General features: G+C 51.2%; 2 protein-coding genes across 2 annotated transcripts; one reads left to right on the top strand and one right to left on the bottom strand.

The window, feature by feature from the left end:
* The first annotated feature begins 2,063 nt into the window (after positions 1–2,063).
* Positions 2,064–6,068, top strand: GPR45 (G protein-coupled receptor 45). The gene has a single exon (XM_081101189.1). The coding sequence runs from the start codon at positions 2,682–2,684 to the stop codon at positions 3,786–3,788; it is 1,107 nt and encodes a 368-aa protein (XP_080957315.1). The 5' UTR covers positions 2,064–2,681; the 3' UTR covers positions 3,789–6,068.
* A 13,737-nt stretch (positions 6,069–19,805) lies between these two features.
* TGFBRAP1 (transforming growth factor beta receptor associated protein 1) lies at positions 19,806–57,998 on the bottom strand (the record flags this gene model as incomplete). The annotated part of the gene is made up of 11 exons (XM_081100865.1): positions 19,806–22,274; positions 23,988–24,442; positions 27,586–27,745; positions 28,505–28,648; positions 30,167–30,310; positions 33,543–33,600; positions 35,321–35,662; positions 37,863–37,945; positions 40,498–40,652; positions 42,925–43,119; positions 57,311–57,998. 11 exons carry the CDS (start codon positions 57,996–57,998, stop codon positions 22,098–22,100), a joined length of 2,601 nt encoding a protein of 866 aa, XP_080956991.1. The 3' UTR covers positions 19,806–22,097.
* Between the last annotated feature and the right edge of the window lie 2,950 nt (positions 57,999–60,948).

Consider the following 60,948-nt stretch of genomic DNA (forward strand, 5'->3'; position numbering starts at 1 on the left):
AGGTGTAGTTAATGACAGAATGAACATGAAAGGGGAGAGAGGATGTGGGGGATGGGAAGAGGTACCAAGTCCATATTTTATAGAGATGAAGAGACACTGTCCATATGTGATAGGCCATACAGATGTATAAGTATATTTTTATAGTTACAATGGTCACTCAATTAAATTATTTTAAAAATAGTGAATTGAAATCATTAGGAAGAGAGTGAGGTCAAGTAGACTGAGCTAAACCTCATCTTTCAGATGGTGAGGCCAGCAGATAGCATCTCTAATGAGTGAATCAGGAAATTAGACATAAGTGATCATCTGGTTCTGGGGTAACCGTCAGTAAAACCCCAACCACAAAATGGCAGAAAGAGCCTGCCTCTGAGAGGTGATGGCAAAGATTAGTGTAAGAGACTAGACAAAAACAAGAAGCTAATATTTTAATTGAAAACAAAGAAAGGAATAAATATTATAAATATGCACGTGGGAATGCAACTTTAATTAGAAGCCTGTCAGGAATTGAGGCAGATTTCCCGTGTTTCCGCTTCCATGCACGCACACACATGTGCATGTACACACACACACACACATGCACCCCTTTCTTCTTCCTTCTGATACCTACTTACTCTTGGTTTCTGCTTCAGTTTGCCAGGACCCCTTTATCATTCAGGGTGCAGATCAGAAAGAGTCCAGACCCAATTAGGAAGAGACTCCTGTCAAAGGCGAGGCCAGGCTAAGGGAACTGGATGAAGGCTGGGAGCACGCTGGGCGTCACCCGGACGCCACAGGCTGAGGCAGGGAGTCAGGGAACGGGGAGAGGGCTTGGCTTTCCTGGGGAGTTGCCCTGAGGGGCTGAGCCCTTCTGAGAAGGATGAACCACTGCCAGTCACAACCAGATGGGCGGGAGCCAGGGCAAAAAAAGACCTCATCTCTCTCCCGAGCAAGGTGCCCAGTCTCCTGGGCAGTGTCAAGGCGGAGAGTGGCCAGGATTTGGAGGGGCAAAGGACGAACAGCAGCACCCCCTCCTGGCCTGGACTGAACTGGGCTTTTTTCCCATGAAGCCCTTTGTCACATCCCTCTGCATAGGTGCTTTAGTTACTTTATTTCCGAGTTCAGATTTCTGCTGAGTGAATGCGAGCCCTCAGAGTCCGCATGGCCAGGCCGTGGACCGGCTGCCCTTGGGGCGGCTGCCTGGTCCCAGCAGCTGTATGGGAAGTGGGGGTGTGGGGGAGAGGGACGGGGGGGGGAAAAGTATGACAGCCTCCCTCTGGGTGGAGCCACTTCACCTGCTGGCAGGTCTAAAACAGATGCAGGAGTGGCGCACGTATCACATACAAACTCAGCGACAGTCATTGTAACTGTGATGACTTGCCTCAGGGCTCACGTGTTAAGGTTTACAGAGTCCTCTATGACCCAGGCATGGTGACGGTGCTTCACGGGATACCATGTGATCTGCATGGCGAGGCCACACCTGGTGGCAGAGGTCAGGCAGCCTGCTCGAGGGAGCCCAGTGATGGATGCGCCGTGGGGGCTGCCTTTCACCCAGCCCGGGCAAGACTCTGGACTCAGGCTACTGATCGCTGAACACCATGCTGCCCACATCTGTGAGAAACAAAAGGAAAGCTAGCATCATCTTTTTTCTTTCTTTGTTTATTTTTTTTGGAGAGAGTGGAAGTGAGGGGGGAGGGGAGAGAGAGAGAGAGAGAGAGAGAGAGAGAGAGAGAGAGAGAGAGAGAGATGTGAGAGAGACACAGTGATTGGTTGCCTCCCGCACACACCTAGGCTGGGAATCGAACCTGCAACCCAGGTAAGTGCCCTTGACCTTGAATGGAACCCGAGACCCTCCAGTCGGCCAGCTGACACTCTAACCACTGAGCACACCAGCCAGGGCAGCAGCATCTTTTAAAAGAGCTTATCTTTGGGGAGAGTTTCCTTCTTTCCAGCACACTGGCTACCCAAGATGCCTCTGAGGTAAACTGCATACAGGATCTGCCCGATTATGTCTTACAACTGCACGTGACTCCACCTATGTGTATCTCAGAACAAAGCTAAATAAACGTCATAGGACTCACCTACTCAGTGAACAGACCTGCTGGCAGCTCCTGTTCCGGGCGCTGGGAGGGAGCAGAGAAGGGCAGACACGCGCCCTGACCTCCCATGAAAGCGGCTTCTCCAGACTTCACTCTGCCAGGTTGCTTGTAGTTCAAGTCATTAAATCCATGCTTATTCCGTAAATGGTGATTAGAAAGTATTCACTTACTAACCCCTTGCAAAGTAGGTCTGATGGGTTTCTCTGGGTTACTTAGCAAGAGTTACAGCGCTTGTGAACAGCAAACCTGTCCCCGGTGGTAGCTGAGTGAGCCCCTCTTCTCCCCACCCAGTCTAGAACGCCCGGGATTAAATGCGCTACTCAGCAGCTTGCAAGCTCTAACTCCGTCTCCCCGCTCCTTGCCCAGGTGGGAGAGCGCCCCCAGGAAGCTGTGACACAGGCCGCGGTCTGAGCCGGTGGAGGTCCCTGATGAGTCACGGACCCTGGCGAATGCTCCCGGAAGAAGGCGCTTCTCCCGACCCTTCCACCGCCCTGCAGAGCCCAGCCGGCCGGGGGGATGCCGGCAGCCCACGGAGCCCGGCGGCCCCCGCAGCGCTGAGGGGCGCCCCTCCGGCGTTTCCGCCCAGACTCCCAGCTTCTCCCCAGGATGTCCTGCAACCGCACGTCCGCGGAGACGTTTGAATCCCTGCCGTCCAACGGGAGCCACGCGTGGGAGGCGGCGGCGGCGCCGCTCCGGGGCTGCCTGGCCGGCCTCCTGGTGCTGATGATCGCGGTGGGCTTCCTCGGCAACTCCGTGGTCTGCGTCATCGTGTACCAGCGGCCGGCCATGCGCTCCGCCATCAACCTGCTGCTGGCCACGCTGGCCTTCTCGGACATCATGCTGTCGCTGTGCTGCATGCCCTTCGCGGCCGCCACGCTGGTCACCGTGCGCTGGCGCTTCGGCGACTCCTTCTGCCGGCTCTCGGCCGCGCTCTACTGGTTCTTCGTCCTGGAGGGCGTGGCCGCCCTGCTCATCATCAGCGTGGACCGCTTCCTCATCATCGCCCAGCGCCAGGACCGGCTGACCCCGCGGCGGGCCAAGGCGATCATCGCCGCGTCCTGGGCGCTGTCCTTCTGCGTGTCGGCGCCCTCGCTGGCCGGCTGGACCCTGGTGGAGGTGCCCGCGCGGGCCCCCCAGTGCGTGCTGGGCTACACCGAGCTCCCGGCCGGCCGCGCCTACGTGGTGACGCTGGTGGTGACCGCCTTCTTCGCGCCCTTCGGCGTCATGCTGGGCTCCTACCTGGGCATCCTGCACGCCGTGCGCAAGAACGCGGTCCGTGTGCGCAACCAGTCCGACACCCTGGACCTGCGGCAGCTCGCCAGGGCCGGCCTGCGGCGGCGCCAGCGGCAGCAGCAGGTCAGCTTGGACTTGAGTTTCAAAACCAAGGCCTTCACCACCATCCTCATCCTCTTCGTGGGCTTCTCCCTGTGCTGGCTGCCGCACGCCGTCTACAGCCTCCTGTCCGTGTTCAGCAGGCGGTTCTACTGCAGCCCCTCCTTCTACACCACCAGCTCCTGCGTCCTGTGGCTCGGCTACATCAAGTCTGTCTTCAACCCCATCGTCTACTGCTGGAGGATCAAAAAGTTCCGCGAGGCCTGCATAGAGCTGCTGCCCCAGACCTTCCAGATCCTCCCCAGAGTGCCTGAGCGCATCCGACGGCGCGTCCAGCCCAGCACCATCTACACGTGCAACGAAAACCAGTCGGCTGTCTAGCGAGAGGCGGGTGGGTGGAGGGGGCACAGGGCCTGAGCCAGGACCTGGCTGTCCTGCTCTGCCTCCTGGCATCTGAGCCCCAGTGGGCATCCTGTGGCCGCCAGTGAAGCACAAAGGTACTCATTTGTGAGCAGAGGAGCCCGGCTCCCTTGCAGGTGAATGATTTCCGTGGTCTGCTGCAGGAGAGCAGGGGTGGGTCTGATGGAGACTTCGGGAGGAAGGCGCTGGGAACTGGAGGGAGCAGGGAGTGGGCAGAAAGTCAGGGAAGAGGAGGGAGCAGGGGGTGGGTGGGCTGAGTGTGGGCAGGAGGAAGGCTCTGCTTAAGAGAAACCCTGTGGTTTCTTTACATTGATCACATGAGCGTTTCCAACCAGGCCACATCGTCCTTTCTGTAAACCAAGATCACGCTGGGAGCAGAGGGAGCCGGTGCCTCTCAGCTCCCGGGAGGGCACGTGGGAGACGCTGGGGCAGCTCAGCTGAGAGAAGCCCAGGGAGGGCTGGGTGTGTACTCCGCCTCTCCTGCCGCCCAGCACCCCCTGTCTCTGGGCCTGGGGCCTCCATCCTCCCTGTCTGCCAGGACCGTCCCTCTGCCCCTCTCTTTCCCTTGCTGCTCCCCAAGCCTCCCTTTCTTCTCTCTGCTTCTCTCTCCAGGGGGCAGACAAGGCACAGTCCTTCTCTTGTAACTCATCTTCTCAGCAGGTATTTGAAGCGGGCTGCTTTCCCTCTCAGAAGTGGTCCGTGGGCTTAGTTTACACGTTTCCTCTGGACACGCTGAGGCCGTAGCCTCCCGAGCTGCCGCATGGACTTCTGCGCTGGACCTGCTGGCAGGGGCCGGACAGACACCGACCTGCCCGCAGGTCCCCGTCGATCTCTGTGCTCCTCCTACCTCATTCCTCCGCTGTCCTCGGGGCCACCCGCCCGGGGCCTTGGTCCCCGAGCCCAGGCAGGACCGGGGCCCTGGGAGCGAGGCTGCCGACGGGGAACTTGGCTGCTTGCGCTGTGCCCTTGGCCACTGGCCCAGGTCGCCCATTACTCCAGAGCTTCTGACGTGGGGTCGGTTTTCCAGAGTTTGAGGCACACCACTGAGTCCATGCAGCTCTTTTTACAGTTTCAGATCTGAAGAGACTGGGAAATCGAAGCAGAAATTCAGGAAATCTGAACCCATGTCTTACTCTAACAGGAGCTAGTGTGTGACCTTGTTCACTTCACCTGACTTCTTGGGCCCGTTTTCCCATTTACCATGCGAAGAAGCAAGTCTAGATGATCGCCCATGTCCCTTTCATCTCTCAAACACTCAGATTCCAAAAGGGCATGTTGTCTGCCTGGTGTCACAGCTCCTCTGCATTCCTGTATTTCCCACACCATGAGCCTTTATTTAGTGCCTGCTAGACGCAAGGCACTGTGGGAGAAAGAGGGACGAATAAGGCCCGGGCTGTGCCCAAAGGCAGTGTCCAATTTATCTCAAGATCATTGTAACTCAAGCCTGGCCTGCGTAGCTCAGTGGTTGAGCATCGACCTATGAACCAGGAAGTCATGGTTGGATTCTGGCCAAGGCACATGCCTGGGCTGTGGGCTCCATCCCCAGTGGGGTACGTGCAGGAGGCAGCCGATCCATGATTCTCTCTCATCATTGATGTTTTTCTCTCCGTCTCCCTTCTTCTCTGAAATCAATAAAAATATGTTTGTAAAAAAATCATTGCAACTCAAATTCGGCCTAACGCAGACGCTCCCTTTCATTGCTCTTCTTGGTTCCTTTCCCAGGTTGCAGCAAGAGGCCAGCTCCTGTCCTCGCACTCGCTTCCCGTGGTGCTGGTGACAGGGGCAGGAAAGAGCGGGCATTACAGAGAACATAATTTATGTTATTTATATTACCTAAGCCCAGAGCAGGACTTGTTGTGAAAATAAGTGATACTTGTTCTCACTAACTTTACCCAGGTGCAGAGAGAAAGATGGGCAGTTGGTGTGTGATTGAGATGGCCTGTCAGTTCTTGTCCCAAGTGCCCCCAGCAGGGTCAGGGTTTGCCTTTGGCTCCCGTCCAGTTCAGCCTTAGTGGGCCCAAAGCACAGCCAGCCCCGGAGGGACCAGGCCAGTGGTCACCTCCCCTGGTGGGCATTGAAGAAAATGCTCCCCCAGAGCCTTGAGTAAAAGAGAAATCACAAAACTGAATGAATGAAAGTACCAAAATTCACACCTGTCAGTGTTACATGATGTATGTTGAAAAGTAATGTGTTTCAAACTAATAATTTTGTACATATTTTTAAATAAAGTATTATTGCTCTTTCTGTGTATAAGACTATGCTCTCTTGTCATAATTAGCACCAAGCCAACCATCTGGAGCCCAGCGTCCCCTCAGACACAGCACCTTCAGGAAGCGTAGAAGCCGGCAGTTACTCCCCTCGCTGGAGTGACTGAAGAAGGACATTGAGGGGAGATGAAACCCAGGAGACTGTGAGCAGTGGGGTCAGTGGTGGGGCCCAGATCGTTTTAAATCACAGCCCTGCTAAGTAACCTGTGGTCTTCACCTCCGACTCCCAGCGCGTCACCTTTGGGAGTCTCTCTCCCTCGCCGAACCTCTAAAAACTCTACTCCCCTCGGCCATTGCACAAGGCCCAGGCTGCGCCCAAAGCAGCTGCCCAAGCTTGTCCCCTTCTGGAGGACGACAACCACGGCTCCCTTGTTTTCTGTTTCTGTCTCTTCTTTAGCCCTGGAGTCACCCAAACCCTGGCACCTGGGTTGTTCGGTGGAGCCTTGGGAGGTGACGATGGTAGTGACTCTCCAGGAGGCAGCCCCCGGTTCCTTGGGAGAAAAATGAGACACAAGTCTCAGAAGTGTCATCCCAATTCCGAGTCCCCTGGAAAACCCACTACCTTTGCGTCTTGAATCTTGGTCCCTACTGTCGGGGTGAAATAAAAGCAGAGGTCATCTAGGGCGCTCTGCCAACCCAGACAAGTGACGAAAATCTAGATCGATTCCTACTTTGCTGTTCTGAGACCTGGGTGTGCTTTCCCCTTGCGTGACTTACAGCGCACACTTTTGGGGGGCTAAAAACCTGCTGGTTAAGTATTTACAATGTTGCTCTGCCCCCTTGCTCACGCAGTTGGCAGCCCCGCCTCCCAGGGCCCCGAAGTCTCAGAGTGTCAGCACCCAGGCTTCGCTCCTAGGAAATGCACGGGGCGGGGGAGGGTGGAGCCAAAGGGCATGCCCTCCCCAAAACCAGGGCCACCTTGCTCTCTGCGTGATTCGGGCTTCGGGCAAGTGATTTGGTGTCCCAGCTTTCTCCTCTCCCACGCGGTGTAAATACTCCCCCCAAGGCTCCGTGAGGAATAAATGGACTAATGCACATGAAGGGTCCGGCCCCTGCGCGGCCGTGGCAGAGGCTGCACACTCGGTGGCAATAGTGACGGCAGTTGTACCGTCTACTTGCCCTGAGCCAGCCTTTGTACTCCGGGGCAAGGGCAGCGATTTGTCTCAGAAGCTGGCTGTTAGTCCCCTTCCTCATCGTCAGGTGGGCCTAAGATTTCGGGGTTCAGTGGATAAGAACACAACATCCACAGGAGCCAGGAGCATGGGATTGACTTTAAAGAGCGAAATTGCCGATGGCTGGACTGCAGCACTTGCCCACATCCAAACTGTTGCCTCACTGGGCTGCCAGGAGAAGGACGGACAGGTGGACCCCTTTCCATGCGTACCCTGAGAGCATACTGCTCTGAGGGGCTCCTCGCTGAAGAGCTGAGTAGGGTTGTAAGCATGCAGGGAGGCAGGAGTGTGACGAGGGTAAGGGTGGGGCTGCTATCACAGCCGCCCAACTCGAAAGTGTCTGTGAAAAAATAACCCTGTTTCCTTCAATAAGTCCAGGGCAGTGGGTGGGTTCTCTGCCAGGAGGTGGTTCAGGATTCCCTCCTCCCGTCCAGGTTCCCGCTGGCCCTTGAGGAGAGAAAAGGAGGAGCAGAGAGGTAAGACACCCACACTTCCCTGGGCTTCCCTGTCAAGACTGAATCACATGACTACACAGCTGCAAAGGAGGCTGGGAGGTGAGTCTACAGTCTGGAGTGTGTGCCCAGCTCTGGCTTTTTTAGCCTGGAAGGACAGAAGGATTTGGTGTGTTCCCAACAGTCTCTGCCAAGACATGGCACAATTTTGAAAAACAAGGGATCCTAGCACATATACAAATTCTCACATTGAAGTAGAAATCTCATCACTGACCATTTCCTCATTGTAAAATAAGCACACCCCTCTCACAGTGACCCCAGAAGGCTGCCTCTCTCTCCACCTCTCACCCCAACATACAGGGGCCCGCTCCCAGACACAGAGACTGCAGGCACTTACACCTGTGCCAAGGACGAGAGGAACCACGGGTAACCTTTTAGACACAGAAGATCTGAGACAGGTGGGCTAACCTGAAAATTTGCAGCCACAAAGAGATGAATTTGCCAAATAAGGGGAAAAAATTACTATTTAAAACAAAATCAACAGTGATTGAAAGGTTAAAGTCGTTGGTGCACAGGCAGGCAAAATAACAATTTTAGACAGTGAATAAAGAAAAATTGAATTTATTTAAAGAAAAGGGGTTGGGGGATGGGAATATCCAGAGAGAAGGGCGACACGGCACCAAGCCAAAGGGAACTGGGTCGATGATGGCTGCCCCTAGGAGCTCAAATTTTGTCCTTATAAGCAGTCAATGTCAGGAAGCTTTTGTCATCAGTGGGTTTGGGGGGCTTGGTGGATGGGCTTGGGCAGTGAATTGGGTCAACAGGAAAGCATTGTGGGTGCTACTTTGCAGTTTTAGTTCCTTATATGGTTTGATTCTTGGTGTCTGGCATTTTTGGTCTGACAAGTCTTCCTGGTGTCTGTCCTCCTGTGGCGGGGAAGCTTACAAATGGCCCTGAGTAATTATATTGCCTTGTAAGTCTTCACAGTGATTGAGACCACCTTTGCCTGAGAATTTGTTAAAGGAAAGACTATAATTTCAAAGCTTTGCCTATTAAAAGGTGGAGACTGGTTGCCAGTGACAAGGAAGACCCTACCGAGTGTGGGAGGGGCACAGGCCAGGCTCTGGCGATTAAATTATTCAAGGAAATTCAGGGCTTCCCATCCTAGCTGGATCTATAATAGAAGGGTGCTGAGCACAAGCATAGTGTGTGTGTGTGTGTGTGTGTGTGTGTGTGTGTGTGTGTGAGTGCTGAGGGGACGGCCGAGAGGCTCCCTTAGCAGGCAGTTCCAGTTCGCACTCTGCTCTCTGGCCCTTCGTCCTGGAGGAGCAGGCAACATGGAGTTCTAGAGACAGGAGAGGGCCAGTGGTTGCCTGGCTCAGAGAGGGGAACAGGGCGGCCTCTGTGCAGACAGATTTGGCCTCATTAGTCTGATAGGAACATAAAGAACTCACCTGTCTAAGCACTTCGATGTGGCCAGAACGTTACCTTCTGCAGTCAGGAATCTGAGGGCCCGAGGTGCAAGGTCAGCCTTCCAAGGTGTTCAGGTTTAAGACCCTAAAGCTTCCCAAAGGCCAGGGAACAAGCACGAAGTCCCCCACCAGATCTGCACGTTCCATCTCCACTGTGCGCTCCCGTGGCCACTGGCATTTGCTGGTCCTGTGCCAACCCATCCAGCCAAGGGGAAAAAATAGCCAAGCTTGTTTTTGGAGACATTTTTTTTAAAAAAACAGGTTACTGCTCCTTATTAAGTGTACTTTTGAAATGCTGCCACCATGTTTCCTCATTGCAGTATTGTGTGGTGTCACAAAGATTCAAAAGTTTTATTAAACCAGGAAATGAGGCTCACTAACCTCACCAAAAAAGACAAACAAGGCTGGATAACTTTCACATGGGAAATGGAGAGCTTAAGCTGCTCTCACAGAGGACCCAGAGGGGAGGGAGAAATATGGTAACGGGAGGCTCCTTCTCTCCTTAGCTGCCTGTTCTCTCCAGGGTGTGCTGGGCCTCTTGGGAAGTGGTCAGCCCAGGCTGCTCAGTGTCTCCCCACGAGGGGAGCCCTGTGCGGCTGAAACACACCCATTTGTGGGGTTCTCACTGGGGCCAGATGGGCACTCACGGAGGCTTCCCACACTGAGCACCGAAATGATACTCCACGGGGTTTCACCTCACAGAGTCTACAACTCTGTTATGTCTTTGTGGGAAGCTGCAGGCCCTCTTCTATCTACAGGCCTCTTCTCTTTCCTTCTCAAACAATGCAATAAGCAGATATCATTAGGTTCCTACCTAGACAAGAACTGACTCTGTAAAGTCTACAGGTAGCATCTGTACAAGAAGGGCATATTTTCCTTCTTTATAAATAAATATTCCCTAGGCTTAAGAAATGTTTTAAAAATATACCTATCAATTGACTTTTTAATTATACAGGTAATTTGCTCCTTGTAGAAATGAAAACAACTGAAGATTCCAAACTGATGGCAGAGTAAATGGATGCTACACTGACACGCTCCCAGGGCCAAACTGGAATTACAATTAAAATACAGAAAAACCATCCTAAATAATCAACTGAAGACTAACTGGAGAGAACCCTCATAACCAAGGATGGAAAGAGACTGGTAGGAAGTGTGGAGGTGCAAAAGGCTGGCTGAGCTCCCACAGACAGAAACTGAAATTCCAAAGGGATAGCTCAGCTCCAGGGAGTTTCCACTGAGAGCACCAGAACTTAGAAAGGTGCCCATACAACATCAGGCTATGAAAAGCTACAGAGTATACATTCTTCTCAAGTGCACATGGGTCATTCAAAAAGACAAACCACATGTCAGGACACAAAACAAGCCTCTACAAGTTCAAGAAGATTGAAATCATATCAAGCATCTTCTCAGATCACAGTGGAATGAAATTAGAAATCAACTACAGTAAAAACATCCCAAACCATTCAAACACATGGGGGCTAAATAGCATGTTATTAAACAATGAATGGGTTACCAATGAGATCAAGAAAGAAATAAAATACTTCCTGGAAACAAATGAAAATGAACACCCAACAACCCCAAATCTCTGGGTGCAGCAAAAGCAGTCCTAAGAGGAAAGTTCATAGCACTACAGGCCTATTTCAAAAAACAGGAAAAATTAATAATAAACTCTTTAACCCTACAACTTAAGGAATTAGAAAGAAAACAAGAAAAGCCCAGAATACCCTAGAGAGAGAGGACTTAAAGTGAATGGGGCTGGTGGAGCTCATGGCTCAAAGGAGAGACATCCCAGATTCTAGCCTAGAATTCAAAGCTCCACACTCATTGTCACCAAGGACCTCCTCCAGGGGAAGGGGACCCAAAGAAAGGAGCGATGAGAGGAGATGGGAGAAGACAAACCAACATTGCATTTCCTGGCTCTGGAGAATTCCCTGAAGGATTCCTCAGCACAGTATGTGTAGCCTCACTGAAGTTTAGAGAACTGAATTACAGGGTGTCATGTCTGAATTGTATACAAATCTTGACAAGAGGCAGATAAACTTCAGCTGAAGACTACTGACCTTCACAGAACTCAGCTCTTCACCTGACCTCCAGCTCCTCCCTTTCTCCCAAATGTCCCTGCCGATCTCTAAGCTCTGGAGTTCTCTGGGCAGGCACAGGGACAGGGAGTGGGCCTGAAGGGCCATAGCAGCTTCAGAGATGACAGGTGATGTCATCGCACCTGTGTAGGATCATGATTCCCTATCCAGACTTTTGGGCAGGAGTTCAAACTGCTCTTGACCAGAGAGGCCAAGAAGGATGCCTCAGCCTCACTGCGCACAGACACAAGGAATCCCGAGGGTCGCTTCTGGCAGGAAGTCTGTGTGAGGAAGAGACAGACTGAGGAGGAGGTTGAGACATCACTGGGGTAGGGCAGGGCTGAGGGGTAAGAAGAGATGTGTGTGTAAAAGATGAGAGTGCTCATTCTCACTCCCAGAAAAGTCTGGAAGGAATATATCCTAAGAGACCCAAAACAATCAGAAAGAATGTATGTACCCCTCTGTTCATAGCAGCACAATTTACAATAGCTAAGATCTGGAAACAGCCCAGGTGCCCATCAGTAGATGAGTGAATAGAAAGCTGTGGTACATTTACACCATGGAATACTATGCAACAGTGAAAAAGAAGGGTCTCTTACCCTTTGAGATGGCATAGAGGGACCTGGAGAGTATTATGCTAAGTGAAATAAGCCAGTCAGAGAAAGACAAGTATCATATGATCTCACTCATAATGTGGAGTCTAATTAACAAAATAAACTGATGAACAAAATAGATCCAGAGACATGGAAGCATGGAACAGACTACTGAATCTCAGAGAGAAGACAGGGGTAGGTGTGTGGGAAAAATCAACCAAAGAACTTGTATGCATATGCATATATGCATAACCCATGGACACAAACAATAGGGTAGTGAAGACCTGGGGCGAGGGGTAGGGGCAAGCTAGAAGGGGTCAATGGGGGAAAGGGAAATAAAGTCTATCATCAGTTTAAGTAAGAAAAAAAAGAAATGAAAATACCTAATGTGTTATCAGAGGTGTGGATTTTTTACTCAAAAACATAAAGAAAGCCCTAACCAGTCTGGCTCAGTGGATAGAGCGTCGGCCTGCGGACTCAAGGGTCCCAGGTTCGATTCCGGTCAAAGGCATGTGCCTTGGCTGCAGGTACATCCCCAGTGGGGGGTGTGCAGGAGGCAGCTGATCGATGTTTCTTGCTCATTGATGTTTCTAACTCTCTATCCCTCTCCCTTCCTTTCTATAAAAAAATCAATAAAATATATTTAAAAAAACATAAAGAAAAATAAAGATTTTGTGGTGTTTGTTTATTACATACAAAAATATATCTTTTTCTTTGAGAAATTCAGATCATATTGCACCACAGTGTTATCCCCTATTTTTCATGGGCTTTTGTTTGTGTTTTGAAGTCGTTTCTAACAGCTGGAACCCTCCATTGCCTGGAGGTGCCCCAGCGAAGTTACGTAGGCACTCTACTCTTTTTTAAATGCTGCAATGAGCATCCTCCACGTGAATCTTTCTGCCTAGCTGCTGACTGTTTTCCTGAGATAAACTTCTAACAGCGGACTTCCAGGCTTCTGGTGTCACAACAAAATTGCTTTTTCAGGAAGTCCAGGCGACTTATCCTGTAGCCAGCTGTGCTCGGGGATTACTGAACACAGAACCTCTTAAGGTAGGTCACGGATCAGTTCCCACCAGCCACCAGGGGCCCTGTGCCACAGGCTGGGCCAACACTCTTTGGTGCCCGTTGGCTCATGAATTGGAGCGTGGAGGCACAGGGAGAGGAAGCAGCACGGGATGCGGAGACAGCAGTCAGGAGCTCTGCAGTTCTGTGTCGGCTACTGTCAACTAGTACCTATCCATTAATTCTATAGAAAAGCGCAAAACCAACCACTGTGAAAGGTATTTTCCACCTCTTCAGAAGCTGATTGGGCTGAAGGGGCTGCGGTTATCCCTGGCACCTGCAGGCAGACATGAGTCCTCCAAATTCAGAAACTCTTGAAACACCGAGAAGCCTATCTGGCCGGCTTAGGGCCCAGGAAGGTGTGCAGCCCCCGTCTCTCCCTGTGCTGTCACTCCGAGACCCTTCCACCTTGCTGCTGGAGTGCATGAGGTTCCGCATGTTCGCTTCTCTGTCATGGGAGTGGAACGCAGCTGTGGCTGCCCCGGGCTTCATCAAAAGGAGGCACTAGTACTAACTGCACCTTTACTTTCTGTATCTGATGCTCTCACGCTGGGGGCCCTGCTGACCCGGGGGTCTTAGACAGGGAACACCTCGCCTAGCAGCCCCTCCACGTTTCAGGCCGCGGCCACTGTCCTCCGCCCTCCGCACCAGGGCCTGGTCCACTAGACAACCAGGACACAGCCACACCCAGAGGCCACTGGGATCAGCCTAAGCAGCAGCCTCGAGTCTGCTCACCACCTCGCCCTCGCCCCCTTCCCTGGAAACCACAATCGTGCTGCTGCCCGCAGTCCCCCTGCTCCCTCTGCCCCAGGGACCCTGGCGCCCCTCACGGGCACCCCTGGAGTGGGGCGAGGAGGACCTCTGGGAGCTGCGAATATAAACACTATCTTTTCAATGCAAGTGTCCCCTGACCTGTTGGTCTTATCACACCTCAAATCTTCTGTTAATAGGCTCCATTTTAAAACAAAGGATTTTCCAAATACACTGGCTGAAACATTCTGTATTCTGCCTTTTCGGTGGTGGGGTTCCTTCCCATGTCATTGAAAACGATGCAAAGACCAAGAGGAAGGGCAGGCATGTGGGCGTGGTTGCGGGCGGGATGGGACTACCGTCGTTCTGCCGCATGCACACGTGCCTCTCCCGCTGATGACTGAACATAGGAACACGGGGGACATGGACGGAAAAGGAAACTGTCCCCTTAGCATTAGGCACAGTTCTTGGTGACGGGAGTCTTTAGTCCCCTCTGCAGCAGGGTCGGCCGTGTTTTGGCAGTTGTGTGAACGCGGTAGGAACCTCGGAGGAAGGCCTGTGGCGTGACCATGCCCACTGAGGACAGCCCGGACGGTGCCCACGTGGAGAGAGCCTTCCGTCCTCCGGCCATGGAGGTGGGAATGGCGGACCCGCGGGCTGCTAGGGGGCAGCTCATTGCTGGTATTTGGGTAAACACAGGCTCTCTGAAAATCACACCCGTGGGCACAAGCCGAGCACCAACAGGGAATGGGCACAGCTGGTACCTCTCCAGCGTTGGGTGGGGTGAAGCTGGTTCCAGGAGCAGCGAGGATGTGGGGTGCGGGGCCGGCACAGCCTTTGCTGGATGGCCTGGGGCGCAGGTCTGCGTGCAGGGGGGTAGGTTAGAAACCCCAGCGCCCAGACCCTCGGCGCCAGCACAGGGCCCGCGGAGGAAGCAGGCCGGTTCTGACTCACGTGTTTGGAAGACGTGGGGAGCACAGCCCTCAGCACGCCCCACCCACACGCACACACGTGCCGTCCAGAAGCTGCTGCCCAGTCACTCTCCTGCTCTCCCAGGAAAGCGCAGAGAATGCCCCTGCCCACCTGGCGTTCGGCTGCCTCGGGCTCCCGCGCCCCGGATGTCCTCCCGTGACCCACTCGAAGGCCGGCACTGGAGCCAGGAAACTGCAGCCTCTCGCAGGGCCTGGCCAGGGTCTGGGACTGGCATGGCCCCTCCGCCCGAAAGCGGCCCCAGGGCCCGTGTGGACAGGCTGGGAGAAGAGAAATGTGCACATCGTCGTGCGGGCCTGCAGGAAGCACGCCGGCTGCTGAGTCTGCCCTGCGGCCGCTGCTTCCTTAGAAGTTAGTCTGGCCTGGCCGGTGTGGCTCAGCGGCTGAGCATCAAAGTTAGCGGCTGAGCATCAACTTATGAACCGGAGGTCGCGGTACAATTCCCAGTCAGGGCACATGCTCAGGTTGTGGGCTCGATCCCCAGCAGGGGGCGGGCAGGAGGCAACTGATCAATGATTCTCTCTTATCATTGATGTTTCTCTCTCTCTCTCTGAAATCAATAAAAATATTTTTTTTTAAATAAAAAAAAAGAAGTGAGTCTGGCCCTTGGTTCTCGGTCAGCTTCTGCAGTTCTTGCATGTGCACAACTGTCATGTCCAATGGGCAGGTCCCTGTGCCTTTCCTAGTCAATAGAGACCTGGACTGATTCTGAACCACTTCAAGGGCCTGCATTGGGCCATTTGGGAGCTTTGTTTGTTGCTCTGTTTTAACCCAATGGAAGGAATTAGGACAATAATGATGATTGCTAGATGGCTAATGCAGGGTTATATTCTACATGTTAATAAGAATATATAGAACTAGAGGCCCGATGCACGAAATCTGTGCAAGGGGCTTGGCCCTCGCTGCCCCGGCTTCGTATGGAAGGTTGTCCAGAAGGACATCGGAAGGTCGTTTGGCTGTCTGGTCTAATTAGTATTACCCTTTTATTATTATAGATAGCAATGCTAATTTTACATAAAACACAAGCAAATAGTATATGTGTACACACTTAGGGTAACTAAATACACTATTTTAAAAACCATGAAATGGAAGATTATTCAGTCTTTTAAAGGAAGGAAACTCTGACACATGCTACAACGTGGATGAATTTTGAGGACACGATGCTCAGTGAAATAAGCCAGTTCATGAAAGGACAAAAACTGTGATTCTACTCATCTGAGGCCCCAGAGACATCAAGTTCGGGGACAGAAAGTAGAATGGAAGTTGCCAGGGGACAGGAGGGCAGGGCGCTGCTGCCGTGGGGAGAGCTTGACTGGGAGGATGAGAAGGGCCTGGAGATAGAGGGTGTGACGGCTGCACAGCACTGTGAGCGGACTTCACCACACTGCCCTGTGCACTGAAAATGATTAACATGGTACATTCATGTGGTGTACATTTTACCTCAATTTAAAAAATTCATAAAAACGGCAAGCAAACTAACACACACAGAACATGTATTTAAATATAGCCATATTAACAGCCACTATCATAGCCATAAGACAGGCGTGGCCAGGCGTGGGGAAGGTGTGCTTGATGCTTAACACTCGCTTGCACACAGTTACTGAGGCTAATTTATTTGCAGGAGCAAATGGTGCCGGAATCTTGACAGTGTTCTGATTGTTTTTAAAAAGAGGCGGCCGCCTTGTAAGTGGCTCACTCAGCAGCCACCCCGACCTCAGAGTGTAGTGGACACTGTCAGACAGGGGTCGCCTGCTCACGTGCCAGAGCCTCCTGCACGCTGGCTGGCGGTCATGTGAACAAGGCCAAGTCATCTTTGTAAAGAGACTTCGAGGAAGTGCTGTATTTAACACCCTTATTTAAGCTTAATTTAACCTGAAATGGTTAATTTTATGGACACGGTGTGGTCCGCGCCCTGAGAGGGCGTGCGGGAGGCCGCCAGCTCCGAGGTGCAGGGCTCGCCCGGCCAGACGGAGACCAGGCCGCAGGCTAACCACCAGGGGCTGCTACAGACGACCTTTGTATTGCTTTCTCATTTTTAATGGTTCCTTTTGAGATGAACATCCATTTTGCTTTTTTAATAAATGTTTGAAAGAGTCCACACACAAAAAAATTATATAGCCATATTAGAATGTTGTAACCTGTCTTTTTTTTTGGGACAGAATATTGAATTTCTGACTGTTCACTCCTATAAAGTGGATACATTCTTATAAATCAGTGGTTCTCAACCTTCCTAATGCTGCGACCCTTTATACAGTTCCTCATGTTGTGGTAACCCCGAACCATAAAATTATTTTCGTTGCTACTTCATAACTGCAATTTTGCTACTGTTATGAATCATAATGTACATATCTGACATGCTATATGTGTTTTCTGATGGTTGCGACCCACAGGTTGAGAACCAGTGAAATCAAATGCTGTAAACCTCAACTGCAGCCATGCTTCTTGCACTCTAACTCTCGAGAAAGCAACGTTTAGCATTTCCGTTATATTTATTTCTGAGCTGAAGTCAACAGTTACTGCAGGTCAGCAATGTATTGAAGAGCAGTTTAGAACGCGTTTGGGGTCTTACTGTAATGTGCGGGCTGCGGAAGTGGGGGCGACAGACCACCCCAGCCCACTGGGCGCACCTGTTGCTCTGGCTGGGTCATAAACTCACAGGGCTGCAAGAGCTAGCTGAGGGCAGCGATGTGTGCATGCTCTGTGGCCCCGCTCACACTGGTAATCCACCTCCCCAGCCCAGTCAACACCAATGGAAGCTGAAAGTGAAGCTAACAGAAAACGTTCTCTGGGGAAAGATGGCCATAATGGTGAGGGACTGTGGGAGCCATGAGGAAAGGCAAAGGGATTCGTGTAGCCAAGACTGGAAAATGCTGGCAGAGGGGTGCCTGAAAGCCAGCTAATGGAAAGGCTCAGACAGACCAGTTCCTCTCGCAGCTGCAGATGGCAGCTCTGAAACCAGCAGGAGGCAGCCACAGAGGCACTTTCCTAGTCTCTGCAATACAGCAAGACTCCAGGGGTGGGGCTCCAGGGGTTGAGATCTGGGGGTTGGACTCTGGGGGTTGAGACCTGGGGGTTGAGATCTGGGGGTTGAGATCTGGGGGCTGGACTCTGGGGGTTGAGATCTGGGGGTTGGACTCAGGGGGTTGAGATCTGGGGGTTGATACCTGGGGGTTGATACCTGGGGATTGATGCCTGGGGGTTGGACTCTGGGGGTTGATACCTGGGGGTTGGACTCTGGGGGTTGAGATCTTGGGGTTGAGACCTGGGGATTGAGATCTGGGGGTTGGACTCTGGGGGTTGAGACCTGGGGGTTGAGATCTGGGGGTTGGACTCTGGGGGTTGAGATCTGGGGGTTGAGATCTGGGGGTTGGGCTCTGGGGGTTGAGATCTGGGGGTTGTGATCTGGGGGTTGTGATCTGGGGGTTGAGATCTGGGGGGTGAGATCTGGGGGTTGAGATCGGGGGGTTGAGATCTGGGGGTTGTGATCTGGGGGTTGAGATCCGGGGGTTAAGATCCGGGGGTTGAGATCTGGGGGTTGGGTTCTGGGGATTGAGATCTGAGGGTTGAGATCTGGGGGTTGCGATCTGGGGGTTGAGATCTGGGGGTTAAGATCCGGGGGTTGAGATCTGAGGGTTGAGATCTGAGGGTTGAGATCTGGGGGTTGAGATCTGGGGGTTGAGATCCGGGAGCTCAGACACAGCCAGGGGGACCCTGCAGCCCAGTTTCTGAGCTGGGTGTTGCCCGGAGAGCCCCAAGAACCTGTGGGGCAGCGTTTGGTGTCAAAGGCTGGCCCACCCCCATAGCTCTGGCCTGAAGGGTCCTCAGACACCACCTGCTCTACCTCTGAGGTTGTGACTTGCCCAGGACCACAGTGGCTGGTGGAGCCAGAGACCAGGTTCCCCGACACCTCGTGATAACATGTTCCTTCTCAAGCCTCCCCTGGCCTGTTGAGCCGCGTGTTGCTTTGTAACCCTTTCTTGCTGCAGCACATTTAACTGCGTCGGCGCGTCTCTCCGTCCATCAATTCACTCTCTCACTCAGCCACCGGGACAGGCAGTGTGAGTCCACAACCTCTCCAGTCTCGTCAGGTGTGTCAGCCTACGCACCCCCTCTTCATCCCTAACATGCGAATGAACCACCCAACACCAATGACGTAGAAATGTAAGAAGAGCAGCCACGTTTCCGCCCCAGGGTTTTCTGCAGGAACAGTCAACCCTGGGCTGGTTCCTGGTTTTGCTTCTGTTCGTGGTTGGTGAAGCCGCAGGCAGGGAACCGCCCGTGGGGCAGAGCTCTGGCTTGGTGTGCGTCAGCCGTAAGACAACCACTCAACACCCTGCCTCAGCTTCTTCACCTTGAAATATGGATGACTCATGTACCCCGCCCTAGCAGCCCCAGCATAGAACAGTCGGCCTATGTCAGCTCACCCTGTGCTCAGGGCAGGGCCAGGCCTGGATGAGAGAGAGAGAGAGAGAGAGAGAGAGAGAGAGAGAGAGAGAGAGAGAGCCCAGGACAGTGCTGGGTGGGACCAGGCATGGATGAGAGAGAGAGAGAGAGAGAGAGAGAGAGAGAGAGAGAGAGAGAGAGAGCCCAGGACAGTGCTGGGTGGGGCCAGGCCTGGATGAGAGAGCCCAGGACAGCGCTGGGCAGGGCCAGGCCTGGGTGAGAGAGAGTGCCCAGCAAAGTCACTCCACAGAACTTCCCAGACCTTCTATGAACAGGGGTCTAAGAGGGAAATCAACATTTAAAAGGTGAAATTCTTTAAAGGTTCTATTCCTTGAATACATTGAGGACTAGCAATGCAAGGGCAGGAGGCTTACTTAAGAGTGTTTAGCTAAAAGGTAAAGTATGTCAGAAGTAACCAGAAACCTCCATTGACCCCTCAGGGCACAATGTATCTGAAGGGGTTTTCAAGGAGCAACCTAAGAGTGTGCGGGAGATAAACTGAGAAGTGGGTCATTTAAAATTTGGTAAAGTAACAAAACCCTTAAGGGGTGCCGTGAAAGTCCTGTGGATGCCAGGAGGAGCCGCAGGCATGGAGGCGTGAGCTCTGGAACTCCGTAGGCTAGGCACCACCGGGTGAGTGGACACCCTCCCTTTATCAAGAGAATTTTATTTTTTTAAAAAATAACTACAGAAAGGACAAAGAATTAAAAGAATTTTAATAAAATCAAGTTTACATTTGTACATCTTGTGTATTTGGGACCCAACCAGGGGCAAAGGATAGAGTTGCAAGGACAATGGTTTCCATAGGGGAGCAAGCAGAAAGCAAGGGCTACCCAGCTGTGTGACAGGCATCGCTCGATGGTGTGACCGAGGCCCCTCCCTCCAGCACAGCTTCCCAGGCTGAGCCAGGCCCGTGCCGCACAGCCTACACCCCCCGTTAATTCTCGACAGGCAACAGCAGATACACAGGCCATAAAATTAGACAGTCTTGCCCACAGAACATAAAATGACAACCGAGTTCAGTTCATGCTGTTTTAACTAGAATGGCTAACAGAACCTAGAGGGAAAAGGGGCCGAGTGGTGCTCCCAATTGCTCTGTCCAACAGCACGGTCACAGTGCAGCAGCCCTGTCGAAAGAACATGTATTTCTTTTCAAAATATGATTGGAGAAAAGAGCCTGTGGGAGTTTGAGAAAGATTAGAGAAAGGTTTTGAACACAGGAGACGATTCTGCAGTGTCACAGAATTCTGCCTGTCTTCGAGGATCTGTGAGAGCTGGAAAACTGTTCAACTCCAATTCCCATTATTCTAAAGGAAAAAAAAACACATTTCTAAGTATTGATCAATGTGCAGGGAAAAAAGAGACGAGTGGCCCCAAGTTAGAAATGAGCAATCACAAGACGTTTTCAAGATTTTACCCATTCTGAGTAGAAACAGTGCTTTGCAAAGTGCATATTGCATGGACTAGTCGCCCGTTCTTCGAGGAGTAAATCCAAGCACACAAGTTGAACGGTGATATGCACAGTAATATGGTGATTCTGCAAGCCCTCCGCAGGGCGGCTCCTGGCTGGGCTTTGTGTCCACCCTGAGCAACAGCTCATGGCTGCGTCGCAGGCAGAATTCCTTCATTACCTCTTGTTGAGCTCACCGAGACTTAGTTAGGAAAGAAAGCGCGGATGCCTTTGCCTTCTTGGCCCAGTTGGCATCACAAAGGAAAAGGAACGCTGACCACTGCTAGTGCAGAAGACGTTTTTAAAGACTGTAGTGGGCTCTTCATCCCCCTCCGTAAGGCTGAGGCTGAGGGAGGGCGTGTTCCAGGTTCTCTTCTTTCTCACAGACGCTGATGCTTGCTTGCAAGCCTTGCATGGGGTACAGTGTCTTTATTGTTCATTCCTAACAGAATCAATCATCAAAATGAAGAAATCCGAGAGGGCAGTGCAGTAACCACAGAACGCATACGCAGTCTGGGACCGACAGGCATTCATTTCCCTGTGAGCAGGAGACCTCAGAGCAGGCATGTAAAGTGCTGGAGGTAAGGCAGTGGGCTGGGCTTCCTCTAAGGGTGTGGCATGACCTGCAGGGAGGGCGCCACCTCCCCACGGGCAACGGCAGCACCGCCCATGCCTGCCCAGCTGAGAGTGAGGGGAAGCCGGCCTCGCCGGAAAAACGCTCGGTTTGTGCTCATTGTTTCCCTTTTAACTTCCCAAGGATTCAATAGGAGGTACATTTAACAAGAAAAACATCCCTAACAAATACGACAGATGATTTTCTAAATGAGAGAAATATTACAAAGATAATATAACTTCAAATAAAAACGTTTAGTCAAGCACATTGGCCGTGGAGTTTCAGGCCAGCACACATGGGCCCTGTCCCCACGGTTCCCCGTCTCTGCCGTGGTCCAGACGGGCAGGCAGCCCCTCTCTCGGCCGTCATCAGTTTCGTAGTGGTGTTCACTTGCTAGAAGCCAGAAGGGAAGCAGGAGGGGACGGACACACCTCCCAGGCCAGCCAATGCCAAGGGCAAGAGCAGAGCCCTGAGGTCATCGGGAAGCAGCCACTGTGCCGTGGACGGAGCACGCACCACGCGGGAGAAGTGCGACGTGAAACCTGCCGCACAGGACCCTGCCTGGCCACTCGCCGGGCGGGAGAGGTCACCTGCTGCCACCTGAAGCCACTGTCTGGGCAGGTGTGTGCCTGACGTGGCGTGGGCGCCAGCCTGTGGGGGTGCGCCCGGAAGGCTCACGTATCCGTCCAAGTGGACAACCGTGTGTCTGGGCGGGCGAACGAGCACGTCTCTCCTTGTGGGTTTCCTGTTTACATTCAATGCGATTGGTCAGCAGGGAAGAGAACTTGTTTCACACTGACGGAGCCTCCCGGGCACCAAGACGTCGCCTCTGTCTTGGCTGGCACAGCGCCGCCGCGTTCTGCTCCTTGCACTGGGCAGGCTTGGTGTGCGAAGAACTCGAGGTCCCCCTGGCGCCCAGGGGGCCCCTTCAAGTCCGAGCGCCGGGGCGGGGGGCGCTGGGGTTCGTGTGTCTGCTGGCAGCACAGTGGGTGTGGACGAGGTCACCGGTTGGGTATCTAACAAACACTGGCTCGCAGAAGGGACTGTGGCACACCTGGCACAGCTGTGTGTCTGAGAGCCGGAAGGAGCTTCTTTTCAGCTTCATCTGCGAAAACAAAGACAGGTTCTCACATGTTGCTGTTTAGTCTGTCAGACGCGCCTGACCCCAGGGACCACTGTTACTGTGAGCACTGCTGTAATATCAACTTCCTGAAACACAGTATTAGAAGTGAAAATAACAAACACAGCCTCGGTAACTGGGGAAGCACAAAGAGCCTCGAAACCCCTTCCTTATTTTACAAACATCACTGGTGCTTGTCTGGCGGAGGCATCCCACCGAGATGGCCCCTCGGACGCTCTGTGAGCTCGGGCGCACTCCGGCGAGGCCTGCTTACCGTGGTGCCCTTAGAGCTGGATGAGGCCGCCCCACCCTCGCTTCCCGGGGCCGCTCACCGACAAACAAGCAGAGGAAGGCGCAAACAGGGCACCTGGTCAAAGCCACACGGCTGGCTAGTGGCACATGCCTGACGTCCTAGGACAGATTTTCTTTCCTTAAGGTACTAACAAGCCTGAGCTGTGACGCCATCGCCAGCTAAGAGCCTTTCTGCACAGTTCCCTGCGGCCACACGGCAGCTGGCTGGAGGCTGAGCAGCAACTTGGTGAGTTCACCTTGGACACGTTAGTGTCATCAGTCCTCCGACATTTATTCAATGCCCTCGGGACGCCTGGCTTGGCTCTAGAGATCATAAATACTGAGATCATAAATGACGTCCTGCTCTCAAGGAACCAAGCAATTACGAAAGGCGTGCTCAGAATGGTTAACCGGCTGAGGGGTGTGAAGGTTCCACCAGGGCACCACCTGGCCGGGTTTCCTGCAGGTGGTCCCCAGATACGAAGGGACAGGTGAGATCACCCCGGCAGAGAGAAAGGCAGGAATGAAGGCCATACATGTGGAGAGCGTGTCACCCTGGGGGGTGCCACATGTCCTGGCGAGCTGTGACGGGTCGAAGAGGTGAGACGGAATCTTCCAGGCACTGACCTCTCCCGGGAGCCAATGACGCTTCCAAGGGGGACAGGCTGGCTCCTGCTCCGGGGAGACCGCTCCTCCCACGGAGGGGTCTCCAAAGGGAGGGGAGGTGGGGGGCTGCTGCAGACTGAATTGTGCCCCCAATTCATACACTGGAGCCCTAATTCCTAATGTGATGGTGTTTGGAGGTGGGGCCTGTGGCAGGTGCTAAGGTCAGACGAGGCCATGGTGGGCGCCCAGGACGGGAGTAGGGCCGTCAGAAGAGGGAGAGGCCAGAGCTGCTCTGCTGCGAGAGGACACAGGGAGCGCCACACCAGGCAGGGAGTCCGCACCAGGCAGGAACTCTGCCGGCCACGCTTCTTTACTACCAGCCCTGGTAACGTGAGAAACCAGCGCTGCTGTCTAACACGAGGGGGCATCTGCTAGGGCAGCCCGAGCTGAGTGACAGGGACAAGATGTGGCGCTCTGAGGGGCTGGGGTGCATGCCTGGCTCTTCCACTGACTGACTGCTCTGTGCCTCAGCTTTCCCTCCTGTGAACGGAGGTAATAGCAGCACTGCATTCAAATGCTGTGACGAGGAAGTGATGCCATGATGACAAGTGCGGAAAAGCGCCGGGCGCACAACGTGCACCTGCCTTCCTGACCATCGTCTCAGAAAGGGAGAAAACACACTCCGCACAGGCCTCTCCGAGCGGAATGCAGACGGACGCTGCAGAGAAAACACTGACAGAATATTCCCCAGGCAAAACGCACGCCACACAACACCCGCGTCCGGAGGCGCCCGGCTCTCACCTGGTCGTGCTTGTAGATCAGGTTCTCCGACGTGGCCAGGCCGAGCGCCACCTGCGCGGTCCTCCTGGTGTGGGTGCTGTCCCGCACGGCGCCCATCAGGAACGGGCAGAGCAGCTGCACCGACCAGGTGCCCGGCAGCAGCTGCAGAACCTGGGCAGCGTCAAACTCCGCGGCGTGGCGGTTCAGGAGGTCCACGGCGGCCACAGCCAGCTCCGTGGAGGCGGGGGCGGGGGCGGGAGGGCTGGGGCCCGGGCCCAGGTACAGGGCCAGCAGCGTGTGGAAGAGCCGCCGTCGGTAGGCGGGCTCCCTGCCCGCAGAGCGCCAGGCACAGTAGTCCTCGGCCGCAGGGAAGTCCCCCAGCTCGAGGGCCAGGGTGCGCAGGGCCTGCTCGTGCTCCTCCAGCTTCCCGTGCAGGATGGCCCTCTCCATGGGCAGGCCGGCGCCCCGCACTCTCTCTGTGGGCAGAACCAGGGTCAGAACAGCGGGAGGCCAAGCTGGCGCCTGGCCGCTCCTACGCCCCGCCCAGACCATGTGAGCGGCGTCCGTGTCCACGCTTTGCATCTGGTGTCACAACGCCAAAGACACGTGCTACCTCTCGAAGGACAGGCAGGTCGCAGAATACAGATTTGCTCAGAGCTTAGAGACTGAACGAAACACATGACCCTGGTCTCAGAAGGCCCGGGAGGCCTGCGTGCCAGCCTGGGGCCTCCAACCAGCCCACAGGACCCCCTGTCCAGTGAGCGCCTCTTGACTAATGCAGAAAAGCATCGCAGATAACGTCACCTCTCATCATACAGTTGGCCAAACCCCTTTCTTCTAATTTGAACTCTATTCCATGCAAAGGCATATGGGTTCACATTGCTAAAATCCATGTCTACATCAGCCTAAAGCAGTGGTCGGCAAACTGCGGCTTGCGAGCCACATGTGGCTCTTTGGCCCCTTGAGTGTGGCTCTCCCACAAAATACCGGCTCTTCCACAAAATACCGACTTCTGCGTATGGGCCACAAAGTTTCAATCGCACTGTATGTGCGTGCCCGCACGTGGTACTTTGTGGAACAGCCACACTCAAGGGGCCAAAGAGCCGCATGTGGCTCGCAAGCCGCGGTTTGCCAACCACGGGCCTAAAGCAAGCATGTCAAACTTGTAGCCCACGGGCCGCATGTGGCCCAGCCAATATAACGGTACATAAGAAAAGTTTTAGTAAAAAACTCGTAACTTAATTTTTACACTATCCTGTTACACATAATTATTAATAACGAACTACAACGTTCGCTAATGACTGATTGCTATAATCGTGTTGCATTCATTTCCCTTACGCACCTTATGCACAGGCGCACCATTTCTCTCCACTAACACTAGCAGCGAATATTTTAGCAGCAGGTGGCCACATCGTTAGTCTTGGACTGACTTGTTTGGTGTGCGCAACAGGAAATATTTTGATTTCGGAGAATAAGAAAAATAGGTTTATTTGCGTTACGCTTATTAATTCGTGCAGTTATTCAGTTTGGTAAGTTAATGTGCAAGAAAAAATATTAATTTTTATTAAAATGTTCTATTATTTTGTTAATGATACTCATTTATTTCAGCCCTTTGTATTCAGCATGTCTCTATCGAAATAAACCTATGTTTCTATGAAAATTGAAGCTTTTGTTTTTTGCGGCCCGCATACACTTAAGCCTTGTTTATTTGGCCCGTGTGAGCCTTTGAGTTTGACATGCTCGGCCTAAAGATTTTCCTGTTTGTCTCACAATGTAAATGTCCGGCTGATAAGTAGACGGCACCAGCAGAGGAGCACAGGGGCCGGCTGCCGTTGGTGGGATGCTCTCCTCAGTGACGTCCCTTTGCTGCCCGCTCCCCTGCCAGCCAGGACGATAACGTAAGGTCTCTCCCACTGGGCAGGGGTGTTCTGAGGACCACCTCTCCAGGGACCAAGGATTATTCCAATTACAGGCCTTTTGCATCTGAAGTTTGGCCACATCCAGGCCTGATGCACAAGGCAGACACCACCAGTCCTGTAGCAAAGGGCTGGCTCATCCACAGGCCACCGACGGCACCAGGCACAGGCTGCACAGGCACCAGCTGTCCTCACAGACCCTGAACACATCACTCCTAAGTGGACGCCACCGTATGGGACGGGAGAGGCACAAAGACGGTGACGAAAAGGTCTGGAAGCGACCTACACCTTCATGTCTGCCATCTCATTCATGCTTGACTCTCCCCCCATGGGTGGGCTTGGCAGGAACTACTATGCTACGTGCCCCAGTGACACCCCTGGTCACCTGACTCCCAGGGGGCAGCAGTCGTCTGAGTGGCAGTGCTGTTCCAGTCTTGGGGACACCCACTTCCTGCAAGCTCCCAGGCTTACCTTCTGACTGCCAGAACAGGGCCGCCTCGGGGCGGCTCCCAGCCCAACACCCGAGGTCTGGCCTGCTACTCCCTGGGCCCCACGTGGAGCTTCCACGGCCTCACCTGACCCTCGGTTACGAGGACAGGAACCCAGCCACACCACCCTCCACCCTCTGTGCATGTCTGACACTACGCATGCTCCACAAGGGTGGCGGGATAAGAACACCCATCGACAAACTGCGAGTAGCATGAAGTTGTTATGAAGGGATCTGGACAGCATAAAGTAGGACATAAGTCAGGGGGCAGTGAAAATGCTCAACAAACATGATCGCACGGGCACTGACCAATCATAACGGGCGGTGGCTGTGGGCGACCGGCTGAATGTCAAGTGCGGGCTGGGGCCAGTGTTGGCTTGGAACGCCTGCTGTGGGGCTGGCGAGCTCGGCCCCTGGGCACCTGCTCTGAGCTTCACATTCCTCTGCTATAAAGGTCAGCAAATAAACGTCACACTGCGTGCTGAGCGTTGTGACCTATGCCTGGGCTACACATAGTCAGTCCCCAGTGTTGGCAGATTCTGTATGTGCCTCCTCACCAGCATCTATTTGTAACTCCAAAAGCAATACTTGTGGTGCTTCTGAGGCATCTGTGGCCTCGCCCAGCGTGGCCTAATGGGTGAGCCAGCGACAGGTGAAGCAAAGCGACGCTCGGCTCTCACTGGGCACACACGTGTGCTTATCACGGTCCACTCAGCTCCCAGTGCAGCACTGCTGTGCTCCTGTAGGTGGTTTCAGCGTTTAAAACGGCCCAAGCTCAGGGCTGGACACGGCTACGCTGGCAGCACAGGAAGGCTGGTGCCTCCCAGGAGGCCTCTTGGTGAAAACCTGAACTCCAACCTGAGGGGAGAGCACGCCTGAGTGCCTGCTGTGCACAGGCCCCTTCTCACCGTGTCCCGAGCACGTATCACGAATCAGCTGACGTTACATGAGGGTCTTTACACAGAGGCATCAAACACGCTCTGCACGGACCGGCCGAGGGAGAGCTGGGGGTCAGAGTGCGCAGGGACCTGGCCCGGCTCCCGAGCGCAGCAGGGTCCTCACTGGTTGTCTGTGGAGACTACAGCCCCTCCAGCGGGGCTGGCTTTGTGCCTTAAAGGCTCAAGGGATCGTCCACGGAACACGGGAGCGATGCCGAAGCCTTGCCCTCTCCCGCCACCCGCAGGGTTACCGTGGAGTGACCACGAGCTCGCCTCACCCATCAGGAACTGGACTCGGTACAGGTCGGACTTCTGCAGCAGGCGTCGCAGCTTCGCCTGGGTCTCCGTCACCTCGGCCCCCGAGCCGCTGGCGCCGGGCGTCCGCTGCAGCACCGCGTCCAGGTAGAGGAGGGCCAAGTGCGTGTGGTACTCTTCCCTCTGCAGGAAACGGGCCAAGCACACGCGAGTTCGCGCGGGGGAGACTGGGTGCCCGGCCCGCGGTGCCGAGGGGACCTGGCGGATTCGCAAGGACAATGCACAACACGCTGGCTGGTCAAAACCCTCTCAGAAACCACAACGCAGAGAAGGCGAATTTAAAATCCACGGGGCCCTGGCTGGTCTGGCTCGGTGGGTAGAGCCTCGGCCTGCAGACTGAAACGTCCCAGGTTCGGTTCCAGTCGGGGACACATGCCCGGGTTGTGGACTCGATCCCCAGTGGGTGACGTGCAGGAGGCAGCCGATCAGTGATTCTCTCTCATCATTGATATTTCTATCTCTCTCTCCCTCTTCCTTCCTCTCTGAAATCAATAAAAATAAATAAATAAATAAAAAACTTACAGGGAAACTATAAAAGGGCTACTTCTCATTTTGAGAAGGGCCACAGGATGTAGATATTCTCCAAAGAGGTACAGCTTCCCTCATTTCCTTTAAGAAAATCAACAAGGAAGGAGTAGAGAAGGAAAGTACGAGCAGAATGGACATGAGATGAGGGTAAGAAGCTACTTACTCCTCCCGCCTCTTTCACAACCGCCAGCTCCTGCCGACCGCCAGCTCCTGCCGACCACCAGCAGCACAGCTGGGCAGCCAGGGCACAAAAAACGCTACACGAGGACCACCTGCCACCAAGTCTTAGTGTGGAATCCGTCGCTTAGAGCGGGATGCTGCCACCGGCACACTGATCCACTTCGCGGGGCTCACCTGCAGGTTCCTGTCCATAACCAGGTGTTCCAGGTAGCGCACGAGGGCGTTGGGGTATTTCTTAAGGCGAGTGAGCACATCGTCTGGATTGAAACCGTCCTGCTGCTCCTCCAAAGGCCTCTTGGTGAAAACCTGAACTCCAACCTGAGGGGAGAGCGCGCCTGAGTGCTTGCTGTGCACAGGCCCCTTCTCACCGTGTCCCGGGCACCGCGGTCCGCGCTCTGGGTGAAGCCACGGGCTCCGGGAGCAGTGCACAGGCAGCTCGCAGACGGAGCAGAGGCTGCCGGCCCGGCCCTCCTCACGGCCTGGCCATTCCCTTCAAAGGGCCAGAAGTTAAAGAACGAAACATTTATTGGAAACAACCCATAAAGCAAAATTTTGTGATATTAAGGTCATCCCAAACCAGGACGGTCACTGGCTGACTAGGAAGGGGAAGGGTCTGAAGTGCTGCCCACCCAGCGGCCCGTTCTCCTGACGCTGACACCGCTTATGGAGCACCCAGTGTCCCGGCCGCCTCTGGCCAGTCTCCCAGGGCCCACGGTGCAATTCCGTGCTCTGCGGACGTGCTGACGGCACGCAGGGAAGTAAACCCAGCCTGCCCTGCCCCGGGCACTGTGTGCACTCTTCCGCACACGCTCGCACGCCACAAAGCCCGTCGGCGGAACAGCGCAGCTCGGCTCTGCCAACTGCAGCGCCTCAGGGACGTTCAGAGCTCTCGGAGCCCGGGCTCCCATCCTGAGGCGCCCACTGGGGGCCGTCTCCTTGTTTAAAGGAGGTGACACATGTGAGGGACCGGTGCCGGGTCAGGGAGCACCCAGAGCCCGAGCGCCGTGACCGCCTCGTGGCAGCGGGAGAGTGCCCACTGCAGCGGCACCAGGCTGCCAGCGGCGTGGGCAGGTCGGCGCGTGGTGCTGCGCGTGCCGGCGCAGAGTACAGAGGGCGGGAAACGTCCACGGAGCACACGGCCGACTCCAGTTAGCACCAGGGAGGGCACGGGCGACCCACATCCCAGAAGGGCACCTGTGGCCAGGCCCGCATCAGAAAGCTGCCGCTGTCTCCGGAGGGAGCGAGGCCGCGCAGGCGCTCTCAGCGGCGAGAACTGAATGCTTCCCCAGGCGCCTTGGGCCTGCCCTCGGGATTCTGGCCCCGCCCCGAGCACGCCGTCCCCTCTGGGGCCCCAGTGCTCTCTCACTGACCACTGACATCCTTGGTCAGCCTCTGCGATGGGCCAGTCCTGCTCATGCTGCCCTCCTCCCTCCAGACCCACGACCCCGCATCACGGCAGCGGGAGCAGAGACAGGGCAGCGGTTCGCCTGGCGTGGCCCAGGCCCGGCACCCAGCCTGCAGCAGCCATCGGATCCTGCTCCCGTCCACGGACCACACGGCCGCCAGCCTCAGTTGGGTGGGGTTTTGCAGAAGATGCTAAGAATGGGGCTGGCTATGCTGCCGCGTCTCTAGCGTGGCCCGCCCCAGACAGGGTGCTGAACGGCGCGTCTCCAAAAGCACTGAAACGCTGGGACGCCAGGTGCGCAGGGGCTTGTAAAGGGGAGCAAAGGACGTGGACACAGCTCAAAGCGCAGCTTGCTTACCCACCCGAATCAAGGCTTTGTCTGTTTTCACCACCCCAGCCCCACCCCCCGAATGCATTTACGAAGCACAAACCTCCTCACTTTTCTGCAAGGCCCAGTCGGCGTGCTTCCACACCAGCGCGTGGTCCGGGCTGTGGGTGAGGAAGTCCACCACGTAGTCGTACAGGTCTGTGCGCGTGGGGTCGTCAATCTCCCCGTTCACGATGTTCACCCACAACTGGCAGGAGCAACGAGAAGAAACAAAAGCTTACGTACCTGCTAGAAGCGGCTGAGAAAGGGCACACGCTTACTTTTTTGGCCTTTTAATACTTAAAAGCAGGCGGACAAATTTTCAGTGCTTAAGTCAAATTTAACTTTTTCTCGGAGAAATAAAGAAATGTAGAAGACATGGCGCAGGCAATCAAGAACACCTGTCCTACTCCCCCCTCCTTAGGGACGTCAGCGACACAGGTCACACACGCGCTGTGTGGGAGAGGTGGGTGTGTCCAGCAAGGTTCTGCACAAAAACAACGCGGTCACTGACAGCTCAGCTCCGAAGTCACCCAGGACCGCTGGCCAGGCTGTCTCCACCTTCTCCAGGAATTCCTCACCTAAAGTCTTTATCCTACTGTGACAGACACTGTCCTTTCAAACGCTCTGATTCTGTCCCCTAGTGTCCGACAGCCTTTGCACAAGGCCTCGGGACAGGCTGTAATGAGAGGCCTCTGCCATTTCTTGCAGAACTTCCTGCCGTGAAGTGAAGCTTGCCGTTGAGCCCAGCAGGGGCGGCGTCAGGGCAGAGGGGCCGTTGCCCGCCGCGGCACTGCCCGCTGCCCGAGGTGCCTCCGCACCCTCCCCCGCGCCGCACTGCGGGCCACACCACCAGCCAGAAGCCCCAGACACGGGCAGGCAGCAGCGGCTGAGTCTGACGATCGGTGCAGCAACATATTTTATGGCACGAGTTTCTTCAACACTGAGTTCCCTAAACCAAATACTCTGATCACACACACACTAAAACGTGTCACTTTAAAAACATAGTGGTTGTCTGTCATATAGTGAGATTTTTTCATATTATTTCAATTTTGTAAATCTCTATATATACCTCTGCTAATATTATTACATGTATATCAAGCTATAATTCTTTTTTAAAAATATATTTTATTGATTTTTTACAGAAAGGAAGGGAGAGGGATAGAGAGTTAGAAACATCGATGAGAGAGAAACATCGACCAGCTGCCTCTTGCACACACCCTACTGGGGATGTGCCCACAACCACGGTACATGCCCTTGACCAGAATTGAACCTGGGACCCTTCAGTCCGCAGGCCGACGCTCTAGCCACTGAGCCAAACCGATTAGGGCAAGCTATGATTCTTATGTAATTATGTGATGCAAAAAATAAAAATTTATCTTTGACACTCAAATCTACTCTCAGCCATGGGGTGCCTGCTGGTGGGAACCATTTTTCTCTCTCAGCCTGTTCTGCAATGATGTTGCCACATAGTTTAAGCAAATGTGAGTGTGCCTTTGCCAAAGTCAGGAAGCTGCCTCAGCTTGCTGAGTGGTGCTGGTGGTCGTGGCTGCTCACAAAGCACAGAAAAGGCCCACGAGGAGACTGTGACACAAAGCAGCCCACGGGCCTGGGACTGGGACCGGTGCAGCCTCTGTGGAAGACAGTATGGAGGGCTCAAAAAACTAAACATGGAACTCCCGTCTGACCCATGATCCCACTTCCAGGAATACACCCCAAGAAATCAGAAACACCAGTCAGAACAGGCGCACCCCTCTGTTCATAGCAGCACAATTCACCATAGCTAAGATTTAAAAACAGCCTAAGCGCCCATCAGCAGACAAATGGATTAGAAAACTGTGGTACATCTACACGATGGGATACTACGCTTATGTAAAAAGGAAGGAACTCCTACCATTTCCAACGGCATGGATGGACCTGGAGAGCATTAAGCTAAGTGAAATAAGCCAGTCAGAGAAAGATAAGTATCACATGCTCTCACACTCATTTGTGGATTATAATGAACAACATAAACTGATGAACAAAAACAGATCCAGAGACATAGAAGCATTAAACAGCCATCAAACCTTAGAGCAGCGGTTCTCAACCTGTGGGTCACGACCCCTTTGGCGGTCGAACGACCCTTTCACAGGGGTCGCCTAAGACCATCCTGCATATCAGATATTTACATTGCGATTCATAACAGTAGCAACATTACAGTTATGAAGTAGCAACGAAAATAATAATTTTATGGTTGGGTCACAACATGAGGAACTGTATTTAAAGGGCCAGAAGGTTGAGAACCACTGCCTTAGAGGGAAGGCGGGGGGCAGAAGGTAAGAGACCAACCAAAGAACTTGCATGCATATAAGCATAACCAATGGACACAGATAATAGGGGGGTGAAGGCCTGAGCTGGGGGGATAGGGATAGGCTGGGAGAGGTCAATGGGGGAAAAAGGGCACATATGTAATACTTTCAACACTAAAAAATTTTTTAAAAGTATATGGATTGTCTAACCACTATGCTGTACACCTGAAACTAACACAAAACAATATTAAATGTAAACTATAATTGGAAAAAAAAAAAAAAGACTTTCCTTTCAATAAAAACCACAGCAATCCCAGTGGATGGCAACTACCACAGGGGAACGGTCTCCCAAGAGTGTGAGAGCGGTCAGTCAGATGCTGCCAGATGCAAGACTAACGCTTGGTCACTTGATTCAGGCTCCGCATCCGGCCAGTCTGGTTCCACCCCCAGCTCTACCGCTGGTCAGTGGTTTGAACCTGCCTTGACCATCTTCAGTTTTGTGTGTTTTTAAATATTTTTGCAATTTCAGAGAGAAGGAAGAGGAACAGAGAAATAGAAACATCAACGATGAGAGAGAATCATTGACCAGCTGCCTCCTGCACACCCCACACTGGGGATGGAGCCGGCAACCCGGGCATGTACCCCAACTGGGAAGCCAAACATGACCGCCCAGTCCATAGGTCGACGCCCTACCACTGGCCGGCAACCAGTTTTAGTTTTGTCACAGATGACACAGGGATCATAATTTACCAGCTCTCTGGCAATCGTTACTGTCATAAACAGTCATTAATATCATAAATTCACTAACAGTAGCAGGGCATTATAAAACAAACTGTTATTCCCAGTATTAATTTTCTAATAAGGTAGTGAAAGCAAATGTCTGAAGCCTCAATAAGAAAGCATATTTTTATTTCTTAAGATTTCACAAAACTCAGCCTTCATAATGTTCTTATGAAGAGATGTAAAGACAAAGGAAAAATTCTTGGCCCACATTCTCAAGACATTCACTCTCTAAAAACAGTAGTCATCTTGTTGTTTAAAAAAGCTTGTAGATCAGGCAAAAGTGGTCTCTCTCAACTTGTGATGACTTTTAAGCAACACTAAGGCACACGGACTGGTTTCCCAATAATGCCAACGTGCTTTTGAACTGACCTGAACTGCAGCCGCGTCCTGGTTATTATGGTGGTAGAGCAGTCCCAGTGCAAAATACCTGCAAGAAAACAACGTGGTGAGTGCCCCTCCCACCTTCTGTGGGGGCACCCGCACAGTGACACCCCACCCTGCCTTCTCCCCCACTCAGAGTTCAGCAACAACAAGGTCCTCATTTCTGCTTATTTACTTATGGTGTTAAATGCACGCCCAGCACCCTGGCTGGTGGCAGATGGTTGGAGTGTCCTCCTGGGCACCAAAAGGGGGCAGGTTCGACTCCTGGTCGGAGCACATCCCCAGGCTGTGGGTTCCATCCCTGGTTGGGGCATGTACAGGAGGCAACCAATCAATGTTTCTCTCTGACATCAATCTTCCTGTCTCTCTCCCTCTAAGCATATTATCAGGTGAGGATTAAAATAAAAAATTTATGCCCTATCAATTTCCAAAAAAACACACATTCAAGTCTAAGATAAGCTGAACAATAAAACTATGACTTTACTATGGAAAATCACGTTTGAAATTTCTTTACAATTTGCTTCAAATATTACTATAATTTCATATATTTTCAGTTAGCCACTTTAAACTAATATTAAAGGACTATTTGGAAGGTTTGCTACCTGAACTATTATTGCAAGAAGGAGTAAGGAGTTTGAACATGAACAGCAGTAAAGACCAGCAGGATCCAGGCATCACAGAGAATAGAACATCAGGGAAAGTCCTGGGGGAGGCCACCAGAGCTCAAGGACATGAGTTTCTATTCAGGCTGCATTACTTATGACTGTGTGACCTTGAGCAAGTAGAAAGGATTAGCAACGACACTGGCATTGCCTGGGCAATGAGCCACAACCACCCTTCCGAGTTCTGCAGGTTGTGTCCTGCTCCTGGTCCCCTCCTCCCCAGCAGGGGACTGGAGCAAGGGACCCAGGAGGTGTCAGATTTCTTCCCACACAGAGCAAACTCCCAGGATATGGCTGACTCTCCGGACCCTGTCATCCCATCACTACCGTGAGGTGTCAGCATATTTTCTGGTCCTAAACAAAATGACTCCACTCCACATGCGTTCAGGAATCGGAGGGACAGCTGGGGGAGCAGCGCCACGTGGAGACCAGCCACCAGGCTCTTGTCTTGGCCTCTGAACAGGGTCAAGCACTGGACCCACCCAGTCCCCGTGAGATTTCACCAGGGCGGTTGTCATTTCAAAGACATAACAAAAACCACAGACCAAGAAAGAACCTTATTGCCAAGTGGAGCGTGGGGGTCACCCAACACTTTTAAAGAAAAAACTCGTGAGGCCCAGAAGATTCAACCATGTGACATCGCAGGAGGAGGAAGCTGCCACCCGCACCCAATCCGTGTCCTCGGATTAACTGCCCTGGGGTGGCCGCCTACTAACGCGTGCCCGTAAAGAAGACAGTTTTAAGCCATAACCTCTTACCCTCGAGACCAAGAAGCCCCCTTTTATCTATTTATCCAGATGTCTGTCTATCTATTCAAACCGGGCATCAGTGGGTAACGTGCGCTATTAACTGTGCCAACAAACATGGTGTCTTCCACGGGCGAGTCCTTCCTGGAACAGGAGCAACCTGAGGACCACTTCACTTAATACAGGCTGGTTAGCTCCACATGGAAGATGCCACCGGGGGGCGCTGGCTGTCACTGGGACTTCAGGGCAGCCCCTCGAAGGGCCTCGGCAACTCAAACCCACTGGCTTCATCAGCTTCACGGCAGCCTCCCCACGGGAGGAAGGTCAAGCAGGAAGCCGGGCCGTGGAGCACACTCACCGTTTGTGCTTCTCCAGCCAGGCAGCGCTGTCGGCCAGCAGGCAGGCGTTCTCGGTGACCAGGAGGTCCAGCAGGCTGGCGTGGCCGGCCTCGGCGTACAGCTTGAGCAGGGCCGTGTCCACGTCCTCCTTGTAGCCGTGGACCACCTCTGAGCTGCGCACTTCTTCCAGGTAGGTCACGAGGAAGCGCTTGCACTTGGCCGCCTTCTCCTGGTCGCCCTGGGTCAGCTGGTTCAGGTCTGCGTACTCGTGGAGAGGAGGGTGAGACCGCGTGAATGAAGAGGAGGTGGGCAACAGGAAGGGGCACAGAGAGATCAGCTCCCGGACGTCAAGCTGGCCGCTTCTGCAATTACAGTGTCAAACTAAATGAAGCAAAAAGAGAGAGAGAGTGCACGTAGGCACACAAACAGCACTGGAGGGCGGGCACGCGGCGCACCACGGCAGAGACCGCCTTCACTGCACGCGAGGCACAGCATCCCCGAGCCGAGCGCCACCACCTGATCTCACACAGAGGGAGGGGACCAGAGAGAGGACGCACAACGCGTGTTGCAGTGAAACTCTGACACAGCCGCACACCACGGGCTGTGGCTCCCCGGCGCCCCAGGGCAAAGAAAGCGACACAAAGACCACGCTCATCAGCGTGGGGCCGTCCCGCACTGCTTTCTCCCCGGCTGCTGGTCGTTCTACAGGCTCTGCGGGACCCCAGCTTCCAGCTTCCTCAGCAGGCACCTGGGACCAGGGACACGAGCACCACGGCCCTTTCCAGGGACTCCTGAGGACTCAAGCGGCCAGCAGTCCTCACCTCGCAAGGCCCAGGAGGCCCTCCAGGAACGCCCATCGCTACCGCATCTTCGCTCCCTCTCCCCTCGCCTCCCTCCGCCCCAGTTCTGCCCACAGTGCTAACAGCAGCAATGCCAGCAAAGCCTCAGGCGTGGCCCAGGGTCAGAGCTGCCTGTGGGACACACCTGCTGTGGGAGGGTGGGAGAGTGGGAGGGTGCGAGGTGCGGGCGCCGGCCATGTGAGGCAGCTCCAAACTTCTAGCAGCAAATGGAGAAGGAATCTGAGGACCAGCCCCAGATGAGTGAGGAAAAAATCACGAGTATTATTAGCACGGTCTGCCGAGGGCACAGGAAGGGAAGGCAGAATCATGCCTGTCCCAGGAGGGTCCCCCTCAAACCTGCACTTCCCTGGCCTCGCTGACAAAAGCGAGCGGCAGTCGCTGTAAAGGTAAGTGGTACAGAGGCTGACGTGGGAAGCACAGAAGCCCGTGTTGACCATGGGCAGGCCCCACATTTCTTCTGACAAAGTCGGCAAACTTTCCTAGGAGCGCACCATGACCTTCACCTGTATTTTAAATTAACCTGTGACGTGACGGAAGACCCCAGTGAGGAGGCTGCCAATTCCGCGGGGACAAGACCAGGCGTAAGTGAGAGCGTCAGCCCACAGGGACCAGGACTCCTCCCCGACCCCAAAGCTAGTGATCATCCAGGCGCAGATGATAACAGCGGAGAACTTCTGTAGGTAAACGGTTAGCGGGCACCAGGCTCACACGGGAACCCCTTCTTTAGCCAGTCTGTTCTCTGCAACTAATCGGGGACCAGGGACACGATCAGAGCCGCAGTGAGTGGCGCAGGGCGCTGGCGGCAGGCACGGCTCCTCCTGAGCGCAGGCCTGGAGGCTGCACAGACCAGCGCAGCCCGTGGCGGCTCCCACCGCAGGCTCTGCTCCAGCCCCGCATTCTGAAAGCTGTTCATAGGCAATGTGCTAGTGGGTACTCAGACGACGGTACAGGTTTCACCTAATCTTCTGCAAAGCATGCTGGGCACACAGTGTGAGAGGGCAGGGCAGCGGGGAGAACGGGTGAGACAGGAACGGGCAAGGGGCGAGGGTGGATGCCCCTGGTACAGACAGGGTTACTCATGGTGCCAGGAACCTCCCAGGAGAAACACAACTTCCTGAGCGAGCTAACTATGACGGGCCATTTATAGTCTTTAGGGAATCGTTTTCATAAGTCCTCCCAGAACTGCCTGCTCTTGTTCTAAACCAGCCGTGGGCAAACTACGGCCCACGGGCCGGATCCAGCCCGTTTGAAATGAATAAAACTAAAAAAAAAAAAGACCGTACCCTTTTATGTAATGATGTTTACTTTGAATTTATATTAGTTCACACAAACACTCCATCCATGCTTTTGTTCCGGCCCTCCGGTCCAGTTTAAGAAGCCATTGTGGCCCTCAAGTCAGAAAGGTTGCCCACCCCTCTAAACTCATAGCTTCCTGTGAAGCCTCTGGAGAAAAGGAAACACGAACAATGGTATTTCCCTAAAAACCCTCCACGTTATCAAACCCGCTCTTTAAACTCCCCTCGCCCGTCCTGTACGCCCGCATCAGCCCCCCCTCTAAGAGACGAGACAGTTAAACTAAGACTGAGGGTGCAGGGGACGGGGACCATCTAACCAGGGCAGCACCTCCCACCGCAGCATCGAGGTGGAATGGAGCCGAGCACAGAGGGACCTCGGAAGTCGGGCTGTCTGCACCTCGAATTACCTGAAGAGCTCTTTAGCTTCCAGGAACTGCAGTTGTGCAAAGTGTATGAAGCCCGCCTGCTGCAGGATCCTCCTGTACATTCCCTGAAAGAAAGACGGCTATCAGAGCCACGCTCAGAAGCTTCGACGGAAGTACCATCCACAGCACACGACACAAAGCAAGGAAACGTTGGACACACACCTTTGTCTCCTCGATGCCTCTTTCTTAAAGCGCCACATTCTCTGTCTCTTTGGATCTCTAGAAGAAATACTCCTTTACTCCCAGCCCCTCAGTCAAACTTCTGATAATCCCTCCCTAGCGCTCAGTGGAGCAAGATCAGTTCCTGCTTTAAATGAAGAGAAGGGGGTGAACGGTGAGAAGCCAGTCTCCTGACCACCTGGCTCCTTCCTCTCCCTTTCGGTTTCTCTAAGCCTGGGCTAGCATTTGCCCGCACGCATCCTAACGTTAAAGCAAGTAATGTACCTTATGGTAAGGGTCACATCTAACCCTAAAAACACAGCCCCTTCAGGAGAGGTTACCCCTAAACAACCACCTCTGCTCCACACCCATCCCATCGGGGCAGCTGTGACTCCCGCGGACCCATTCCTTTGTAGCTCAGCCCAGAGATGAGCAGAGGTGGGAAACCCAGAGAGAAGAGTCTACCCAGGAGCCGGGAAGGCTCAGGAACAGGCATATTTCAGCGAGGTACCGAAACAGTAATTTACAGCGCATGGAAGTCGCTCCAGTATAGTAGGGGGGGAAGAGGTGTGTGAGGGCGCGGCAGGGGCATGGCAGGTCCGCACGGGGAGACAGGCCCCAGCGCTCTGCTCGCACCAGCTGCCGTGCCTTCCTGTCTCTGCAGACTGTACTGGTTATGTTTTACCTGCTCTGAGGATGGAAATGTTTAAAATGCCTCTCAGAGGGCTTTCACACTGTAGGGCTCAACCGCTGTTCCCCAGGTCCGCTACCCTGTGAGGTGACTGTGGTTCAGGCACGTTTCACAGGGCGACAGAGGGGGCAGGAGAGGGGAGCGGGCAGGGCCAATCTGAAGCACCTGCAGGGTGTGGACTTTACTGTCGGCAGGAGGCCCCCACTGATGCATTTTACGCCAGGATGTGGTCTGCAGTTTAGAAAGATCGCGCCAGGGTGGCATGGAGGATGGAGCAGGCACCCCGAGGAGGCTGCTGACACCAACCAGCTGCAACGACGGGCACGGAGAAAGGGCTGAGGGTCCCAGGGCTGTGCGTGTTCGCAGCAACAGGGAGAAGGCAGAGGGCATGTTAGAGAGGGGACACGTCGACTGAGATATCGGACCAGAGAGCAAGGCGGCTAGTCATGTTCTTAATACTCACTGCATATGTCTACTCGTGGCAAGAAGAGAGGAGAAAAGGCAAAAGCAGACAAAGAACCAGGAGAGCCTCTTTAAGAAAATGTTACAAACTTCAAGTGTGCACATGTGCGTGCGCGTGTGTGTGTGTGTGTGTGTGTGTGTGTGCAGCGCGTGTGCGCACAAGGAGGGGCACCCCAGGACCGGCCTGTCCAGCCATCCAACTTGTCTGCAGGCGGCAGCTCAGGGGTCCCTGATACACAGGCAAGAGGAGCGAGGAGCCCAGCAGGGTCTCAGGTCCGGCTACGGGCTCCTCAGGGCCACTGGCTGGCGGTGTAAGGAAAGCACTGCAGGGTGCTCAGCACAGCAGGCCCTGAGCAGGCACTTTCTTCCTTTTGCTTTTGCTGCCCCCTGCTGAGAGCTAATAGGTAGGTCTTACTTTAAAAAATTAGGAGGATGAAAGTTCATCACTATTTAAACATAGAAAAGATGCCTTCTTTTCTATGCCTTCACACCCCATAACCACTAAGTACACTTCCTGCCTCTCGCTGTCAGAACCTACCTTTTTCAGCATAAAGCATCCTCTCATTCCACAGCAGTCAGAGCCATGGGCTGTGAAGGGTTACTCTACGTCCATGAGCCCTTTCAACGATGACTTAGACATTCACATGAATGTACACGCACCCACATCACATTTCTTTTTCTCCCGACTCCAGAGCGTAACCTGAACTGACCTGACAGCCGATCAAGCAGCAATTGTTAGGGAATGTGACTTCATTAGACATAAGAACAACTGGTGATTATTATATACATCACCTTTATTCATACCAACTCTACAAAAGCTCACGTTTCTTAAGTGCATTGAGTTTTCTCCTAAGGAAATTAACTAGGTGGATTCCTGCAGTATTAGATAGCTATCAGTATGGTTAACCTGTAGAAAATAGAAACCTAAACTTTTACAATTCAGTCCATCCCAGCAAATACAAATTCTGAAGGAGGAAACAAAGTAACCTGCTGCTACTCTTGGTTTTCAGAATTATGCCCTGATTCTTCTTTGAAGGCCACTGAGGAAGGAAGTTGATCAGAAACACAGCTCTGTGTACTAAGCACGGAAGCCGGAGGCTCCCAGCCTGACCTGGCTGTCGGCGGTGTCCTGCGGCTGCTGCCCGGGGCGCGGCTCTGCACCTGTTTCCTACCTGCACAGTGGGACGTGCAAGAGAACTCCGCCCCAGCGGTGGGCACTCAGGAAGGGCTCCTGTGTGGGGCTAACCCTGAATGCTTTCTGCTTACCGCCCCGGAGGCATGCTTCCTCCATCAGGAGCTACAGACCTGAAACTTCTCCTTCGGAATGTTCCTCCGGGCTCCTTTTGCTAAAACCAACGCCTCCTCCACTCTGCGGCTTGCTAGAAGATCCTGTATTTGTTTTTCCAGAGGTAAGGGAACCAAGATGTAAACTCCTTTACTTGTGGCGACAATCACTCTTCCTGGGAAGAAAGTCAACCAATTGGAAAGCGGAAGACATACTGCCGGCAAGAAAACACGCTGCTCCCCATACTGACCCCGCTCTGACCAGCTGATCAATTTCATCGGCGTTCTCCCACACAGAATCACCATAGAAACTAGAAATGACAATGCCTCTCTCTTCTTCATCCCATACTTTCAACTGTCAGCAAAGGCCAAACTCTTAACACTCCATTTCCAAAGTATAAAATATCCTTTTTTACATTGTTTTTATTTGAAAGTGCTGATAAATTTACAACCAGTTGAGTAGATATACAATATACAGTCCAATGAGGTTATAGAGATCAGTTATGGAAAATTGTCAGTCCGAATTATGATGTACCTCATATAAAACTTTCAAAATTTTATTTTCTGTTCGTGTTAGTTACTTTACAGGAAACAAGATTATAATACGACATTCTGAACGATGAGATAGTATTTCATACTCACCTGCCATACAAACACCTCCACATCTCGGCACCACCTTACTCACTCCCCCACACAGCTGTGAGTCACCCTGACCGTGGCCAGCAATGTCACCCCATTTCACCTGGGGGACGTTGCACAGGCATCCACCCAGGAGTGCAACTACAATCCAAGACCAGCTCCTAGTACAAAGCTTTATTTTTTTTAATCCTCACTTGAGGAAATACTTATTGATTTTTAGAGAGAGAGAAAGAGAAACATCAATCAGTTGCCTCCTGTGGGTGCCCCAAGCAGGGATCGAGCCCGTAAACTAGGTATGTGCCCTGACCTGGAATTGAACCCACAACCTTTTGATGCATGGGATGATGCTACAACCAATTGAGTGACCCAGCCAGGGTCCAGTACAAAGCTGTTAAGTGGGTTCTGCTGCACCCTGGGGACACGTGTTAAGCGAGCTATTACGTGTTCACAGGAAGCAATGGCACGGCTTCTCTTTCTGCCTCAAGGAGAGTTCCGGTCAGCCATGCCTTTGCTGCTGTCAGCTTGTCTCCCCTGCACTCCTGCCCACCGCAGCCCAGCCAGCCCTCGTCTCCTGGCCTGGATCATCACCGCGGCTCCCTCCCTGGTCCTCCTGCTCTGCTCTCTCGTCTCGATTATCTGTCCTCTGTCCTCACAACCAAACTAGCTTTTCTCATACTCAGGAGACTCTGTCCCCTCTCTGTGCTGGAGTCCCTGTTCCCAGGAAGCCCCCCTTGCTCCCACCTAGGGTGGGCACATCAACAGCCCCTCAGTGTGCACGACCCGCCCACCTCAGCACCCGAGGTACACGGCATGAACACCGCTGTGAAATGTGTCCTCTGAGGCCGTGCCAGGACTCCAGCTGGAAGCTGAGGGGCTTAACATGCCAGGTGAGTCCTAGGAAGTTCACATCCCCAGCATCTCAAAACGGAAGGGCAACGTGTGGTGAGCTAAGATCCTTAAATGATACACACAACGCAGGAATCTGGACTAGTTCCTGGCCCGAAGAAAAGACCACAGCAGGCATTCTAGGACCCTGGGGAATCTGACACAGGCAGGACATGGAGCTCACTCTCTAAGGTGCGGAGGGGCGGTGTGGTTACGCAGGAAAGTGCCCTGATTCTGAGGAGAGGCAGGCTGGAGCATTACGGTTTAAACGCTGTGTGGTCCTCCACTTCCCTTCAACGTTAGGCGCTACATCGAAGTGGACGGTGCACAGAGGTTCCTTTGTCTTCTCTCAGCTCTTCAGTACATTTAAAAACGTTCTAATAAAGTTTAGAAGTAAAATAAACCCGCCCCCTGGCTCCCCACTGCACAGAAGAGGCAGTCCCTCCCTGACTGCCCTGGTCTCCTCATCTGACACCATCCTCCTCCCACGCCGGGCACCACAGCCACTGGCCTGCTTCCGGGGCCTGAAGTGCAGGTTTGCATGCACCTTGCTCTCTACCTGAAGGTTCTTTCAGAGCACGTGTGCTTGGCTGAGTCCTTTTCACCCTTAAAGGTTTGGCTCAAATACCACCTCCTTCAGGAAGCCCTCCCGGTTATTTCTAGGAAATCCTTCCTCCTCTGCTCTCCCCTTACTTCATTCTATCAGGCTCTTCAGCTGCTGTGCCTACTGTTTAAATGTCTCTCTCCCCACTGTCCTGGGGCCCCGAAGTGCGGAATGTGTGTTACCATCACCTTGTACCATCACCATACCTGCTATGCTCAGCATAAACCCAGTTCCTGACGGCCTGGAGCAGTATTTACTGAGGAAATGTCACGAGAGAAGTGATAACGGAATTTTGTTAAGATTTCTGCATAAACTGGTACCTTCGAAGTCCTGCAGAATGTGGCCTTCCTTGAAGGGCAGGGTCTGCTTCTGCTGCTGGTCCAGCATGCTGTGGACTGTGATGAAGGCATCGTCGAGCGCCAGGACATAGGGGAAGCAGACAGCTGCCCCGATCACGTTCTCCGACCAGTGCACAGGAGCCCGCTGAGAAATCCCAGCAACGGTGGCAAACATGCCTGGAAAAACAGGGATTAGGAGGCCTTAAGTAACTACTTATTTTCCTGCGCCTGGATGCAGAATATCCCCCACTTTCCTTATATCTCAGATAGGAAAGATAACATAATATACTGCACATGTGAAGAACTCTTCGTGACTTCATTTCCACGAGAACTAGCTTCCCAGAGTGTATATCTTATATTTACTTCCAACGAAAAATGAAGATAAACTGGGGGATTAAAAATGGTGGCGGAGTAAGTGGATGCTGCATGCTCCCAGGACCTAACTGGAATTACAGCTAAAACACAGAAAAACTTCTTGAATAATCAACTGAACACTCGCTGGAGAGGACCCTATAAATGAGGACCGAAAGTGAAGACCGCATGGAGACTGGTAGGAGGGGCGGGCGCGAAAGGTTTAGCCGGCTGCCACAGACACCAGCTGAGGTTCCAGAGGCATATCTCAGCTCCGGGGGGTTCCCATTGAGAACGCTGGGGTCTAAACCCCAAGCAGAAAGCACAAGAATTGAAAAAGGTAACCACATAACATCTGGCTGTGAAAAGCAGCAGGGTTGCTGTCTGCCAGGGAGAGACAGCTAAAAATGCAGGCACCCTCTTAAAGGGCCAACACACAACCACTCACCTTGTGCTCCAGCAGAGGGAGGGCACAGTGAACTGGAGCTGTGTGAGCAGAAGTCAGGATTGGGGGCTCTGGGGTTATACCTCAAAAGGTAGACACCCCAGTTTTCAGTGCTGAGTCATTCCCTCACGCTGCAAAGGTCATCTTTCTCACACAGACATTTGTGGCTTTGCTTGGGTGGAAGACAGTTGACAGACCTTATTGGAAAGCACCTTGTCCCACTGAGTTACTGAGGCCCATTAAGAGACTGAGAATTAGCCCTAACCGGTTTGGCTCAGTGGATAGAGCGTCGGCCTGCGGACTGAAAGGTCCCAGGTTCGATTCCGGTCAAGGGCATGTACCTTGGTTGCAGGCACATCCCCAGTAGGGGGTGTGTAGGAGGCAGCTGATCGATGTTTCTCTCTCATCGATGTTTCTAACTCTCTATCCTTCTCCCTTCCTCTCTGTAAAATATCAATAAAATATATTAAAAAAAAAAAGAGACTGAGAATTAGAATTAACCTCCAGGCAGAAGCAATTGCCCCACCCTGTAGATGATTACCTGAGGGCTAGTTGAGACTAAATCCAATCAGTCTGCAAGCAGAAGCAGTCTCTAGAGCAGTGGTTCTCAACCTTCCTAATGCCACAACCCTTTAATACAGTCCCTCATGTTGTGGTGACCCCCAACCATAACATTATTTTCGTTGCTGCTTCATAACTGTAATTCTTCTACTGTTATGAATTGTAATGTCAGTATCTGATATGCAGGATGTATTTTCATTGTTACAAATTGAACATAATTAAAGCATAGTGATTAATCACAAAAACAATACGTAATTATATATGTGTTTTCCGATGGTCTTAGGCGACCCCTGTGAAAGGGTCGTTCAACCTCCAAAGGGGTCGCAACCCCCTAGAGGCTCAGAGTCTTTGCCCAATCTAATTAGTCAGAAACAGTGTTTGACTGTCCAACGCTAGAGATTGAAAGGTGTAGCAGATCTACCTAATATAAAGTCACAAACCCAAACAGGCAGCCAAAACGAAGAGACGAAGTAACAACCCCCAAATGGAAGAACAAGAGAATTCTCCAGAAGAAGAGATAAATGAAGCAGAGATAAGAAATTTATCTGATATACAGTCAGAAAAATGATGGTAAAGATGCGCAAGAGCAAGAGAAAAGATATAACTATGAAACCAGAAATACAGAATGACATAGCACAAATAAAGAACACGTTGGAAGGAATACACAGCAGATTAGGAGTAGCTGGGGATCGGATCAGTGAATTAGAAGACAGCGTAGAAAAATCACTCAATCAGAACCAAGAAAAAAAAAAACAATTAAAAAACAGGAAGACAATTTAGGAAAGCCAACATGAAATGTACAATATTCACATTATAGGTGAGCCAGAAGGGGAAGAAAAAGAGCAAGAGATAGATAACATGTTTGAAGAAATAATAGCAGAAAACTTCCCTAACCTGGTGAAGGTCATACAAGAGTCCCAAGCATAGAGTCCCAAGCAAGAAGAACCCAAATAGGCCCACACCCAGACACATCATAATTAAAACGCCAAATTCTATAAGACAAAGAGAGAATCTGAAAGGCAGCAAGAGAAAAGCAAACTGTTATTTACAAAGAAGCTCCCATAAGGCTGACACCTAATATCTCAATAGAAATTCTACAGGCCAGGAGAGAATGGCATGAAGTACTCAAGGTAATGAAAAGCAAGGATCTGAAACCAAGATAACTATATCCAGCAAGGCTGTCATTCAAAATAGATGGTCAAATAAAGAGCTTCTCAGACAAAAAAAAAAAAAAAAAAGCTAAAGGAGTTCATTATCACCAAACCAGCATTGCAAGAAATGCTAAAGGAACTGCTGTAATAAGAAGAAAGAGAGAAACCTAGAATTAAAATGGCAATCAATAAGTACCTATCAATAATAACCTTAAAGGTAAATGGATTAAATATTCCAATCAAAAGGCATAGGGTAGCTGGATGGATATAAAAACAAGACCCAACTATATGTTGTCAACAAGAGACCCAGCTCAGAAAAAAAGATTCACACAGGATGAGAGTGAAGGGATGGAAAAGAATTTTCCATGCAAATGGAAAAGAAATAAAAAGCAGGGGTAGCAATATTCATATCTGACAAAATAGACTTCAAAATGAAGGCCATCACAAGAGACAACATAGGTCACTACATAATACTAAAGGGACCGATCCAACAAGAGGATATAACCCTGGTAAACATATATGCACCCAATATAGAGGCACCTAAATATATTTTAAAAACTTCTAGAGGACTTTAACCAGTTAACTGCCACGACATTTAATTTAATTAAAAATGGTCTGCCACTTGCATCTATAGACACTTATGGCGTACAAATGGTTAACGGAGAGACTGACAACAATACAGTCATAGTAGGGACTTTAACACCCCCCTGACTCCACTGGATAGATCTTCCAGACAAAAATTTAACAAGGAAACAGTGACTCTGAATTGCACACTGGATCAGATGGATTTAATTGACATTTATGGAATATTTCACCCCAAAGCTACAGAGTATACATTCTTCTCAAGTGCACATGGGTCATTCAAAAAGACAGACCACATGTCAGGACACAAAACAAGCCTCTACAAGTTCAAGAAGATTGAAATCATATCAAGCATCTTCTCAGATCACCGTGGAATGAAATTAGACATCAACTACAGTAAAAATATTCACACACATTGAGACTAAATAGCATGTTACTAAACAATGAATGGGTTACCAATGAGATCAAGAAAGAAATAAAAAACTTCCCGGAAACCAATGAAAACGAACACACAAGAATCCCAAATCTGAGACACGGCCAAAGCAGTCATGAGAGGGAAGTTCATAGCACTACAGGCCCACCTCAAAAAAACAAGAAAAATCTACAATAAACTATTTAACCCTACAGCTTAAAGAACTAGAAAGAGAATAACAAGAAAAGCCCAGAGTAAATAGAAGAAAGGAAATAATAAAGACTAGAGCAGAAATAAATGACATAGAGACTAAAAAATCACTACCAAAAAATCCAATGAAACCAAGAGCTGGTTCTTTGAAAGGATAAACAAGATTGATAAACCATTAGCCAGACTATCAAGAAACAAAGAAAGAGGACCCAAATGAATAAAAGCAGAAACAAAAGTGGAGAATTAACCACTGACACCAAAGAAATGCAAAGGGTTATAAGAAAATATTATAAACAATTATATACCAACAAGTTGCACAATGTGGATGAAATTGACAAATTCCTAGAAAAATACAACCTCCCAAAACTGAATCAGGAGGAATCAGAAAACCTGAATAGACCAATTACAACTGATGAAATAGAAGCAGCAATCAAAAAACTCCCAGCAAACAAAAGCCCAAGTCCAGACGGCTTCACAGGGGAGTTTTATCAAACATTCAAAGAAGAACTAACACCTACACTCCTCAAACTATTCCAAAAAGTCCAAGAGGGAGGAACACTTCCAAGCTCTTTTTATGAGGCCAGAATTATTCTAATTCCAGAACCAGATAAAGACACTACAAAGAAAAAGAATCATAGGCCAATATCCCGGATGAACACAGATGCTAAAATCCTCAACAAAATATTAGGAAATCAGATCCAGCAATATATTAAAAGGATCATACACCATGACCAAGTGGGATATATTCCAGGGATGCAAGGCTGGTACAATATTTACAAATCAATAGACATGATACATTACATAAACAAATTGAAAGACAAAAATCACATGATCATATCAATAGATGCAGAAAAAGCATTTGACAAATTCCAACACCCATTTTTAATAAACACTCTCAGCAAAATGGGAATAGAGGGAGCATATCTCAACATAATAAAGACCATATATGACAAACCTACAGCCAACATCATACTCAATGGGAAAATACTAAAAGCATTTCCCCTAAGAACAGGAACAAGACAGGAATGCCCACTTTCACCACTCCTGTTCAACTTAGTATTGGAAGTGCTAGCCATAGTGATCAGACAAGAAGAGAAATAAAAGGCATCCAAATTGGAAAAGAAGTAAATCTGTCATTATTCGCAGATGGCATGATAGTGAACATAGAAAACCCTAAAGACTCCATCAAAAAACTATCAGATTTAATAAATGAATTAAGCAACGTAGCATGATACAAAATAACACCCATAAACCTATGGAATTTTTAAAAATATATATTGATTACAGAGAGGAAGGAAGAGGGAGAGAGAGAGACATAGAAATATCAATGATGAGAGAGAATCATTGATTGGCTGCCTCCTGCATGCCCCCCATTGGGGATCGAGTCTGCAACCCAGGCATGTGCCCTAGACCAGAATCGAACCTGGGACCCTTCAGTCCGCAGGCTGATGCTCTATCCACCGAGCCAAACCGGCTAGGGCTCTATGGTATTTTTATACAACAATAATGAACTCAAAGAAAGAGAAACTAAAAAAACAATCCCATTTACCATTGCAACAAATAAATTAAGATACCTAGGAATAAACTTAACCAAGGAGGAAACAGACCTGTACTCAGAAAACTACAGGATGTTAAAAAAAAAGAGAGATAGAGGAAGACAGAAACAAGTGGAAGAATATTCCATGTTCATGGGATGGTAGAATCAACATAATCAAAATGTCCACACTACCCAAGGCAATCTACAGATTCAATGCAATCCGTAGAGCTACAACAAAAACTCCAGAAAGTTGTATGGAATAAAAAAAGACCCTGAATAGCCATAGCAATCCTGAGAAAGAAGAACAAAGTTTGTAGGAATCACAATATCAGATTTCAAGTTATACTACAAATTTACCATAATCTAAACAGCCTGGTACTGGCCCAAGAACAGGCATATAGATCAATGGAACAGAACAGAGACCCAAGAAACTAACCCAAGCCATTATGTTCAATTAATATTTGAACAAGGAGGCAAGAGCATACAATGGAGCATACAGTCTCTTCAATAAATGGTGCTGGGAAAATTGGACAGATACATGCCAAAAAAATGAAACTAGACCACCAACTTATACCATACACAAAAATAAACTTAAATGGATAAAGACAGGAAACCATAAAAACCTTAGAGGAATCCACAGGCAGCAGAATCTCAGACATCTCTGATAGCAATATCTTTACTGATACATTTCCTAGGACAATGGAAAGTAAGGAGGAAATAAACAAATGGGACTACATCAAAATAAAAAGCTTCTGCACAGCAAAAGAAACCATCAACAAAACAACAAGAAAGCCCACTGCAGGGGGGAACATATTTGCCAATGTTACATCTGATAAAAGTTTAATCTCCAAAATTTATAGGGAACTCATATAACGTAACCAAAGGAAGATAAACAATCCAATCGAAAACGGGCAAAGGACCTAAATAGACACTTTTAGAAAGTGGACATCACAAGGCAAGGGGCATATGAAAAAATACTCAAAGTCAGTAATCATTGAGAGATGCCAATCAAAACGACGAGTACCATCTCACACCTGTCAGAATGGCTATCATCAACAAATCAACAAACGACAAGTGCTGGAGAGGATGTGGAGAAAAAGGAACCCTTCTGCACTGCTGGTGGGAATGCAGACTGGTGCAGCCACTGTGGAATACAGTATGGAGTTTCTTCATAAAATTAAAAATGGAACTCCCATTTGACCCAGTCATTCCACTTCTAGGAGCATATCCCAAGAAATCAGAAAGGATATGTGCATCCCTATGTTCATAGTAGCGCAATTTAAAATAGCTAAGATTTGGAAACAACCTAAGTGCCCATCAGTAGATGAGTGGATTAAAAAACTGTGGTAGCCCTAGCAGGTTTGGCTCAGTGGATAGAGTGTCAGCCTGGAGACCTAAGGGTCCTGGGTTCAATCCTGGTCATGGGCATGTACCTCAGTTGCAGGCTCCTCCCCGGTCCTGGTTGGGGTGCGTGCAGGAGGCAACCAATCCATGTGTTTCTCTCACATTGATGTTTCTCTCTGTCTCTCCCTCTCTCTTCCACTCTCTCTAAAAATTAATGGAAAAATATCCCGGGAAGTGGGCTGCGTACGACAACGTGCTGCAGTATGTTTGGAATCACAGGGAGAGGAGTGCGTCGGTGCTAAGGATTAACAATGGGCACCCAGAAGGACATCCAACCCCCAAAGCAGCAGCCAATGATATACGAGGTGTACCAGTTAATAATGGCGGATTTTGTAATCAAAGAAAACAGGATAATTTCAAGAGAAACAACAAAAGTGCTTTATTCAAAGTAATGTCCATCGCTAGCTACACATTTCCCCCATCTTTCAGGTAATTTGTGGATACCGTCCCCATAGAACTTTTCTTGTTTTGAGGCAAACCATTCAGAGACCCAATTTTCCACTTCTTCATACGTTTTGAAGTACTGCTCATAAAGTGTGTGTGCCATCAATCGGAACAAGTGGGAATCTGAAGGAGCAAGGTCTGGTGAATATGGCGGGTGGGTTAATACTTCCCAGGCAAGATCTTTTAATGCGTCTTTAACTGGTTTTGAAGTGTGTGATGGTGCGTCATCATGAAAATCAAGTACAGAGATAGTGCTTTCCCGCTCAATGAGGCTGTTCAAGAGGCTGGGCGCCCTGGGCTCACAGGGGAACAAACCCTGCTCTTCCCCAACATATTCTGAAGCCTTCCCCTGTGCCCAGAACCCTTGCTTGGCCCTGCCCAGCCCTTTCAACACTGGCTGTCGGAGTGTGAAGCAGCACCAACCGAAACTGTCAGGATGACAGAACAATAAGCTTTTTGAGAGAGAGAGAAAGAGGGAGGGAGGGAAGGAGGGAGGGAAGGAGGGAGGAACGGAGGGAGGGAGGGAACGTGTGCATCCCCCACCACAGTCACAATTGTCCAACATGAACCATTCTTTCACCGTAAGTATTTCCCTCTGACCCTTTAAGTCTCTAACCATCACTATGAAGAAGACTAACCTCAATAGAAAAACAGACAAAAGATACGAATCAGTGAGTCACAGAAGACAAAATGCAAATGACCAATAAACTCATGAATACAGTCCATGTTCATTAGTAACCAGGGGAACACAAATTTAAAGAAAAAAGCAAGTTTTACCCATTACATTGGCCCAAGTTTATAGACTGTGTTAGTCTATAAACTGTATGGCATAAAGAAATGTTTTGGAGAATAATTTGGTGTTTTCTATCAAAACTGAACATACGCCTACAATTAGTTCAGTAATTCTGCTTTTCAATCTATCACCAACCGGTAAGTACAAGGATGGCCACTGTGCCATCCTATCTAATAAAGATGGAATATGCAAATTAACTGTCTCTGCAACAAAGATGGCAGCGCCCACAGCCAATAAGGAGGGAATATGCAAATTAATGCAACAAAGATGGCAGTGGCCGGCCTGGAGCAAAGGTGGGAGGTGGCTCCTAGCCCTGAAGCAAAGGCGGGAAGCGGCAGCCAGAGCGAAGGCCTGGGTCCTGGGTGCTGGAGGGAAACCAGTGCTGACAGCCAGGGGAAGGAAGGCCTATTCTTGCATCAATAAGTGGAACAACAAATTGATGTTTCTTTCTTCCTACCTCTCTCTAAAAGTAAATTAATTTTAAAAAATAAAGTCAATTTATCATCAAATTTTCAGCAAAATATTGGTTAAAATATTAATTTAAATTAATAAAATTTAAATGAAGACCAAAAAAGTTAAGAGCAATTACTCATGATACAGGAGTGGGCACATGTTATCTTCAGAAAGAAAGGCAAATGTAATACATAGTTTTCAAATGTTAAAAGTGGATTTGCATTCGTTATAGGATTTGTTTGAACTTAGTAATTGTACCAATTACAAGCAAAACAACAATTTTGTATGATATCTGTGTAGTTGAGACAAAGTAAGCTTGAGGGAAAAATGCATTCTAAATAACAACTGCCGTGTCCCGTCAATCCTAACACTAAAACCAGCAAAAAGATATTGCGATCAAACGTTTTCACTATAAAGTCTTTATCACTAAGCAGGTATTGGCTCATGAATAGACAGCCTGATGGAACAAAATGGGAAATCGGACAGACCCAATGACAGAAGGAAATGTAGTGGACGCTGCAGGCAGCCACCTGAACCAGTGAGGAAAAATGGACTCTTTAGTCAATTTGTTGGGATAATGAACAGAGTATAGAAAAGGATAAAATGAATCCATTCCTTATATTCTTTACTGTAAGAAATGAAACCATAAAATCATGAGCAGAGAATATGGATGAATTTGTCTATAACCTAGAAGAGGGGGAACATCCCTCATTAAAAAGACACTCAAGTAACTGGCCAGGGGAAGAACAGATAGTTCCCAGCGGACGAGCACATGGCGACACCTCGCACGGTGCACAGGCACTATCTCTGACTCAGCAGTCCCGCCTCTAGAAGCTTTCCCGTGGGTACAATGGGGAAGTACAAAAAGGCAAGTCCTTGTTAATCCCCTAGGACTGGAGAAAGCCCCAATGCCCACCAACAGGGGGCAGACTGAACCAACTGGGACTGCCACACGCCAGAGCAGCTGCAGGAGCAACGAGGAACATGCATCAACCTCCCAAGTGGGCTCCTAACACACTGTTCAGTAAAAAGCCAAGAAAGAAAGAGATAAAAATAGTCACATATTTGTTTATATTTTTGTTTAAAAATGAAAGGATACACCACAAAAACCTATGGGGGAAGGAGTCAGGATATAAGCTCTTTGAATATACCTTATTATAGCGATCTGACTTGGAACCCTTTAAATATTTACATAACAAAATATAAAATAAAGCAATTTCTAAAAATCAAAAGTAAAATGAAACAAGTTAATCTAACTGTATGTCCCGGTAGCACATAACCACATGGAAGGGAACTACTCCAAATGACCTAACACACAGTAAGGTGACGGACATTCCCATACCACCCGAAGGACAAAAGAACCACCAACAATCGGACTTTTCTCAGTAACCACATGTGGGAGCCGCAGTGTCGGTATCATTCTGTTCTGTGTGCTGTGGAACAAAGTGTGCTGGGTGGCCGTTAGGGAGATTTCGGCGTGGCTGGAGGAGATTCAGGTACACAGGTAGACAAGGCCAGTGTCTCACAGCCCTGACCTGGTTCTATCGACATGACCTCATACTGGATCTCATCTTTAAACAATGCAGACTTCTGCGCTGGCCGGGTGGCTCAGTGGGTCGGAGCATCATCCATACAACAAAATGTGGTGAGTTCGATTCCCAGTCAGGGCACACGAGGGAGGCAATCGATTGATGTTTATCTCTCACTTCGATGTTTCTCTCTCTCTCTCCCTTCCTCTCCCTAAAAGCAATAAAATAAATTTTAAAAACCAACTTCTAAGCTCTTGTCTACTGTGAAGCCTAGAAACAATGGGCAGCAAGCTCCTCGGGCACCCAGCCTACGGTCTGTAAACCGCAGGGCCCCTTGGCGACACGGGAACCAGATCTAGGGCAGGAAACGTGCCAGGCGGGCTTGCAGCACCTCGCCACACCCGAAGGCAAGGAGGCTGTCACAGCGCAGGGTCAGGGACGGGGACTCACCCTTCAACCTGAGTGAACTCCCACCAAGCGATGACTGGGAATACACTGTATATATTACAATCCATGATTCAAATTATAATGTTGGAAAGTCACTTCCGGAAGACAGAGGGATCACCTTATTGAAAACCTTCTCCTCCTGCCCAAAGCGAGGCATTTCTCTTCCTCCAGGAACTACAGTTCAAACATGAAGGAGGGACAGAGAATTTTGCCACTAATTTGTATGATTTAAAAATGTAGGCAGGCCCTAGCCAGTGTGGCTCAGTGGATAGAGCATCAGTTTGTGGACTGAAGGGTCCCAGGTTCATTCCGGCCAACGGTACATGCCCAGGGTGCAGGCTCAATCCCCAGAAGGCAGCCGGTCAACGAGTCGCTCTCATCATTGATGTTTCTATCTCTCTCTCCCTCTCCCTTCCTCTCTAAAATCAATATATTGTTTTATTAAAAAAATGTAGGCAATACTCACCAATAGCTAGTAACAACACAGACACAATCACAAGAAAGTGTGTGACCCTGACAGAAGCCCCCCACCTATGAATAAGTCTTGCCTCTCCTCAGAAACCAGCAAATATAAAGACACTTGAATCTGACCAAACCTCTGCTGCTCCCCGTTTGCAGGAAACACAAAGGTCAGCCTCACATATTCAACAATATGCAACGGAAATGATCCTTTTACAACAGAAAATTAAAGAAAAAGAGAAGCACGAGCGAACCTAAAGATACGAGAAACTGATCAATTGCCAAGCAACTGTGATGTGTAGGCCTGGTATGAATCTGACTCACGCCAACTGCAAAATGAACATGGACACACTTCAACACAAATGTGTGCACATCACAGAGCCCTAGCACCTCAGGCTGTGCACATCCTGAGGGGGCCACCACACCTGCACGTCACACACCTGCCCACACCCTGGGGGGAGCCACCACACCTGCACGTCACACACCTGCCCACACCCTGGGGGGAGCCCCCCACACCTGCCCACACCCTGAGGGGAGCCCCCACACCTGCACCTCACACACCTGCCCACACCCTGGGGGGAGCCCCCACACCTGCACCTCACACATCTGCCCACACCTGGGGGGAGCCCCCACACCTGCACCTCACACACCTGCCGACACCCTGGGGGGAGCCCCCCACACCTGCACCTCACACACCTGCCCACACCCTGAGGGGAGCCCCCCACACCTGCACCTCACACACCTGCCCACACCCTGGGGGGAGCCCCCACACCTGCACCTCACACACCTGCCCACACCATGAGGGGAGCCTCCACAACTGAAGCTAACATCACAGGTTGCAGTGAAGTCAGCTCTGATTCTTAACTTCTGCATGGCAGGGCAGAGAATTAGGAAGACTGTACAAAACCCCCAAAGCCCTCTCACGGCTCTGGGTACTAGATCCTTCTTGCTGGGATGAAATCTCAGTCAACTAAGAGAAAATTAAGGGAATGCGTCTGGTACCAGTGGACAAAGTTCAGGGATGCTGTTTAATATCTTCCAATAAACCAGACAGTACTCTCCACCCACCTCCCCCCCCAAAAAGAGAGAGAAAATTATGTCAGTAACACTGAGGTCTCCGCATCTGAAAAGAGCTATCGGTGAGCTACCTCAAATCCTTTTGAGAATGAAGAGCAAAAACAATCAACTGACACACCCACGAACTAGAGGAAATCTTACCTGGAAGGCTTACGGACTTTTATTTTTATAGTTATTTACTTAAAGGAATCTTCTCCCCAGAGCAAATTCTGGCTCCATGTCAACACAACATAAAACTAAAGAACAGCCCTGGCTGGTTTGGCTCAGTGGATAGAGCGTCGGCCTGCGGACTGGGGGGTCCCAGGTTCGATTCCAGTCAAGGGCATGTACCTTGGTTGCGGGCACATCCCCAGTGGAAGGTGTGCAGGAGGCAGCTGATCAATGTTTCTCTCTCATCAATATTTCTGACTCTCTATCCCTCTCCCTTCCTCTCTGCAAAAAAATCAATAAGATATATTAAAAAAACAACAACAAACAAACAAAACTAAAGAACAAATAAAAGACAGACTCACAGATACAGAGGCAGACTGAGTGTTGTCAGATGGGAGGGGGGCTGGGGGACTTGAAAAAGGTGAAGGGATTGAGAAGTACAGATTGGCAGTTAGAAAACAGTCACAGGGATGTAACGTACAGCACAAGGAATACAGTCAATATTCTACACTAATAAAAGACAAACATGCAAATTGACCGTACCTTCGCTATGCCTTAAGCCACACCACCAGCCAATCAGAGCGACTATATGCAAATTAACCCAACCAAGATGGCAGGCCACAGCCACAGAGATGGAGCGAGCAGGAGGCTTGGTTGCCCCAGTGAAGGAGGAAGCCAAGCTTCCCGCCTGCCGTGGCCGGCTCTGAGCTCCACCCAAGGCAACAAAGTTTCAACTGTAGAAGATAAATAAACCCCAGATACCTGCTTTCAGCTGGCCGTGGCCACAGAGCTGGAGTGAGCAGGAGGCTTGGGTTGCCCCTGGCGATGGAGGAAGCCAAGCTTCCCGCCCGCCCTGGCTGGCTCTGAGATCCACTCAAGGCTACAAAGTTTCAATTATAAAAGGTAAATAAATCCCAGAATAAAAAAAAAAAAAAAAAAGGAGAGGCTGGGAGCTTCTGTCGCCGGGGGTGCTTGGCCAGCCTGAAAACAGCCCTCAGTCCCTCACCCAGGCTGGCCAAGCACCCCAGCGGGACCCCCACCCTGATCCGGGACACCCTTCAGGGCAAACCAGCCAGCCCCCACCCATGCACAAGGCCTCTATCCTATATAATAAAAGGGTAATATGCAAATTGACTCTAACAGCAGAACAACTGGAATAACTGGTCACTATCACACACCGACCACCAGGAGGCAGACGCTCAATGCAGGAGCTGTCCCCTGGTGGTAAGTGCGCTCCCACAGTGGGAGCTCAGCTCAGCCACAAGCCAGGCTGATGGCGGCCAGCACAGTGATGGCGGCAGGAGCCTCTCCCTCCTCCTCAGCAGCATTAAGGATGTCCGAATGCAGCTTAACTCTGCTCCCTACTGGTAAGTGGACATCCCTTGAGGGCTGCCAGGCTGCCAGAGGGATGTCTGACTGCCATCTTAGGCCCGTTCCCCCCAGGGAGAGGGCCTAAGCCAGCAGGTGGACATCCTCCGAGGTCCCAGACTGCAAGAGGGCATAAGCCAGGCTGAGAGACCCTCCCAAGTGCAAAAATTTTTGTGCACCGGGCCTCTAGTACTATAATAACTATGTACGCTGCCAGGGGGGTATTTGAAATATCAGGGGTCTATTTTGTAAAGTACATGGCTGTCTAACCACTATGCTGTACACCTGAAACTAATCTACACTAATAAAAGAGAAAGATGCAAACTGACCGTACCTTCGTGGCGCCCACCAGCCAATCAGGAGTGAGTATGCAAATTAACCCAACAAAGATGACGGGTTAATTTGCATACACAGGCGCCAAGTGTCCCGCCCCGCCCCAGCCACTCCCAGCCTCTGGGCAGCATGGGAAGGCAGAAAGGCAGCTCCAGGCCAAGTGAAGGCGGAAAGGCGGCTCCGGCTGGAGCGAAGGTGGTGCCGGTAGCCAGGGGAAGGAAGGCCCATTCTTGCACAAATCTTCGTGCATCGGGCCTCTAGTACAAAATAATATTGAATGTGAACTGTAATTGAAAAGTAAAATGTAAGCCCTAGATGGTTTGGCTCAGTGGATAGAGCATCGGCCTGCGGACTCAAGGGTCCCAGGTTCGATTCCGGTCAAGGGCATGTACCTGGGTTGCGGGCACATCCCCAGTAGGGGGCGTGCAAGAGGCAGCTGAATCGATGTTTCTCTCTCATTGATGTTTCTAACTCGCTATCCCTCTCCCTTCCTCTTTGTAAAAAAAAAAAATCAATAAAATATATTAAAAAAAAGAAGAAAAGTAAAATGTAAAAGAAACTGGTTATGTGACCACTCTAATTTCAGCATGCAGTTGTGGAGGTAACTGGAGAGAATGGGCAGATGGGAGGCGAAGGTAGCAGAGGCTACAGCAGGAGCTCACCTAGTCCTCCCGGGCCCGCCAAGAGGAACTCCTGCCTCCCTATCCGCTTGACGATGGGGCGCTTCTCCTCGCTGCAGTAAGGAAACAGGTCCTGGGCGGCGCCCGTGCTGTAGTTCAGGATGATGTACTGCGTGGTCAGAGCCAGGCACAGGAAGTGGCCGTCCACCGCCACCGCCAGGGGCTGCTCCGGCGTGGACACCTCCCTGACGATCTGGACCCGGTCCTCGTACACCATGAACACCTGGATGGTTCTGCGTTTCACAGAGATGATGCAGACCTCCACACAAAACGGGTCCCCGCTCACGGGGTTCTCGTTCAAGGCCAACGCCACGGCCCCCTTGATGCGGGCCCCCGAGGGGACAGGCTCCAGGCTCAGCATGTGGACCAGGGTGATGGAGCAGTCACAGAGCACCAGCAGTCTGTGCAGGGCCGAGGCGGCTCGCAGCTCACACACTGGCTTCCGGAGGCCCAGCTGTCTGTGCAGCTGCTTGGTGGCCGTGAACGTGGCCGTCCCGGCAGGCAGGCTCTGCTCCTCCAGCAGGAAGTGGTAGATGGAGCAGTCGTTTGTGCCCACGTAGAGGTTCTTGCCGCAGCACTCCACGCACTCGATGTTGACGCGCTCCTTGTCGCCCATCAGCAGCTCCCGCTCCACGGCAGAGACCAGCGTGAAGGCCTTGGTGCTCATCATGCCCGCTGCTGGTCTGCAGGAAGAGGAAAGGAAATGGTGTTTACCTCACGAGGAGTGAGCAGAGCCATTTCAGGTCACAATAAACATACACTGACTCCTCAGTAACAACTTCAGGGAAGGGAAAGCATTCAACACTGCTAAAAACAGGGAAGGCAGAAGGTTTCCCACTTGCCTCCCCCCCCCCCCCTCTCCCAGCCCAGACCAATGGGAGAGGCCAGCAGGCGAGCAAGCGCTCATCCAAAGGGAGGCGGGGGACTGCGGGCCATGTGGGCTTCCTCGCTCCGTATAGGAGACACACCTGCAGGCAGAAGAGAAGCACACATATCCCCACAGACAACAGAAAACTGTGAAACTGTGGAAAAGGCAGAAACGACCCTCGCGATCTTGCCCTGGGTTCTGCATGTAGTGAATGGTGGGACGCACTGCATGGTGTTACTAAACCCTGCCCGGGACCCTGTCGGGAACACTGGGCAGGAGCCACACTCGCTTCCTATGAGGGTTCTTCCCTACGAGGGTGCACGTGGTCCAGCACCACAGCTGGCCCCAGAGTGAGCGTGTCCGTGTGGAGGAAAGGCGGGCACATCTCCGCGTCTCTCGGGAGGGCTTGTGAGGTCACGGGCCTGGCGGGTAAGGGCCACTCCCACTGAGGACAGGCTGCCCTTGCTCACCTGGCTTCCTCTTCTCCCTCCGAAGGGCTGGGGTTTCCGCTGCACAAAGACAGAGGCAACGAAAATGGCAAGATGGCCTTTCCCTGATCTCAGTCCCCGCTACCCTCACACAGGAGAGGGAGCCAAGCTCCGGGAACTGCAGGGGACTGAGTGGGAGGCTTCGAGAACTGTCTGCCACTTCAAGCTGCCCCCAAAGCGGGTGCCTCCTGAGAAACTAAATTCCTTAATCACCCTGCAAAGGCTGGATGAGACCTTGGAAATGTTCAAGGAAGATGTACGCATCAGGGAAGGGCAGGAATCAACTCAAAGATTTTAGAATTCTACAATTTCTTATCCCTCTGTCCACTGGAGCGGTGACAGCTACACACAGGGAAACTCTGGTTCCCCTCTGTGCATCCCAGAAGGCCAGGGCTGGGGTGAGGTTTCCACTGGCACCAGTTCCTCCCTGTCGCTTGGTAGCGACATGACCTTGGGAAGCTCACTTGGCTTCTACCTGCCTCAGGGCCCTCATCTGTGAGAGTAATGATGGCGCCTACTTCATATGATTCTTTTGAGAAGGCTAAAAAGGGCTAATTCCAATGTAACCCTGATATTTGGGGGGCTACCAATTGGAATCCATACCAGCAAGCTCAGTGTACATTCTTGATAACCTATAATTACGTCACTACCTCCTTCCCAGATACTGGTCTTGCAGAACCTGTTACAGAGGCCATGAAACTGTGAACAGTGCACTGTCCCAGAGGGAGGGCTATTAACCCTGGCGCCAGGCCCAACCATCAGCTATGGCCTGGAGACCCCCAAAACCTGGGGGCCTTCTTGCAAGGCCCGCGAAAAGGACCGGAAGCATAATCCATATTTGCAGGACAAAGACCACAGGGAGATATAAAAAGAAGCCCCCTGCATGTTTCTTCACTCAGATTTGAAAGTTATTCCCTGAGTCCGCCGGCGTAGTAAACAGTGTCCCTCCTTTTCTTTAAAGCGTCCCTTGGTTTTTCTTTGGTCTTCTGCAACACTGTGAGGATTAGCCAACCCCCGTGCGCACTCACTGAAAGTTCGGGTGGGTCTCTCGGCCCCCAGCGTACTCTACTTTTAACGCCATGCTGGGCTCCAAGGGACGGAGCAGTGCTGTCCACGGCCCTGAGCTGGCGACCCGCATCCCCCTGACTGACAGATAGAATGTAGTCCTTGCATTTACATGCACTCCTCCGCACAGCGCTGTGGAAAACACGCTCAGAGGCCTCAGAGAGAAGGAATCGCATCCATCCATCCATCTGGGCTGCACAACCCCCAGGGTCCCCGGGAAAGCCTAGGGCTGGGGAAGAGGGCTTTTAATCTGACAAGTTTCACACACCACCGTCTATGTGCTATGACCAAGCAGAATCACCAAAATCCACCCTAGACACAACTGTTTCCATTTAAATCCTAATGAATTAAACACTTAAATTGAAACAGAACGGTTCTTCCTTCAGTGATGGGCAAAGAGGGCTGTCTTCTCCGAGGGCAGGGCAGCCAGTCCTCTGCTGGGACATGAAATCGGTGGCTGGCTTTGCAGCAGGAACAGAGAAACAAGCTTCAGGCACGCAGACTCCCACTCGCTATTTAACTTCTTTAAGTATATTGCCCATAATTCTAGTCTCTGCCTTGACCTAGCATGAGAGGTAAACAAAAGATGTTTGCCGTAAAGAATACAGCTTGGAACCTTGGCCAACATGGGATTTGGGGTGCCCACCCCCCACGCAGTTGAAAACCCACATAGAAATTAAACTGCCCTCTGCACATGCGGATTCCCAGCTGCCAGCTGGTCCTTGAACAACATAGGTTTGAACTGCACAGGTCCAGTGAACTGAGTGGGTCGCCTGAAAAAAAATCCGCGTATCAGTGGACCTGCACAGTTCAACCCCGCCTTGCTCAAGGGCCAAATGCATATGGAAAACAATCAAACACCTCATATTTAGCCTAAATACTGGGGTGGACAGTGAAGGAAAGGAGGAGGAGAGAGTTGTTTAAAAAAAAGCTTCGGTTTATCAAAAAATCATAATTCTATAATGTTTAAAAAGACATGCAATATTGTTTCATTATCTGGTATTCAGTGACTCAATCTTGCTAAAAATAAGTGTCCTACTATAGGCCTTTAAATAAGGGACCTGCTTTAGTAATTAAATGGTAATTTGTAAAAAGCAGAATGCTGTCAATAACACAGTAGAGTAAGATGTTCCTTTTTAAACAACCAATTAGCCATCCGTCAGCAAATAAAAGCTCTCCCCTGTGGGTGTTGTGGGGAC

The sequence above is a fragment of the Myotis nattereri genome (assembly GCF_964212035.1).
Source record: "Myotis nattereri genome assembly, chromosome: 10".
Lineage (NCBI taxonomy): Eukaryota > Metazoa > Chordata > Mammalia > Chiroptera > Vespertilionidae > Myotis > Myotis nattereri.

Bases quoted from the DNA above. Each gene is read 5' to 3' on its own strand.
- GPR45 (XM_081101189.1), top strand. From the start codon at position 2,682: ATGTCCTGCAACCGCACGTCCGCGGAGACGTTTGAATCCCTGCCGTCC.